Source organism: Tachyglossus aculeatus, chromosome 5, assembly GCF_015852505.1.
Source record: "Tachyglossus aculeatus isolate mTacAcu1 chromosome 5, mTacAcu1.pri, whole genome shotgun sequence".
Lineage (NCBI taxonomy): Eukaryota > Metazoa > Chordata > Mammalia > Monotremata > Tachyglossidae > Tachyglossus > Tachyglossus aculeatus.
The window spans coordinates 103094347-103166435 of NC_052070.1; the positions used below are offsets into that span (position 1 = coordinate 103094347).

Below are 72089 nucleotides of genomic sequence, written 5' to 3' on the forward strand. Positions count from 1 at the left end.
AGCAGGAGATTCGGACCATAGAGGCGATATCACAGAAGAACTGTGGGATCGGACAGGGCCCACAGAAGGGTAGGGAGAACGTTCCAGAGGATGACATCACTGCAAACAGCCCCACGCCAAGCCATGAGGCTGCGGCCATCTTCCCACAAGTCCCTTGGTTCATGATGACCTCGTAGCGCAGGGGGAGGGAGATGGCAGTGAAACGGTTTTAGGACAACACTGTGAGGAGGAACACCTCTGAGGTAGCAAACAGAACGACCGAGAAGACTTGGGTGGCACAGCCCAGAAAGGAAATGGATCTATGGTCCGTCAGGGAGTTGTGGATAATAATAATAATGATAATGATGACAATAATAATAATAATAATAATGGCATTTGTTAATCGCTTACTATGTGCAAAGCACTGTACTAAGCGCTGAGGGGGGATACAATGTGATCAGATAGTCCCACGTGGGGCTCACCGTCTTAATCTCCATTTTACAGATGAGGTAACTGAGGCCCAGAGAAGTTAGGTGACACAGGTGACAAGTGGCGGAGCCGGGAATAGTACCCGTGACCTCTGGCTCCCAAGCCCGTGCTCTTTCCACTGAGCCGACGGTGACGGAGATGTAGCACAGGTCGAGGACGGACAGGTTACTGAGGAAGAAGTACATGGGGGTGTGGAGGCGCCGGTAGAGGGCGGTGTTGGCGATGATGAGGAAATTCCCCATTAGGGTCGCCAGATAGACCAGGAGGAACAGCACAGCCTGGACAAGCTGCAGCTCCCGGACCTCTGAGAATCCCAGCAGCAGGAATTCTTTCACCTTGGTGACATTGACCATTTCCGGGGGATTGCCGAGACCACCTATGGGGGAAAGGAGGTGGAATCTCAGCTCCGCAGCATTTATGTCCATAGCCATATTAATGTCTGTCTCCCTCATTAGACGGATTACTTACTACATGCAGAACACTGTATTGAGAGCTTGGGAGAGAACAATAAAGCAGAGTTGGTAGTCATATTCCCTGCCCACAGCGAACCTACAATCTAGAGGAATTAGTCTGTCAATCAATAGTATTTAGTGAGTGTTTACTGTGTGATAAGCGCTGTACTAAGCACTTCGAGAGTACAATGCAACAGAATTGGCAGATGCAATTCGTGCCCACAGTGAGCTTACAGTTTAGAGGGGGAGATAAGCATTAATATAACTAAATAAATTACAGATATGGGCATAAGTGCTATGGAACTGAGGATGGAGTGGCTATGAAATGCCCAAAGTATTCAGAATCAAGTGCCCATCCATAAGGCTCCATATTATGCACAGACCTCTCTACTAAGAGCTTGGTACTAAGTGCTTGGGAGAGTACAATAGATTTAGTAGACAAGATTTAAGAATCATGTCTCAAGGAGCTGATAGTCGAATGCGGAATGCAGACCTTAAAGCATATTAGAGATATATTGGAGAAACAGCACGGCTTGTGCATAGAACACAGGCTTGGGAATCAGAAGGTCATGGGTTCTAATCCGCCTCTGCCACTTGTCTGCTGTACGGTCTTTGGCAAGTCACTTTACTTCTTCTTGCCTCAGTTCCCTCATTGGTAAACTCAGGATGAAGACAGCGAGCCCCATGTGGGCCAGGGGCTGTGTCCAATCTCATATGCTTGTATTCTCTACAGCATTTTGTACAGTGCCTGGCACATAGTAAACACATAACAAATACAACAATTATTATTGTTGTAGGAGGAAGAAGAAAAGTGAATATGTAAGAGTAGGGTTTAAAGAAATAGGGAGTGTGCTACAGGATGTTCCGAGTAAATAAGTGTATGATTGGCACAAACTGTGAGGTGGTGGGGAAAGTAAAAATTAACCAGGGACGTCTTCCTGGAGAAGATGTGATTTTAGACGTGTTGGAAGTCGGAGACAGGAGAGACTGACGCAGTGAGTAGGTGGGCTTGTAGGGGTCTAAGGGTACGAGATGGCGCTACTGGGACAGGAGAGTGGATCAGAGAGGGAGTACATACTTGATGGTCGGCACTTAGGGTAGCATTTGGTCGTCCTACACGCCATTTTGCAAAAACCACCCCTAGAATGTGTCATTAATTCATTCAATCACCCAATCTTATTTATTGAGCGCTTACAGTGTGCAGAGCACTGTACTAAGCGCTTGGAAAGTACAAGTTGGCAACATATAGAGACGGTCCCTACACAACAGTGGGCTCACAGTCTAGAAGGGAAAGACAGAGAACAAAATATATTAACAAAATAAAATAAATAGAATTAATATGTACAAATAAAATAGAGCAATAAATACGTTCAAACATATATACATATATACAGGTGCTGTGGGGAGGGGAAGGCGGTAAGGCAAGGGGGATGGAGAGAGGGAGGAGGGGGAGAGGAAGGAGGGGGCTCGGTCTGGGAAGGCCTCCTGGAGGAGGTGAGCTCTCAGTAGGGCCTTGAGGGAGGAAGAGAGCTAGCTGGGCGAATGTGCAGAGGGAGGGCATTCCAGGCCAGGAGGATGACGTGAGCCGGGGGTCGACGGAGGGACAGGCGAGAACGAGGCACGGTGAGGAGATTAGCGGCAGAGGAGCAGATGGTGCGGGCCGGGCCGTAGAAGGAGAGAAGGGAGGTAAGGTAGGAGGGCGCTAGGTGATGGAGAGCCTTGAAGCCGAGGCTGAGGAGTTTCCATCTGATGCATACATTGATTGGTAGCCACTGGAGATTTTTGAGGAGAGGAGTAACATGCCCAGAGCGTTTCTGGACAGAGACAATTCGGACAGCGGCGTGAAGTATGGTTTGAAGTGGGGAGAGACAGGAGGATGGGAGATCGGAGAGGAGGCTGATAGAGTAATCCAGACGGGATAGGAAGAGAGCTTGAACGAGCAGGTTAGCGGTTTGGATGGAGAGGAAAGGGCGGATCTTGACAATGTTGCGGAGGTGAGACTGGCAGGATTTGGTGACGGATTGGAAGTGAGGGGTGAACGAGAGAGCGGAGTAGAGGATGACAGCAAGGTTGCAGGCTTGTGAGATGGGAAGGATGGTAGTGCCGTCAACAGTGACGGGAAAGTCAGGAAAAGGTCAGGGTTTGGGAGGGAAGACAAGGAGTTCAGTCTTGGACATGTTGAGTTTTAGGTGGTGGGCAGACATCCAGATGGAGATGTACTGAAGGCAGGAAGAGATACGAACCTGGAGGGAGGGAGAGAAAGCAGGGGCAGAGATGTAGATTTGGGTGCCATCAGCGTAGAGATAATAGTCGAAGCCGTGGGAGCGAATGAGGTCACCAGGGGAGTGAGTGTAGATCGAGAATAGAAGGGGACCAAGAACTGAACCTTGAGGAACCCCTACAGTAAGGGGGTGGGAGGGGGAGGAGGAACCTGTGAAAGAGACTGAGAATGAACGGCAGGAGAGATAAGAGGAGAACCAGGAGAGGACAGAGTCTGTGAAGCCAAGGTTGGATAGCGTGTTGAGGAGAAGGGGGTGGTCCACGATTTCGAAGGCAGCTGAGAGGTCGAGGAGGATTCGGATACAGTATGAGCCGTTGGATTTGGCAAGCAGGAGGTCCTTGGTGACCTTTGAGAGGGCAGTTTCCGTGGAATGTAGGGGACGGAAGCCAGATTGGAGGGGGTCGAGGAGAGAGTTGGCATTGAGGAATTCGAGGCAGTGCGTGAAGACGACTCGTTCAAGGAGTTTGGAAAAGAATGGTAGGCGGGAAATAGGGCGATAACTAGATGGTGAGGTGGGGTCAAGTGAGGGTTTTTGTAGGATTGGAGAGACATGGGCATGTTTGAAGGCAGAGGGAAGGAACCAGTGGAGAGTGAGCGTTTGAAGATGTCACCGGGGCACAGCTGATCATCATCTCTCACTTTCTCCCAAGTCGGTAGTTCACGGTCCCGGGGCCTTGGAATATAGGCATCGTGACGGAAACTGCAGAAATCAGTAGTGGGATTGAAGGCGGAGCGAGACTGAAGCTGGAATTAGACACTTGGGACAGAAGACTGCTGTCTGTCATATCCGTACCTGACCCGGGACAGACAAACGTATAACCAGGATGCTCTATATAAACAGTCACTCCAATACCATATATATATTTCCTTCTGTCTGAGATAATTCCCCATGGCTCTCACGCTTCAGTTCTAACCACTTTCTTCTGCTCACTTTTGTGGCTTCAACTCCCGTCTCTACACAGATGATTCCCAACTCTTTCACTCCCTTCCAAGTCACTCTTACTTGCTCCTTCATTCATCCTCCCTCCCATCTCCACAACACAGTTGTAGATTCCCAAATCTACATCTCCACCCCGATCTCTCTCCTCTTCAGCTCGTACTCCTTCAGGCCATCATTACTCTCAAATGTAACATGTCTTAAACAGAGCTTCTCACCTTCCTTCCCAAACCCTGTCTTCCCTCAGACTTTTCAATCACTGTCGCCTTCAGGACATCTGTACTTGAATATCACATTCACACCTCAAATTCAGTATGTCCAAAACAGAGCCCCGTGTCTTCCCACCCAATCCTTGTTCTCCATCAGACTTTGCAATCACTGTAGACAACACCAGAATCCTCCCTATCTCACAAGATGGTAACCTTGGCTTTATCCTCCACTTATTACTCTTCAGTTTATCACAATGTCCCATGGGTTCTACCTTCATGAAATCCGTAGAATCCTTCCGTTCATCCGCCATCCAAGTTGCTACAACGTTTATCCAAACATTTATTAATTAATTCATTCAATCGTACTTATTGAGCACTTACTGTGTGCAGAGCACTGTACTAAACGCTTGGGAGGTAAAAGACGGCAACATATAGCGACGGTCCCTACCCAACAACGCGATCACAGTCTAGAAGGCAAAGACAGACAACAAAACAAAACATGTAGGCAGGTGTCAAAATCTTCAGAACAAATAGAATTATAGTTATATGCACATCATTAACAAAATAAATAGAACAGTAAATACGTAAAAGTAAAATAAACAGATTAATAAACGTGTACAAATATATACAACTGGGGAGGGGAAGGAGGTAGGACGGGGGGATGGGGTGGAGGAGAGGAAAAGGAGGGCTCAGTCTGGGAAGGCCTCCTGGAGGAGGTGAGTTCTCAGTAGGGCTTTGAAGGGAGGAAGAGAGCTTGGTGTATGTGTGGAGAGAGGGCATTCCAGGACAGGGGAATGCCCTTCCCTCTCCGTCCAAACCGCTATCTTGCTGGTTCAATCTCTCATTCTATCCCGACTGGATTACTGCATCAGCCTCCTCTCTGACCTCCCATCCTCCTGTCTCTCCCTACTTCAGACTATACTTCACGCTGCTGCTCGGATCATCTCTGTGCAGAAATGCCCTGGGCATGCTACTCCCCTCCTCAAAAATCTCCAGTGGCTGCCAGTCCACATTCGCATCAAGCAAAAACTCCTCACTCTCGGCTTCAAGGCTCTCCATCACGTCTCCCTCTCCTACCTCACCTCCCTTCTCTCCTTCTACAGCCCAGCCCGCACCCTCCGCTCCTTTGCCGCTAATCTCCTCACTGTGCCTCGTTCTCGCCTGTCCCGCCGTAGACCCCTTGGCCTGGAATGCCCTCTGTCCGCACATCCGCCAAGCTAGCACTTTTCCTCCCTTCAAGGCCCTACTGAGAGCTCACCTCTTCCAGGAGGCTTTCCCAGACCGAGCCCCCTTTTTTCTCTCCTCCTCCCCATTCCCCCCGCCCTATCTCCTTCCCCTCCCCACAGCATCTGTGTACATGTTTGTACAGATTTATTACTATATTGATTTCACTTGAACATATTTACTATTCTATTGATTTTGTTAATGATGTGCATCTAGCTTTATTTCTATTTATTCTGATGACTTGACACCTGTCCACATGTTTCGTTTGTTGTTCATCTCCCTCTTCTAGACTATGAGCCCGTTGTTGGGTAGGGACCGTTTCTATACGTTTCCAACTTGTACTTCCGAATCGCTTAGTACAGTGCTCTGCACACAGTAAGCGCTCAATAAATACGATTGAATGAATGAATTAATGAATGAATGAAGGACGTGGGCCGGGGGTCGACGGCGGGACAGGCGAGACCAAGGCGCAGTGAGGAGGTTAGCGGCAGAGGAGAGGAGTGTGCGGGCTGGGCTGTAGACGGAGAGGAGGTGAGGTAGGAGGGGGCGAGGTGATGGAGAGCCTTGAAGCCGAGAGTGAGGAGTTTTTGCTTAATTCGTAGGTTGACAGGCAGCCATTGGAGATTTTTGAGTACAGGAGTAACGTCTATAGCGTTTCTGCACAAAGATAATTCGGGCAGCAGAGTGAAGTGTGCACTCAAGTGGGGAGAGGCAGGGGGATGGGAAAACAGAGAGGAGGCTGATGCAGTAATCCAGTCGGGATAGGGTGAGAGATTGAACCCTCAAGGTAGCGGCTTGGATGGAGAGGAAAGGGCAGATCTTGGCGATGTTTTGGAGTTGAGACCGGCAGGTTTTGGTGACAGCCTGGATGTGTGGGATGAACGAGAGAGCGGAGTCAAAGATGACATCAAGATTGCAGGCTTGTGAGATGGGAGGGATGGTAATGCCATCTACAGTTACGGGAAAGTCAGGAAGAGGACAGGGTTTGGGAGGGAAGATAAGGAGTTCAATCTTGGACATATTGAGTTTTAGATGGCGTGCAGAAATCCAGATGGAGATGTCCTGAAGGCAGGAGAAGACACAAGCCTGGAGGGAGGAAGAGAGAGCAGGGGCGGAGATGTAGATTTGGATGTCATCAATGTAGAGATGATACTTGACGCCGTGGGAGCGAATGAGTTCACCAAAGGAGGTCCCCAGAAGGGGACCAAGAACTGACCCTTAAGGAACCCTACAGTAAGGGGATGGGAGGGGAAGGAAGAGACCGCAAAGGAGACTGAGAATGATGGAGAAGATTCCTGCCCTGAACTAGGCTCCTATCTTTTCTTAATTTTTCTCTTGGCAAGCCTTGCAGCATCAGGCTGGCTGTTGATCGTCTGGGCCTATCTTTTAGGGGGTGTTAGTTTAGGACAGGGTGCAAGCCCTGACAGAAGGAAATGGATGTGTCTTTCTGCACCCACTCTCAGAGAATGAAAATTCTAGACACGGAAGGGAGAATCTAGCCGGGCTTGGAACCTTATCCTATCCCACCTTGATTACTGCAACGGTCTCGTCACTGACCTCCCTGCCTCCAGTCGTTCCCCCCGCCCCCGGGTCTCTACTTCACTCTGCTGCCCAGTTTATTTTACTAGTAATGTTCCATCAACATCTTCCGACTCCTCAAAACCCTCCGATAATTGCCCATCGTCTTCCACATCAAATGGAAAGGCCTCACTATCAGCTTTAAGGCACTTGATCAGATTTCCCCTTCCTAACTAACCTCCCTGATTAACACCAACCTACTCACTGTACCTAGATCTCGTTTGTCTCGCGGCTGACCCTTAGCCCACTTCCTCCCTCTGGCCTGGACCTCCCTTCTACCTCATATCCTACAGACCACCATCACGCTCCCCATCTTCAAATCCCTACCCAAATCACACTTCTTCCAGTAAGCCTTCCCAGACTACCACTGCATTTCCCTACAAGATTGACCCACTCTTCCATGTCACCTGTGCACTTGGGTCTATAACCCTTCAGGATTTTGAAACTCATCACCTCCCAGCCCTGCAGCACTTGTGTACATTATTCTGACACTCCACCATCCCTTCTCTGTAATTCATCTAAGGTCTAGCCCTTGCACTAGACTGAAAGCTCCTAAAAAGCAGAGAAGTTCCGGAGGATGCTGTACCTGTCCACAGACAATGAGAAGAAGTCTAGCCTAGTGGGTAGAGCCCCGACCTGGAAGTCAGAAGGACCAGGCTTCTAATTCCGGCTCTGCCACATGTCTGCTGTACAACCTTGGGCAAGTTACTTCTCTGTGTCTCAGTTTCCTTATCTGAAAAATTGGGATGAAGATTGTAAGCCCCATGTGGGGCAGGGATTGTGTCCAACCTGATAAGTTTGCATCTACCCCAGTGCTTAGTACATGGCACATAATAAGTGCTTAATAAATCCCCATCCATCCCTGCCACCCACCCAAGGGATCTGGAGGATGGAGAACAATTGAGACGCCAGAGGGACAGATCTGTTTTATGTGTGGAGATATTAAGAAATAGGGGAGCTTTCTCTTGTTCTCTGTCACCTCCGGCCTCCCATGAACACTTTCCCATCTGTGTCCTCCCCGGCCCAGGCTAACCAGTCAGTCTGGAGCGAGAAGGCGCTGCTGTCCTACAACCAACTCCATCCCCTGACTCCTGGACGCCGGCCGCAGGGGGGTCTCCGGGTGGTGTGGAGGGTCCCGGCTTCTCTTCCCTCCCGCCCGGAGCGTGATGGGCTCTCGGCAAGTCTGGGCCTTTCCGGACAAGCTCTCTGCCACTCCGTGTTGGGTTCCTCCCTGGGGACGGGCCACACGTTGGTCTGAGGGGACACATTACGTCCTGTTCAGGGCTGGCTTCCCAGGGGGCCGGTATCGCTCGGGCCCTGGCTCCACAGGCAGGGTAACAGCCCTGCCCCAGGTGACCGCTCCATGGGGGCCAGGTGACGCACCATTCATTCATTCAGTCGTATTCATTGAGCGCTTACTGTGTGCAGAGCACTGTACTAAGCGCTTGGGAAGTACAAGTTGGCAACATATAGAGATGGTTCCTACCCAACAACGGGCTCACAGTCTAGAAGGGAGAGACAGACAACAACCCAAAAAATGTGGACTGGTTTCAAGTCATCAAAATAAATAGAAAGAAAGCTAGGTTCACATCATTAACAACATAAATAGAATAATAAATAAGTACAAGTAAAATAAATAGAGTAATAAATCTGTACAAACATATATACAGGTGCCGTGGGGAGGGGAAGGAGGCAGGGTGGGGGGGATGGGGAGGAGGAGAGGAAAAAGGGGGCTCACTCTGGGGCATGTCTCTCACAGGGAGGAGTTCCACTCAAACTGTGAAGACTGTGAAGCATCCAACGTGACTGCTACATAGGGAAGGACACATTTCATCATTCCCACTTTACAGTTGAGGTCTCTAAGGCCCGGAAACGTTAAGTGAGTTCTTTAGCAGGCTACTGGCTGAGACAGAGCTAGAATCCAGGCGCTGGACTCCCTGCCCCATTAGGTTTTCCCCAGGCTGTGCTTCTGGGTTAAGGCAGCCATCTGAGAGGGATAAACTATGCCTCTCCATTCTTGGTCCAGCATCTCTAACATTCCCTTTCTAGCTCCACTGACCACTCCCTGCCCTTTCCACAACTGTCCTAGACAATGAGTCCTCTGCCATTTGCTACCCCTTTTTCCATTATAACAACAACAACAACAAACAACAACAACAACAACAATAATAATAATAATGGTATTTGCTAAGCGCTTATTATGTGCCAGGCACGGTACTAAGCGCTGGGGTGGATGCAAGCAAATCAGGTTGGACACAGTCCTTATCCGACATGGGTTCACAGTCTCAATCTCCATTTTACATATGAGGTAACTGAGGCATAGAGACGTTAAGTGACTTGCCCAAGGTCACGCAGCAGACAAGTGGCTTATCCTCCCTGTCCTCCGTAGATGACTCCATTTCTCCTTCTTCACTAGCCTCTCTCCCTCTCCCTCACATGCCTCTCTGCCCCTCCTGCATCAGCTTCTCAGCCTTCCAAAAAATCGATTGAATTTACTGAGGGTTTATTTCTGTTTTTTATGGGGTTTTTTGTTTAGCACCTACTAAGTGTCGGGTACTGTACTAAATGCTGGGGTGGATACAGGCTAATCCTGTTGGACACAGTTCGTGTCACACGTGAGGCTCACAGTTTTAATCCCCTTTTTACAGATGAGGGACTGAGACCCAGAGAAGTGAATTGACTTCCCTCAGGTCACACAGCCTATAAATAGCAGAACAGAGATCATAACCCATATCCTTTTAACACCGAGACCCAGGCTCTATCCACTAGACCACAATGTTTCTGCTTATACTGTGCAGAGAACTGAACTAAATGCTTGGGAAAATACAATAGTTGGTAGTTGGTAAATTGGAAAGTTGATAGATATGTGCCCTGCCCACATGGAGTTTACAATGTTCAAGGAGAGGCAGGCATTAAAACAGATTAGAGATAGGGGAAATAGTAGAGTATTGGGGAAAATTGTAGAGCAGTAATTGTAGAATGATAGAATAATAGGGAAAGTCCTCTCTCATAGTCCTATTCCAGGTCCCAGAATGATGAAGCAGTGTGTCCTGATGGATAAAATCACTAGCCTCGGGTCAGAGGACCTGTATTCTAATCCTGGCTCTGCCACTTATCTGCTGTGTGATCTTGGGAAAGGCACTTGACTTCTCTATACCGCAGTTCCTTCATCTGCAAAATGGGAACTCTATCCCTGTTCTCCCATCTACTTAGACTGTGAGCCCCATGCGGGACCTAATGGTCTTGTGTCTTCAATAATATTCCAGGGCTTAGAACAGTGCTTGGCACATGGTAAGCACTTGGCAAATAACATTATTATATTATTATTATTATTATTATTATTATTATTATTATTGAAGCTCATTGTGGGCAGGAAATGTGTCTGCGAAATTGTTGTTGTGTACTCTTCCAAGCGCTCAGTGTAGTGCTCTGCGGACAGTGAGTGCTCAATAAATGATTGATTGATTGATTATCTCTCCCTCATATCTCCTCCCTCTCCTACTCTGACACTTATGCATTCCCCAGCTCCCAGAGGGTCTCTCCCACTTCTGCTTCCCCACCTCTGGCCTCTCACACCATTTCTCTAGCTCCGGGCAAGCTTCAATGGCCACCCCTCATTCTGAGGAAAGAGGCCATCATGGCTTCCACGATCCCAGCCCCTCCACTGTGAGCCCCTGCTCTGGGCAGTGTCTGGATCTGGCTAACACCCGAGAGCATTCCCAGAGATTTGGACCACTTCCAGATTGTCCCTTTCCCGGGCTTCATTTCCAATCCACGTTAATCAGTCAAAGAAACCAGCAATCACTGGTATTTAATGAGCACTACTCACCTAACCTTTGTCAGTCGGTCAGTCCATAGTATTTATTGAATGCTTACTTGTGCAGAGCAGTGTAGGAAGCGATTGGGAGAGTCCAATATGACAATGATAGACACATTCCCTGCTCAAAACGAGCTTACTGTCTAGAGGGGGAGACAGACATAATAATTATAATAATTACAATGATGGTATTTGTTAAGTGCTGACTACGTGCTGATCACTGTTCTAAGTGCTGGGGGTAGACACAAGGAAATCAGGTTGTCCCAAGCCGGGCTCACAGTCTTAATCCCCATTTTACAGATGAGGTAACTGTGGCCCAGAGTAGTTAAGTGACTTTCCCAAAGTCACATAGCTGACAAGTGGCAGAGACAGGATTAGAACCCACGACCTCTGACTCCCAAGCCCGTGCTCTGTCCACTAAACTATGCTGCTTCTCTAACATAAGTATCATTATAAATTGATGTAAATACATTAATGTAAAGGAATTAATTTTATATAATTAATATAAATGAATAATCCACCACTGGTCAGCCCGAATAATAATAATGGCAGTTGTTAAGCCCTTACTATGTGTCAAGCACTGTTCTAAGCACTGGACTAGATACAAGGTTGGACACAGTCCCTGTCCCCCATGGAGTTCACAGTCTTAATCTCCATTTTACAGATGAGGGAACAGAGGCACAGAGAAGTGAAGTGACTTGCCCAAGATCACACAGCATTCAATCAATCAATCAATCGTATTTATTGAGTACTTACTGTGTGCAGAGCACTGTACTAAGCGCTTTGGAAGTACAAGTTGGCAACATATAGAGACAGTCCTTACCCAAACGTGGGCTCACAGTCTAGAAGGGGGAGACAGAGAACAAAGCCAAATATATTAACAAAATAAAATAAATAGAATAGATATGTACAAGTAAAATAAATAAATAAATAGATTAATAAATACGTACAAACATATCTACATATATACAGGTGCCGTGGGGAAGGGAAGGAGGTAGGACGAGGGGATGGAGAGGGGGACGAGAGGGAAAAGAAGGAGGGGGCTCAGTCTGTGAAGACCTCGTGGAGGAGGTGAGTTCTCAGTAGGGCCTTGAAGGAAGAGAGCTAGCTTGGCGGATGTGCGGAGGGAGGGTATTCCAGGCCAGGGGGATGACGTGCGCCAGAGGTCGACGGCGGTACAGGTGAGAACGAGGCACGGTGAGGAGATTAGGGGCAGAGGAGCAGAGGGTGCGGGCTGGGCTGTAGAAGGAGAGAAGGGAGGTGAGGTAGGAGAGGGCCAGGTGATGGAGAGCCTTGAAGCCGAGGGTGAGGAGTTTCTGCCTGATGCGCAGATTGATTGGGAGCCACTGGAGACAAGTGGAGGAGAGGGATTAAAACCCAAGTCCTTCTGACTCTCGAGCTTGTGCTCTATCCATTAGGCCATATTGCTTCTCCTGTAGACTATACAATTGTTGTGGGTAAGGAACGTGTCTTTCAACTTAATTGTATTGTACTTTCCCAAGGTGCTTCGTATAGTGCTCTGCACACAGTGAGTGACTGATAAAAAGCATTGATGATGGTGATTGCGGGAAGGTGTTACAAGGGAATGGACAGACAGTAAGCCTGAATAAAATAGACGCCATATACCAACCTGCCCCAGGGAATCCCAAGAACAACCAAAATTGCAGATATCAGGGATGACACTGAATTCTGCTACCTAGGTAGTATGCTAATGCAACAATTCAGGGGGTAAAAAATGATAGTCAAGGCAGAAGGAGAACCATTCTATCCTGGGTTAAAGAACTCCAACCTAAGACCCTCCCCACCTCCTTCACGTCCCTGCTCCTCAGGCTGTAGATACGGGGGCTCAGAGAGGGGGACACCATGACGTAGAAAACAGACAGTACCATATCTAGAGCAGAGGAAGAACCTGAAGGTGGTTTTACGTAGCGAAGATAGCCGTGGTGAAAAACATAGTTGTGACAGCGACGTGGGGCAGACAGGTGGAGAAGGTTTTGACTTGGCCCTCAGTGGCCGACATTCTTAGCACGGCCCGGAAGATGTGCACGTACATGACGAGGATGGAGACAAAGCAGAAGACGCCCGAAAGGGTCCCGGTAACTAGGATCACATCATTGACGGGGTGCGTTTCAGAGCAGGAGAGTCGGACCATGGAGGTGATATCACAGAACTGTGGGATCAGGAAGGACCCTCGGAACTGTAGGGAGAACGTCCCAGAAGATGTCATCACTGCAAATGGCGCCCCCCCCCCCGAGCCATGAGATGGCGGCCATCTTTCCACAAGCCCCTTGGTCCATGATGACCTCGTAATGCAGGGGGAGGCAGATGGCGGTGAGGCAGACGTAGGACATCACCGTGAGGACGAACAGTTCTGAGGCAGCAAACAGAACCACCGAGAAGACCAGAGTGTCACAGCCCAAGACGTAAATGGATCTATGGAAGATCAGGGAGTTGTGGATGGATTTGGGGACGGTGACGCAGATGTAGGAGAGGTTGAGGATGGACAGTTGCCTGAGGAAGAAGTACATGCGGGTGTGGAAACGCCGGTCGAGGATGGTGACTACGATGATGAGGAGATTCCCCGTTAGGGACGTCAGGTAGACCAGGAGGAACAGCGTGGCGTGGACCAGCTGCAGCTCCCGGACCTCCGAGAAACCCGCAGGAGGAATTCCATCACCACCGTGCGATTGGTCATTTCCAGTAAAATATAATGAGTTTCCGGGGAAGAAGCAGGGAAAGAAGGTGATCATGGACAGGATATCTAAAGGATTAGAACGACCTGGGTTCTAATACCGGCTCCACCATACATCTGCTGTGTGATGCCGGGCAAGTCATTTCACTTCTCTGTGCCTCAGTTACCTCACCTATAAAATGTAGATTAAGACTGTGAGCCCCAACCTCGTTGTGGGCAGGAAATCTGTCTCTTTGTTGTTATATTGTACACTCCCAAGCGCTTAATTCACAGTGCTTTACACACAATAAGCACTCAATAAATATGACTGAAGGAATGAATGTGGGCCATGGATTGTGCCTGATGCGAAAAACTCCACCCTTCCCCAGCACTTAGTACAGTGCCTGGCACATAGTAAGCACTTAAAAATACCATAAAAAAGATGATAGAGAAATGTCTCAAGTATTTTGCTGTGTCCTCGCTATGAATTCATTCACATCAAATGAGACACATTCCCAAAAATTGCATCACAACGCCTCCTGCTCCCTCCTCCCGTTTCTGATTATCAGTTCCTCAGCCCCCGGATATCAGTCCCCTTCAGATGCCTGATCCAGATATAAAAACACCCCTCATGCCTGCCCAAGGAAAGAAGCCTAGGACTGGAAGCCCCACAACCAGGATTCCAGCTCCTGCTCTGCTCTCTATGTGTTTGGTGACCTTGGGAAAGTCACTTACCTTCTCTGGGTCTCAGTTTCCTCACCCATAAAATAGAGAGAAAAATCCTTGTTCTCCCTCTCTCAGACTGTGAACCCCATATAGGACTAGGACTGTATCCAATACAATTGTTTTGTGAACTGCCTAAGTGCTAAGCAAATAAATAGGGACTTTCTGCTTGATGTAGAAGCTATGGGTAACCATTGGAGGTTCTTGGGGCAACGCCAGCAAAATACAATCTATCATCAATTATCATTGGTGGTATTTATTGAGTGCTTATTGTGTGCAGAGCACTGTACGAAACATTTGGGAGACTACAATGCAACAGAGTTAGAGAACAGGTTACCTGCCCACAAGGAGCTTACGGTCTAGAGGGAGAACAAGACATAAATATAAATAATTTATAATGCATAAATTATAGATACATACATAAGTGCTGTGGAGCTGAGGGACAGGAGGATATTAGAGGTAAAAGGGAGTGGGAGCTGGGAAAAAGAGGGCTTAATCGGGGAAGGTCTCTTGTAGGAGAAGTGACCTTAATAAGGTTTTGAAGGTGGGGAGAGTGGTGGTCTGGCATATTTCGATGGGGAAGGAGTTCCAGACCAGAGGGAGGAGGGGTGCCTGGTTTGAGAGCCTAAGATGAACATCGGGGCTCAAGGAGGGGACCCTATGCTCCCTTGAAGACCAAGAAAATCATCCTTCTGACCATGTTTGCTCCAGATACTTCACAATCTCTTTCTTGGCACCTTCAGGCAGACCATAGACCATATGGCTAACCTCACCACGCTGGCGAGATTCCTTCTCGCGGGGTTCTCGGAGGTCTGGGAGCTGCATCTGGTCCATGCCACACTGTTGCTACTGGTCCATCTGGTGGCCCTGACAGGGAATAACCTCATCATCACCACCAGCGCCCTCGATCGGCACTTCCATACCCCCATGTACTTCTTCCTCAAGAACCTGTCCTTCATCGACCTCTGCCTCATCTCCGTCACCGTCCCCAAATCCATCGTCACCTCCCTGACTGACCAATGTTCAATCTATTATTGGGGTTGTGTGACACATGTCCTTTGTATGATTTTTTTCATGGGTTCAGAGATGTGCGTCCTCATGATGATTTCCTGTGACTGCTATGCCACCATCTGCCGCCCCCGGCGCTATGACATCATCATGAACCGAGGGGCCTGTGGAAAGATGGCCGCCACCACCTGGCTCAACGGGGGCCTGTTTGGATAGATGTATTCCGTCGGGACGTTCACGTTAAACTTCTGCGAGTCCAACATGATCCAGCAGTTCTTCTGTGACATCACCACCCTGCTGAAGATTTCCTGCTCCAAAACACATCTTGTCATCGATGTCAGCATGGCAACTGTTATTGGTTTTGGTTCACTCTCCATTGTCGCTATGGCCACCTATTACTTCCGCATCTTCTCCATCCTGCTGATACTCCCGTTCACTGAGGGCCGGGCTGAAGCATCTCCACCTGCCTGCCTCACCTCGGAGCCGTGACTAACGTTTTTGTCTTCACTGCCGGTTTTGCATATTTAAAGCCTCCCTCAGACACCCCCTCAACGCTTGATCTGCTGGTGTCCGTGTTCTACACGGTGGTACCCCCTACCCTGAACCCCCTCATCTACAGCCTGAGGATCCGGGGTATGAAAGCCACCCTGAGGAGGATTTCCTCTGGCAATTTCATTTCTGTGTGAACTGATCCCCGCTCTCTGTTTCCCCATCTGTAATGTATTCATAGTTATGTCTGTCTCCCTCTCTAGACTGCAAACTCGTGGTAGGCAGGGAATATGTCTGTTTTACTGTTCTATTGTACTCTCCCGAAAGCTTAGTACAGTACTCTGCATGCAGCAAGCGCTCAATAAATACAATTAAATGAATTAAGGAATGAAGAAAAGAATTTGTAAAATGGGGATTAAATCCTACTCACTCCCAACTAGACTCTAAGTCCCATGCAGGGCAGGGATTGTGTCCAGCTAGATACTTTTGTATCTATCCAGTGCTTAGAACAGTGCTCGACACACAGTAACTGCATAACAAATAAAATGATAGTAATAATAATAATGATATTACTACTTTCCCTAGGACTTAATACAGTGAATGGGACCCAATTGGTGCTCAACGAATAATGTTACTCTACTATTTCCGTCATTCCTCCTCCAACTGCAACAATATGAGGCAGTGTAAAGACTGGAATACAACTTAATTTTATTGTACACACCCAGAAGCTTAGTGCAATGCTTTCTACACAGTAAGTGCTCAATAAATACCTTGATTAACTGATTAATGTCTGTCTACCCCTCTAGATTGTAAACTCCCTGTGGGCAGGGAACACACCTACCAACTCTGTTATATTGTACTCTCCCAAGTGCTTAGGGCAGTACTCTGCACACAGTAAGCACTCAATAAATATAATCAATCGATAGCTGAGTGGACAAAGTACAACCATAGGAGTCAGAAGGTTCTGGGTTCTAATCCCAGCTCTTCAACTTGTCTGCTATGACTTTGGGGAAGTCACTTATCTGGCTCTGCCTCAGATCCCTCATCTGCAAAATGGGGATTTATACTGTGAATCCCATGTGGGATCTGATAATCTTGTATCTAGCTCAACAATTGGCACCTAGTAAAAGCTTAACAAATGCAATTTTTATTACTTTTACCCTCTCCTTTCCTTTGTTCTCCTGGGTTCCAGATCCCCATCCCTCACTTGACAGCTCCATGCTGACAGACTCTACATTTCAGAGGGGGATTTCTGTTTCTCAATTACCTCATATGGATAATCACAACTGTGAGTACCTGAAGCTCAGAGAACAGTTAGGGCCCAGCTGTTCCTGGCTGTTTTGCCATGAGGAAATAGTGGTTTATCACCAGTAGGGACTCCCCCCTCTCCGATCCTATGTCACAGCATCAGGCTCCTACCAATAACAGAATTATGGCAGCCTTGGAGGGAGATGAGCTCATGAAATCTTTCTTTACATCTGTCGTTTCAACTAACTAACCACCGGACCCTGATGGCTCAGAAATGTCCACATTCCTCTGGTACACACTAGCCTGGTGAGTGACTTTTTTCTGCCTCAGAATCTGAGACTGGAGATGGAGGGAGACAAGAAGATGAGTAGCAGCTAGTGGATAGAGCTGGATCTTGGAGTCACGGGTTCTGGGTTGTAATGCTGCTTCTGCCACTTGTCCCCTGCATGACCTTGGATAAAGAATCAATAGTATTTATTGAGTGCTTACTGTGTGCAAACCACTGTACTAAACGCTAAGAAGAGTACAATATAACACAATTGCTAGACACATTCCTTGCACACAAAGAGCCTACATTACAGAGGGGAATTTCTGTTTCTCAATTACCTCATATGCAGAATCAAAACTGTGAGTACCTATGTGGGTCATGGACTGTGTCCAATCTGATGAGCACGTTGTTGGGTAGGGACAGTTTCTATATGTTGCTGATTTGTACTTCCCAAGCGCTTAGTGCATTACTCTGCGCACAATATGCGCTCAATAAATATGATTGAATGATTGAATGAATTATCTAGGTTTTTAATTTACATTTATATATGGCATTTACCAGGCACTGTACTAAGCACTGGGGTAGATGCAAGCTAATCAGTTTGGAAAAGTCCATGTCCCGCATGGGGCTTACAGTCTTCATCCCCATTTTACATATGAGGTAAAAGACTGCAAGATCATTGTGCCTTTGGGCATTTGACAGTTATCCCACCCTTGACCCCACAGCATTTATGTACATTTCAATGTTTCGTAAAGTCTTGGTTTCATTCATATTACTGTCTGTCTCCCCGTTTAGACTGTTAGCCCATTATGGTCAGGGAACGTTTCTGCTAATTCTGTTGTATACTCCGAAGTGCTTAGTACAGTGCTCTGCACATAGTCTTGTCTTATGCCATTGAGTCATTTCCGGTCCATAGAGACACCATGGACCCATCTCTCCCAGAATGCCCTGCTCTCCATTTGCAATTGTTCTGATAGTGTATCCATACAATTTTCTTGGTAAAAATACAGAAGTAGTTTACCATTGCCTCCTTCCGCACAGAAAACCTGAGTCTCCTCCTTCGACTCTCTTCCATGCTGCTGCTGCCCAGCATGGGTGAGTTTTGACTTGTAGCAGATTGCCTTCCACTTGCAAGCCACTGGCCAAGCTAGAAATGGAATGGTTATGCCTTTGGTTGACTCTCCAGGTGTGACCCTGAGAAGTGTTGCATATAGTAATTGCTCATAAATACCGTTAACTGATTGATCGATTGATTAAGATATATTTCCCCCTCTACAATGTGAGCCCGCTGTGGGCAGGGATTATCTTTATTTGTTGCTGAATTGCACTTTCCAAGTGCTTGATGCAGTGCTCTGCACACGGTAAGTGTTCAATAAATGCGATTGAATGAATGAATGAATGACTGTTATATTGTTATATTGTATTCTCCCAAGTGCTTAGTAAGTGCTCAGTAAATATGATTGACTGACAGACTGACCCGGCAAGTGTTCACTAAGTACCATTGTTTGATGCATGATAAACACATTTCTGTAATATGCACTGTAGAAAAATGATGCAGGAAGTGAAGTATGAACTTGAAGAAGAGTCAGGAGGCAGGGAGGTCAGCAAGGAGGCTGATGCAGTAGTCGAAGTGGGATAGGAAAAGTGCTTGGAACAGTGTAGTAGCAGTTTATTCGGAGACGAAAGGGCAAATTCTATAGATTTTGTGAAGGTAGAGCTGACAGGATTTGATGACCGATTGAATATGTGGGTTGAATGAAGGAGATGAGTCAAGAATAACACCAAGGTTGTGAGTTTATGAGACAGAGACGATGGTGATATTGTCTACGGTGATGAGAAAGTCTGGGACAGAGTTTTGGGGGGATGATGAGTTATACCGTATGGGACGTGATGAGAAGCAGCGTGGCCTAATGGAAAGAGCATGGTACTGGGAGTTAGAGGACCTGGGTTCTAATCCTGGCTCTACCACTGGTCTCCAGTGTTGATCCTGGCCAAGTCATTTCACTTCTCTGTACCTCGTTTACCTCATCTGCAAAATGGGAACTAAATCCTACTTCCTAGACTGTGATCCCCAAATAGAACAAGGAATGTGTCCAATCTGATTATGTTGTATCTATTTCAGCACTAAGAACACTGCTTGGCATGTAGTAAGTGTTTAACAAATTCCATAATAATAATTATTATTATTACGAGGATGAAGTTGGATGCCTACAGTTTGTAGACTGTAAGCTTGTTTTGGGTAGCGGCCATGTCTATCACCTCTGCGTGATTTAGTGGAAGGAGCACGGGGTTGGGAGTCAGAGGTTGTCGGTTCTAGCCACTTAACGTCTCTATGCCTTAGTTACCTCATCTGTAAAATGGGGATTAAGACTGTGAGCCCCATGTGGGACAACCTGATTACTTTGAATCTACCTGAGTGCTTTAAAAAGTGCTTAGCACATAGTAAGCACTTAACAAATACCATAATCATTATTATTATTGTTACTCTCCCAAATGCTTAGTACAGTTCTCTGCACACAGTATGCACTCAGTAAACAAGATCGACTGAAGGATAGTTGGAATTTCTTTGGCCCTGTGTCCAGGGTTCTGTTGGGTTCTAGATTCTGTCAGATTTTTCCTAGTGAGTATTGCACAGCATCTCTTACTTTCCTTTATATATTATGTTCCTCTTTATTCATTCATTCTTTCAATCGTATTTATTGAGCGCTTACTGTGTGCAGAGCACTGTACTAAGCGCTTGGGAAGTACAAGTTGGCAACATATAGAGATGGTCCCTACCCAACAACGGGCTCACAGTCTAGAAGGGCGAGACAGACAATAAAACAAAACATGTAGACAGGTGTCAAAATTGTCAGAATAAATAGAACTATAGCTATTATTATTATATTATTATAATAATTATAGTATAATTATAATAATAGCTGTAATATAGACTCTTCCTACCAACCCCGAGAAGTGAGAATGCTGACTTTCTCCAATGATGTGGTCCAGGGCATATGCTTTCTCTTCCAAACCGGAGTGGGGGTCGTGGGAAACTCTCCTCATCAGTCTCCAAGATGCACCTGGAACCCAGGCTGAAGGCCACGTACCTGGTCATTGTCCACCTGGCCCACGTCGCGATGTTCCTTACCAAAATGGTCACTGTATCAGCATCAGCTCAGCATCTGAGGCTCCTGCAGACGGACGTCGGATGTAAGACGTTCGCTTATGTGTACTGGTTGACCAGAGGCCTCTCCATCTGCACCACAGGCCTCAGGACTATGGTCCTGGCTGTGATCATCAGCCCCAGTTCTTCTCTCTGGACCCAAATCAAAAGTCAGGTCCAAAAGAATATCCTCCCAATCTTTATCCTCCTGTGGCTCCTCAGCTCCATCGTGAACATCAACCTCCTGTTCAACACCGTTGCATCTCTGAATGTGACCAGCTGCGAATGCAGATTCAGTGATGACTTCTGTTCCATCAAGCCCGTCAGCAGCATCCTAGGGCTGTTCCTCTTCCTCATCGCACTCCACGATGTTCGCTCCTTGGGAATCATGGGACGCTCTAGTGGCTACTTGGTCCTCCTCCTCTTCTGACACAGCCGGAAGGTCCGGCATCTCCGCAGCCACCGCCAGCTTCCTCAGGAATCCCTGGAGATGAGAGCAACCCAGACCGTCCTGTTCCTAGTCAGCTGCTTTGTGGCCTTATACTGCACGGACTTCATACCGTCACTGTTTCTGGATAGTTCCCTCAGGAACAACATCACCCTTCTGAATGCGAATATGTCTCTGGTCAGCGGTTATGCCACCGTCAGCTTCTTCTTGCTGCTAAGCAGTAGCTCCAAGCTTGCCAGGTTTTGGGAAGACATTTGAGGAAGACAAGGTTCCATCTCTGTGAGGAACCTATATCCTTCACACGTTCGTCTTTTATACTGAGGGATTCTTCCTGAGGTAGCAACATGGCCTAGTGAAGAGAGTACATACCTGGAAATCAGAAGGACCTGGGTCCTAATCCCAGTTCTGCCACGTTTCTGTTGTGTGGCATTGGGCAATTCACAGGTCACTTAGCTTCTCTGTGCCTCAAGTACCTTGTCTGTGAAATAGGGAGTAAGACCATGAGCCCCATGTGGGACATGGAGTTTGGCCAACTTGTTTAATTTGTATCTACCTCAGCGCTTAGTACAGTACCTGGCACATAGTAAGCGCTTACCAAATACCATTAAAAAGAAACAGCTTCCACCACAATCTGCGACTTAAATTCAGAACTTTCAGATTGTAAGATGAACGCACTGTCTCCTGTGTTAAGGATGGGTGGTGCTACCTTGCAGAATTAAGGAGCAAGTGAGCACAAGGGATAAAACAGAGGGTGGTAGAGTCAGAGGACTTGGGTTCTAATCCTTGCTTTGCCACTTCTCTGCTGTATGACCTTGGGCAAGTCACTTCAATTCTCTGGGCCTCAGTTTCATCAACTGTAAAATTCAATACTTAGACTGTGAGCCCCTTGTGGGGCAGAGATTATGTCCAATTTGACTAACTTGTATCTAACACAATGTTTAGAAAAGTGCTTGACAAATAGTAAGTGCTTAACAAATACAGTTTTAATAAAGTAATGGAGCAGAAAGGATTGGTGAAGTAAGGATGTTGTTCTTGAGAATGAAATTCTGGGGCTCCTTGATACGCCATTTCTATACGTCCCTCTGTAGAGGAATGTAACTCTCTTTATAAGAAGGTCTGGAGCCCTTGCCCTTTTTAAATCCAGATAATTTCTTTGCCCCTAATGATTTCATCCAGCAACCCCTCTGATCGCTCCAAATCTCCCTTACTCACAAATTCCTATCATCATCTTCATCTTCATCATCATAGCATTTCCAACCCTGAAAGAAGTCTGAGAAAATAATGATCTTTGTCAAGTACTCACTATGTATTAAGCACTGCTGTACATACAAGATCATCAGGTCCCTCGTGGGTCTCACATTCTAAGTAGGAGGGAGCTAGGTACTGATTCCCCCTTTTACAGATGAGGGAACTGAAGCCCAGAGAAGTAAAGCAACTTCTTGAAGGTCACACAGCAGACAGATGATGGAACTGGGATTAGAACCCGGGTCCTCTCTGAGGTCCCGGCTCCTTCCACTAGGCTATGCTGCTTCTCGAAACTAGAACAATAGCCAATGGAGAGGGAAAAGTGAAAAGATTCAATAAAGGAGGAGTAGAAAAGCAAGTGTTTCTGAGAGGTGACATGTTCTGGGGTCCAGGGCGTGGGTCAAGGGATTGGGTGTTACAAACATCAGGGAGACCAGTTCTTATCAATCAATGATATTTTATTGAGTGCTTACTATGTGCAGAGCGCTGTACTAAGACCTTGGAAGACTGCAGTACCAGAGAGTTGGCAAACACATGCCCTGCATGCATGCAATAAGCTTATAGTCAATCAATCAATGGTGTTTATTGAGTGCTTACTGTGTGCAGAACACTGTACCAAGCACCTGGAAGAGTACAATAGAACCGAGTTGGTAGATGCAAACCCCACCCACAGAAAGCTTACAGTCTAGAGGGGGAGATGGACATTGAAATGAATTCCTGCTAGGGGAAATAATCAGTTAGTCAATTATCAATCAAGTAATCCCTTAATCAACAGTCAAAAAATCCCCAACAAAAATAATCAATCCGTCAGTGGTATTTACTGAGCACTTACTGTGTTCCAAGCTCTGCGCCAAGCGTTGGGAAAAGTACGGTGCAACAGAGTTGGTAGACATTATCCCTGACCACAAGGAGTTTACAATCTAGGGCAGGAGGAGAACAGGGAATGGGGACAGGATAGTGTATGAGGAGAGGGAGACAGACCCTTTTGCCAATAAAGTAGTAGGGCAGATTTGTCAATTCGCCTCACCTTTGGGCAAGAGAATTTCCAGCTCTCAGGACGACTGATTGACCTGTTCCAGAAGAAATGGTCATTTTCTGTTAAAGCCTATTTTCTGTTAGAGAGCCATTATGAGAAGCAGCTTGATGTAGTGGATAGAGCACGAGATGTGGAGTCAGAAGGTCATAGGTTCTAATCCCAGCTCTGCCACTTCTTTATTGTGGAACATTGGGCAATTCCTTTCATTTCTCTGTGCCTAAGTTACCTCATCTGTAAAATGGAGATTGAAACCGTGAGCCCCACGTGGGACAGGGACTGTGTCCAACCCGATTTCTTTGTATCCACCCCAGTGCTTAGTACAGTACCTGGCACACAGTAAGTGTTTAACAAGTGCCACAGTTATCATTATTATTCCGGGCATAACATCCACTCTGGAGCAGCTTCCATAGCCTGTTTCCTCAATCTGTAGATGTCAGGGTTCAGACCCGGGGGCACTATGGAATAGAAAATGAACAGAAGCAAGTCTAGTCCCGATGGACAATTAGAGGACGGAGTTAGATATTCAGAAACACCCGTGGATACGAAGAAAATCACAACGATGAGATGAGGAAGGAAGGTTGAGAAGGCTTTGGACTGGCCCTCTACTGATGGCATCCTCAGCACGGCTGAGAAGAGGCGGACATATGAGGCAGTTATGTACACGAAACAGACGGTGAAGGAACTGGCAGAAAGGACAATGAGCGAATATTCACGTGTGTTTCCTGGGGGACTAGAGAGCTTCAGAAGCTGGGGAACATCACCGAAGAACTGCTGGATCATTTGAGGCCCAGAGAAAGGTTCAGAGAAGGTGGCAGCTGTGTGCATGAGACCGAAGAGCCCACCACTGAGCCAGGAGGCGGCTGCCATCTTCTCACAAGTCCCTCTTATCATGACAACCTCACAGCGCAAGGGGTGGCAGATGGCAGCGTAGTGGTCGTTGCACATCACTGTGAGCAGGGACACCTCAGAGACAACATCTGAAACAAAGAAAAACACTTGCAGAATGCAGCCCTTGAAATACATGGAGTTCTTGTTGGTCACTGAATTGAAGAAAGTTTTGGGGACAGTGACAAAGATAAGCAGAAGTCCAGGACGGACAGGTTCCTGAGGAATAAGTACATGGGGGTGTCGAGGCGCCGGTCAAGGGTCGTGACCGCGACGATGAGGAGATTCCCTGTTAGGGCCGTCAGGTAGACCAGGAGAAACAGAGTGGCGTGGACCAGCTGCAGCTCTCGGACCTCCGAGAACCCCAGGAGCAGGAATCCCATCACCACAGTGCCTTTGGCCATCTGAGTGAATGGAAAGTTTGGAGGAAACTTCTGTTTTGCGACACAACAAGAACAAATAGTTTATTGAACAACTGAAAACAGTTGTGACAAAGGTCCCCATGTAGGCAAAAACTACAAGAAAGTAAAGGAGTTTTTGACAAAGGTTGCCTTTCAATTCCTCTTTCCCATAACTCTGCTTGGTCTCCTAGAGTGTACTACTTCTGGGCTCAGATTCCTAGCACTAGTAAAAATAATAATAATTACGGTATTTGTGAAATGCTTACTATAATGACAATAATGATGGCATTTATTAAGCGCTGACTATGTGCAAAGCACTGTTCTAAGCGCTGGGGAGGCTACAAGGTGATCAGGTTGTCCCACGGGGGGCTCATAGTCTTCATCCCCATTTTACAGATGAGGTAACCGAGGCACAGAGAAGTTAAGTGACTCGCCCAAAGTCACACAGCTGACATTTGGCAGAGATGGGATTTGAACCCATGACCTCTGACTCCAAAGCCCGTGCTCTTTTCCACTGAGCCACGCTCCTTCTCTAGGTGCCAAGCACAGTCTTAGCACTGGTGTAGATTCAAGATAATCAGGTCCCACCTGGGGCTCAAAGTCTCAGTAGGAGGGAGAACAGGCATTGAATCCCCATTTTGGGAATGAGGGAACTGAGGCACAGGGAAATTAAGTGACTTGTCCGAGATCACCCAACGGGTAATTGGCATAGCAGGATTAGAACCCAGCTCCTCTGACTCCCAGGCTCATGCTTTTTTCACTAGGCCATGTTGCTTGGTCTAGGTACTACCACATACTGAAAAGGGGCATAGAAAGGTACCACTATTCCAGCTCAATATTCGTGAAATAGAACTTCCTCCGTCTAGCTCCAAGAACTTTGTTTTTTCCTTGCTGTTTGCCTAGAAAATCTAATTACTTTCGGTATAGTTAAGTACTAGTTTTGAAGTAATAAAAAATGTCTCCTGATACTAGTAGTTGATGCCTAGGATACCTAGTACAGTTCCCCAGGGGTTAGTACAGTGCTTGGCACATAGTAAGGGCTTAACGAATGCCATAATTATCCATTAGTCATTACCTTCGTTTGGGCCTAGTGGACACTGGTTTCGTCTATCTCAATATACCTATAATGAGCTGTGAGAGTCATGCAGCTAGCCGCAAATGTACAGGAAGTGAGAAGGAGGAACTGTGGACGTTGCTAAAAGAAGACAAACTTTCCTCCTGACTCCTTCCTGAATCAACAATAAGTGGTATTTATTGATTGCTTACTGTGTGCAGAGTGTGGTACTAAGGTCTTGCGGGATTAATGACAATAGTCGGGGAATTTGTAAAGTGTTTACGATGTTCCAGGCAATGCACTGAGTGATGGCCTAGATGCAAGAAAATCAGATTCTAATAGTCATCATCATCATCATCATCAATCGTATTTATTGAGCACTTACTATGTGCAGAACACTGTACTAAGCGCTTGGGAAGTACACATTGGCAACATATAGAGACAGTCCCTACCCAACAGTGGGCTCACAGTCTAAAAGGGGGAGACAGAGAACAAAACCAAACATACTAACAAAATAAAATAAATAGAATAGATATGTACAAATAAAATAAATAAATAAATAGAGTAAAAAATATGTACAAACATATATACATATATACAGGTGCTGTGGGGAAGGGAAGGAGGTAAGATGGGGGGATGGAGAGGGGAACGAGGGGGAGAGGAAGGAAGGGGCTCAGTCTGGGAAGGCCTCCTGGAGGAGGTGAGCTCTCATCAGGGCCTTGAAGGGAGGAAGAGAGCTAGCTTGGCGGGTGGGCAGAGGGAGGGCATTCCAGGCCCGGGGGATGACGTGGGCCGGGGGTCGATGGCGGGACAGGCGAGAGCGAGGTACGGTGAGGAGATCAGCGGTGGAGGAGCGGAGAGTGTGGACTGGGCTGTAGAAGGAGAGAAGGGAGGTGAGGTAGGAGGGGGCGAGGTGATGGAGAGCCTTGAAGCCCAGGGTGAGGAGTCATACCTGTTTTCTTTTTTTTTTGTTTTTGTTAAATGCTTACTATGTGCCAGGAACTGTACTAGTGCTGGGGCAGATACAAGATTGGACACAGTCAATGTCTCACATGGGCCTCACATTCTTAATCCCCATTTTACAGATGAGGTAACTGAGGCACAGAGGAGTGAAGTGACTTGCTGTGCCAAGATGAAACCGGGGTACCCATCATCTAAAAGTCAAATGCTATCTCGTGACTGCCCGAGCCATTACGGCAGAACTCAGAAGTGCGGGTGGGATACCGCCCCCGCAACCAAAACAGCTAAATTGACAGCTCAAGCCAATAATTCAGAAGGTGTCCCTTACCCCCTTGCCAATCAAATTAGTATGGAGGACAGGGGGAGGGCAGAGATTGGATAAACTGAGGCCGGAAGCTGGAGTAGCCTAGGAGCAATACCTGCGGTCCCTGACCTTTTGTGCAGCGGAACAAAACTTGTAGCAACCGGCTGTAGATCACCTCTGCCCAGAGCTTGGGATGTCCGCTCTGTCTGCACCACGTGAAGAGCCTTGGGATGGCTGAGTGTCCCGCTGAACTCTTGTGGGGCTGGAAGCTAGGCGCTTCGCCACGGGTGGGTAATTTCTACGTGTATTCATCCTAAGTGGGAAGTGCAAGTGGGTGGGAGCTAGCCGCCTCACCACATGCAAACAAATAATAAGTGAATTCCTCCTGTGTGGGACCTGGGTGTTTTAGCACGTTCCAGTAACACATAATTATATTCCTCCCGATAGGGAAGCTCTAATATCACTAAATAATTATATTCCTCCAAAAAGAGAGGTTCATTTCGCCATGTCCAAGATAATCAAATAATTCAATTCTTCTCGTGAAATAAATTTTGTATAAAACTCAGCTTTTCTGTCTCCAGTCTCTCTCTCCAAACAGGTTCCCGAACAAACTGGTCCCCGGGCAATGGGTGACACGTGCCCAAGGTCATACAGCAGACATGTGGCAGGGCTGAGGTTAGAACCAAGGTCCTTCTGACTCCCAGGCCCATGCTTTATCCACTTGGCCATTGTGTTTCTCCATTCATTCAATCGTATTTATTGAGCACTTACTGTGTGTAGAGCACTCTACTAAGCATTTGGGAAGTACAAAACGGCAAAATATAGAGACGGTCCCTACCCAAAAACGGGTTCACAGTCAAGCAGTTATGATGGCATTTTTTATCTGCTTACTATGTACAAAGCACTGTTCTAAGCACTGGAGTAGATACACGGTAATCAGGATGTCACACGTAGGGCTCATAGGCTTCATTCCCATTTTACAGATGAGGGAACTGAGGCCCAGAGAAGTTAAGTGACTTGCCCGAAGTCACACAGCTGACAACTGGCAAAAGCAGCATTAGACCCCACGACCTCTGACTCCCAAGCACACCCTCTTTCCACTAAGGTACGCTGCTTCTCCAGCACTATATACCCCAGCTACCTACTATATCTATCACATCACTTAGTACAGTGCTTAGCACATGGTAGATGCTTAACAAATGTCATTATTCTATAATAACAAATATAATTGCTATCATTCATTTATTCAGTTGTATTTATTGAGCGCTTTCTGTGTGCAGAGCACTGTACTAAGCACTTGGGAAGTACAATTCGGCAACATATAGAGACGGTCCCTACCCAACAACGGGATCACAGTCTAGAATGGGGAAAAAGTCAAGTAAACAAAACAAGTATACAGGTGTCAATACCATTACTATATTATAACAAATGTGATTATCATTAAAATACTATTCTGTCCATATGTTGTTGGATGACAAATAGTTAACTTATCAGTTTTCTATCTTTGACTACTTTCCCCCATTTTGTTCCTACATATATCAGGGGCCCATTTTGGATCAGATTGGAACAAAACCTTGGAAATTATATTGATCAATCAGTGAATCATTGGCTTTCAATGTCCACTCAGTCACTCAATCAATCAATCATGTTTACTGTGTGCAGTGCACTGTACTAAATACTTGGGAAAGTACAATATAAAAGGATTGGTAGAAACATTTCCTGCCTACAGCGATCTTGGAAGAGTTAAACAGAAGCAAGGTACATTTCCCTGACCTCAAGGACCTTAACTCAGGACTTAGTACAGTGTCTGGCACAGTGTAAGTGCTTAACAGATATCATCTAACAAACCAAGGCACATGTTCCCTGCCCTCAAGAATCTTTCAATCTAGTGGGGGAGACAGACAAAGATTTTAGTTTCAAATACAGATATAGATTATTTCCTGCTGTACACCGAAAGGATAATTTATATCAAAGGCTACTGAGTCTGTTTGCTTACACAAACTCATCACAGTCCCTTGACGCTTACCATATGGAAATGCTGATTTTTTTCTGAAACAAGGGCAGTCTGGAAGGCTGAATGACAGTCAGATGGAACAGGTTAATCTGAGATCCGATCCCAGCTCTCTTGGTGAATCGCTGGGAGACCCTGTTCAAGTGTCAGCCTCTCTCTGTGCTTCAGGATTGTCATGGGAACATAGAAGGTAGAGAGTGGAAAGAACGTCTTTTCAGGGTCAGATCACCCAGCATGAGGGATAATCTCCATCCATACAGAGGTAGTCAATGCTTCAGTTCTTCTGCTGTTATTGCAGCACTTAGAGACCCACTAAGACACTCAAATGTGTATCTGAAATGTTCTGATGCACAAATCCATTTCAGCAGGTCACAGTGCATCGGAAGGAAACTGGTGATATTTAATAGCCTGATATGGCTTTTGGAGACAGGAGTGATGGGGAAAGTCCCAAGGGGGGAGATGAAGTCAATTAGCCCCACTGGACACTGTTGTGGAGATGTGGTTTGCTGGGAGAAGGAGAGGAGAAAGGAGACAAAACAGAATTTTAGTGCTGTCAGAGGTTCGTATTTCTAGACAGTGAGCCTACGTTTGGGTAGGGATTGTCTCTATTTGTTGATGAAGTGTAATTTCCAAGCGCTTAGTACAGTACTCTGCACACAGTAAATGCTCAATAAATACAATTGAGTGAAGGATTGAATGAATATTTGCAGAGGCACAATTTTTGTCTAGCGGAAAGAGCATGGGTCTGGGTGCCGGAGTTCCTGAGTTCTAAACCCAGCACTGCCACCTTGCCAGTTGTGTGAGCACGGGCAAGTCACTAAACCTCTCTGTGCCTCAGTTTCCTCAACTGTAAAATGGGGATTGAATACCTGTTCTCCCTCCTATTTAGACCGTGAGTCTCATGTGGGGCTATTTGTGAGAAGCAGCGTGGCCTGGTGGTGAGCGCATGGGACTGGGAGTCAGAGGACTCAGAAGTTACGTCCAAATCTGAGCTTCTTATCTTTTCACCCAAACCATGTCCACTCCCAGACTTTTCTGTCGCAGTAGATAACACCATCATCCTTCTCGTCTCTCAAGCCCATAATTTTGACACCTCTCTCTCATTCAACCCACATATTCAATCCATCACCGAATCCTTTAGGTCCTATGTTCACAGTATCGTTCATATCTGCCCTTTCCTCTCCATCCAAACTGATGCCATGTTAATTCAATTACTCATCCTATCCCGCTTAGATTACTGCATCAGCCTCCTTGCCGACCTCCCAATCTCCTGCCTTTCCCTACTCCAGTCCAGACTTCACTTGGCTGCCTGGATCATCTTTCTAGAGAATCGTTCAAGACATGGCACCCCCACTCCTCAAAAGTCTCCAGTGGCTGCTCTATCCACCTCCTTATCAAACAAGAACTCCTCACCATTGGCTTTAAAATACTCCATCACCTAGCCTCCTCCTACCTCACCTCGCTTCTCTCCTTCTACAACCCAGCCCACATACTTTGCTCCGCTGTTGCTAAACTTCTCAGTGTAACTCGATCTCACCTGTCCCACCGTCGACCACTGGCCTACGTCCTACCTCTAGTCCGGAACGCCCTCCCTCCTCAAATCGGTCAGACAATTCTCTCCGCCACCTTCAAAGCCTAATGGAAAGCATATCTCCTCCAAGAGGCCTTCCCAGACTAATTCCTACTTTTTCTCATCTCCCACTTCTTTCTGCGTTGCCCTAACATGCTCCCTTTGCTCTTTCTCCCTCTCCCAGCACCATAGCACTTATGTATATATTTGTAATTTTATTTATTTGTATTGATGTCTGTTTATTTTTAGTGATGTCTGTCTCCCCCTTTCTAAAGTGTGAGTTCATTGTCAGCAGGGACTGTCACTCTTTATTGTTGTATTGTACTTTCCCAAGTGCTTAGTACAGTGCTCTGCACACAGTAAGTGCTTAAAAATATGAATGAATGAATGAATAATGAATGAATGAGTCAGAGGACTTGGATTCTAATCCCGGCCCCATCATTTGTCTGTGGAGTGATCTTGGGCAAATCACTTTTATTCTCTGTGCCTCAGTTCCCTCATCTATAAAATGGGAATTAAGACTGTGAGCCCCATGTGTGATATGGATTAGGTCCAACCTGGTGACCTTGTATTTACTCCAGCTCTTAGTACAGTGTCCGGCACATGTAAATGCTTACCATCATCATCATCAGTGGTATTTATTGAGGACCGTATGCAGGGCACTGTACTAAGTGTTTGGGATAGTTCAATACAACAGACGTGGTAGACACGTTCCCTGCCCACAACATGCTTACAGTCTAGAGAGGGAGAGTGACATTGAGATAAATAAATAATTTATAATGTTGACTGTATAGACATGCACATATTTGCTGGGGGGGCTGAAGATGGGGTGAATACCAACTGTCAGTACCATAAAAAAAGGGGAATGGTGCCAACTTGATTCACTTTTGTATCTTCTGCAGCACTTATAACAGTGCGTGACAAGTGGCAAGTGCTAAACAGATATTATTATTATTATTATCATACTCCATTCACATCTTTCAGAGTAGGGACAATACCACTTTGGTCTGACCCTCGATGAAGGGGACTGTAAATCTCTCGAAGTCTAGTGTCCTCGGCACTGGGTTCATCTGAACTGTCTGGATCCTTATACATCAAGGCCATGGCCCAAACTAGCTCACAGGACTACCCTGGGAGTGGACCAGGCTCAACGCCAGTGAGAGAACTGTGCTCCTGAGGAGAACAATACCCTTCTGTGTACAGGACACTGAACTAAGTACTTGGGAGAGTATAATGCAACATAGTTGTTGACATGTTACTTTGCCACAACAAATCAATCTATTAATGACATTTATGGAGTGCTTACTTTGTGCAGACCACTCTACTAAGAGCTAGGGAGAGTACAACACAACAGAGATGGTAGACACACTTCTTGCCCGCAATCAATCAATCAATCAATGGTGTTTAATGAGTATTTACTCTATGCAGGACACTGTACTAAGTTCTTGGGAGAATACAACACAACTATATGATATATAATATATTCTGAATACATATATACCTATATGTTAATTCAATCGAATTTACTGAACTCTGAGCACTGTACTAAGCACTTGGGAGAGTACAATACAACAATAAATAGATTCATTCAATCGTATTTTTTCATTCATTCAATCATTTATTGAGCACTTACTGTGTGCAGAGCACTGTACCGAGTGCTTAATTGATTTCCTGTCATTCATTCACTTGCATTTACTGAGCTCTTCCTGTGTACACAGCACTGTACTAAGCGCTTGGAAAGTACAATCTGGCAACAAATAGAGACAATCCCTACCCAACAATGGCCTCACAATCTAGAAGTGGGGAAACAGACAACAAAACAGACAGGCATTAATAGCATTAATATAAATAAATACAATTATAGATATATACATATCCTTAATAAAATAAATAGAATAATAAATATGAACATATATACACATGTGCAGTGGGGTGGGGAGTCGGGGAGATGGGGAGGGGAGGAGGAGTAGAGGAAAAGCAGGGCTCAGTCTGGGAAGTCTCCTGAAGAAGGTGAGTTTTCATTAGGGCTTTGAAGGGGGGAAGTGTGCCAGTTTGGCGGTTGTGAGATGAGAGGGCATTGCAGGCCAGAGGTAGGACATGGGCCAGGGGTCGACGGCAGAGCAGGTGAGAACGAGTCACAGTGAGGAGGTTAGCGGCAGAGGAGCAGAGTGTGAGGGCTGGGCTGTAGAAGGAGAGAAGGGAGGTGAGGTAAGAGGGGGCAAGATGATGGAGAGCTTTGAAGCCAATAGTGAGAAGATTTTGCTGTCCACAGTGAGTTTACCGTCTAGAGGTATGAGAGATAAATTAATATAAGTAAATTAATTACAGATATGGGCATAAGTGCTGTAAGGCTGGGAGGGGGAATGAACAAGGAAAAAATCCAGGGCAGTGCAGAAGGGAGTGGGAGAAGTGGAAAGGGGAGCTTAGTTAGGGAAGGCCTCTTGAAGAACATGTGCTCTCAATAAGGTATTGAAGGTGGGGAGACTAAATGTGGGTTTAAGCAGGGAAGGTATTCCAGGCTAGAGACAGAACATGGGTGAGGGTTCACCGATGCGATAGATGAGATCGAGATACAGTGAGAAGGTTGGCATTAGAAGAGTGAAGTGTTCAGGCTGGATTGTAGTAGGAGAGTAGCAAGGTGAGGTAGGAGGGGGCAAGGTGATTGAGAGCTTAAAGATAATGGTGTGTAGTTTTCGTTTGATGTGGAGGTGGATGGGCAACTACTGGAGTTTCTATAACTGTTTGGCACCTGTTTCCTTGTTGAACACTTTTGCTCCCATGGCTTCAACTCTAATCTCTACGGGGATGACACCCAAATCTGTATATTCCCCCCACCCCGTTCTCTCTCTAACTCCAGGCTCCCATCTCCTCCTACCTTCAGGGCATATTTATTTGGATGTCCACCCGCCATCCAAAACTCAACATGTCCAAGACAGATCTCCATATATTCCTTCCTAAACACTGACTTCCCCTCCCTGTCTTTCCCGTCACTGTGGACGGCACTACCATCCTTCCAATCTCACAAGCCCACAACCTTGGTGTAATCCTTGACTCCAATCTCTCATTCACCCCACGTATCCAATCTGATACCAAGCCTGTCGGTCTCACCTTCACAACATCGCCAAGATCCACCCTTTCCTCTCCATCCAAACCACTACCACGTTAATAAAATCACTCATCCTATCCCGACTGGATTACTGCACCAACCTTCTTTCTGACCTCCCAACCTCCTGCATCTCCCTAATTCAGTCTATACTTCACTCTGCTACCCTGATTATCTTTCTACAGAAATGTTCGGAGCATGTCACTCCCCTCCTCAAAAATCTCCAGTGGTTACCTGTCAACCTACGAATCAAGCAAAAACTCCTCACTCTCGGCTTCAAGGCTCCCATCACCTCGCCCCCTCCTACCTCACCTCCCTTCTCGCCTTCTACATCCCAGCCCACACACTCCACTCCTCTGTGCTAAACCTACTCACTGTGCCTCGTTCTTGCCTGTCCCAACATCAACCTCTGGCCCATGTCCTACCACTGGTCTGGAATGCCTTCCCTCTTCAAATCCGCTGATCACACTTCCCCCCTTCAAAGCTCTACTGAAGGATCACCTCCTCCATGAGGCCTTCCCAGACTAAGTCTCCCTTTTCCCCAGCTCCCTCACCCCTCCCCATCTCCCCGACTCGCTCTTTGCTCAGCTCCCACCACAGCACTTGTGCACCTGTACATATCTATAATTCTATTTATTTAAATTAATTCCTGCTTACCTGCTTTGATGTGTATATATCTATAATTCTATTTATTTATATGGATGTTATTTATTGATGTCTTTTTGCTTGTTTTGATATCTGTCTCCATCCTTCTAGACTGAAAGCCCATTGTGGACATGGATTGTCTCTGTTACTGAATTGTACATTCCAAGCACTTGATACAGTAAACACTCAATAAATACCATTGAACGAATGAATTAATGAATTTTGTACGCTGGTGCCAACCTACTCACTGTACTTCAGTCTTGTCTATCTCATCGCCGACCTCTTGCCCACATCCATCCTCTGGCCTGGAACACCTTTCCTCTTCATATCCGACAGATGACCACTCTCCCAATTTCAAAGTCTTATTAAACTATCTTATTAAAACTACATCTCCTCTGAAAGGCCTTCTCCGACTAAGCCCTCCTGCCCTCTCCACACACTCTCTTCCATGGCACCATTGCACTTTGATTTGCTCCTTTTGTTCACCCCTCCTTCAGGCCCAAAGTGTTTACAGCAATAGCTGCAATTTTTTATTTGTACTATTGTCTGTCTCCCTCTCTAAACTGTTAACTCAGTGTGGGCGGGGACAATTTCTACCAACTTTGTTATATTGCACAAGTACTTAGGATGGTGCTGTGCATACAGTAAGTGCTCAGGGAATACAATTGATTGCTTGAGATGTGTAAATTATATATTACAAATTATTTATTTTCATAAATAATTCAAGATCTCATCCTATCCCGTCTGGACTACTGCATCAGCCTTCTCTCTGATCTCCCATCCTCGTGTCTCTCTCCACTTCAATCCATACTTCATGCTGCTGCCCGGATTATCTTTGCCCAGAAACGCTCTGGGCATATCACTCCCCTCCTCAAAAATCTCCAGTGGCTACCAATCAATCTGCGCATCAGGCAGAAACTCCTCACCCTGGGCTTCAAGGCTCTCCATCACCTCGCCCCCTCCTACCTCACCTCCCTTCTCTCCTTCTACAGCCCAGTCCGCACCCTCCGCTCCTCCACCGCTGATCTCCTCACCGTACCTCGCTCTCGCCTGTCCCGCCATCGACCCCCGGCCCACGTCATCCCCCGGGCCTGGAATGCCCTCCCTCTGCCCATCCGCCAAGCTAGCTCTCTTCCTCCATTCAAGGCCCTGCTGAGAGCTCACCTCCTCCAGGAGGCCTTCCCAGACTGAGCCCCTTCCTTCCTCTCCCCCTCGTCCCCCTCTCCGTCCCCCCATCTTACCTCCTTCCCTTCCCCACAGCACCTGTATATATGTATATATGTTTGTACATATTTTTTACTCTATTTATTTATTTATTTATTTTATTTGTACATATCTATTCTATTTATTTTATTTTGTTAGTATGTTTGGTTTTGTTCTCTGTCTCCCCCTTTTAGACTGTGAGCCCACTGTTGGGTAGGGACTGTCTCTATATGTTGCCAATTTGTACTTCCCAAGCGCTTAGTACAGTGCTCTGCACAAAGTAAGCACTCAATAAATACGATTGATTGATTGATTGATGTATATTAATATCTCCTTCTCTAGACTGTAAACCCATGGTGGGAAGGGAACATGTCTACCAACTCTGCTGTATTTTACACTCAAGTGCTCGGTACAGTACCCTGTGAACAGTAAGCACTCAGATTGATTGATTGATGGCATAAGCTTCGTGGCTGTTATCGTGCACCACATTTCAGGACGTTTTATCTTTGATTTCCCTCCTCCCCCTCTCCATCCCCCCGCCTTACCTCCTGTATATATGTATATATGTTTGTACATATTTATTACTCTATTTATTTATTTTACTTGTACATATCTATTCTATTTATTTTATTTTGTTAATACGTTTTGTTTTGTTCTCTGTCTCCCCTTCCTAGACTGTGAGCCCACTGCTGGGTAGGGACCATCTCTATATGTTGCCAGATTGTACTTCCCAAGCTCTTAGTACAGTGCTCTGCACACTGTAATCGCTCAATAAATACGATTGATTGATTCCCATCTTGATATTTGATACCTGATACCACAAGACACTCATAAAGATACACAGTACATAACTGAAACTGATGTTGGTTCATTTTCTTTCCTACTTCTCCTTGAACACAGCTAGTGAATCAGACACCATAAGAGATGACCAATGCCACCACAGTGACAGAATTCCTGCTTCTGGGTTTCTCAGAGGTCCAGGAGCGGCAGATTGTTCATGGCACACTGTTCATTCTGGTCTATCAGGAGGCCATGATGAGGAATCTCCTCACTGTCGCCGTCATCGCCCTCGACCAGCACCTCCACATACCCATGGACTTCTTTCTCAGGAACCTCTCCGTCCTTGAACTCTGGCTCATCTCCATCACCGTTCCTTAAATCCATCCACAACTCCCTGACTAATGACAGATCCATCTCTTTCCTGAGCTGTGTCCTCCAGGGTTTTTTTTGCGGGGGGGGGGGGGCTATTTCATCAGTTTTTACAGAGCTGGTCATCTTCACAGTGATGCTCTATGACGGCTACTTGGCCATCTACCACCCTCTGTGCTACGAGATCATCATGAATCAAGGGGCCTGTGTGAAGATGGCCGCCGCTTCTGCATTACACAGAGCTAGAACATTCTCCTTCTATGGGCCTAGAGTTGTAGGCCATTTTTTTCTGTGACATCCCCCAGTTACTCACCATCTCCTGCTCTCTTGACCTCCTCAGACAGGTGGTGCCCATCTACATCAATGTGACTTTCGACTTCTGCTGTTTCGTTGTCATCGTCGTCTTCTACATCCATACCATGGTGACGGTGCTAAGGATGCCGGCCACAGAAGGCCGGACCAAAGCCTTCTCCACCTGCCTGCCACACCTCGTCGGCATCACTCTTTTCCTATCCATGGGGTTCTTAGCCTACCTCAAGGCCCCCTCGTACTACCCCTCAGTTATGGACCTCTGGTATCCGTGTTCTACACGGTGATGCCCCCCACCTTGAACCCCCTCATCTACAGCCTGAGGAACAGGGACATGAAGGTCACAGTGGGAAAATTCTTAAAGGGGAAATTTTTCACAAGAGAGAAGTCTCTGCACATCTCCCATTTGGCTTAGAATATTCCCAGAGGCAGAATCCATACACATTTTCATCATTTGTTATCACCACACTTCATTCCTTACTATGTGCCAGGCACTGTACTTAGCAATGCGGTAGATACAAGCAAATCAGGTTGGACACAGTCCACACCCCAGTTAGGGCTCACAGTCTTAATCCCCATTTTATAGGTGAGGTAACTGAGGCACAGAGAAATTAAGTGATTTGCCTGAGGCCACACAGACTATAAATTTGTTGTAGGCAGGGAATGGATCTATCATATTGTACTCTCCCAAATGCATAGTACAGTGTTCAGCATGCAGTAAGCCCTCAATAAATAAAATTGAGTGAGTGATTCACTTACTGCTGACAAGTGGTGTAGTCGGAATTAGAATACAGGTCCACTGACTCCCAGACCAGGGATCTTTCCACTAGATTATGCTGCTTGGTTGTGCTCCAACTACCTCATCTGCAAAATGGGGATTAAGACCGTGAGCCCCTTGTGGGACATGGACTGCATCTAAACTGATCATCTTCTATCTATCCCAGTGCTTAATACAGTGTCTAGCACATCATAAGAACTTAACAAATACCATTCAATAAATGCTATTACTGCTATTACAACCACTGCTGTTGCTGCTATTAATTCTTATGGTATTTTTTAAGTGTCTAGTATGTTCCAGGTACTGTTCCGAGCACTGGGGTAGATTCAAGATACTCGGGCTGGACACAATCCCTGTCCCACATAGGGCTCACAGTCTTAACCCCCATTTTACAGATGAAGGAACTGAGGCACAGAGAAGTGAAGTGACTTGCCTAAAGTCATACAGCAGATAAGTGCAGTCGGGATTATAACCCATGATCTTCTGACTCTCACGCCCATGCTCTAGCCACTAGGCCATGCTGTCGCTTATTGCTACCACTAGTCTCCCCTTGGGCACACTCTCTCCTGTCATTCAACACTAACCCCAGTCTCATTCACTTACTCTCCTTGTCCACAGTAAGTGCTCAATAAATATGATTAATTGATTTGTCTCCCAGGTCATTAGTTCATTTTGACTCTCCACCACTGAAGCTTACTTTCATGGGGATAGGTGGTGCAAAGGAGTCAACCGATAGAATGCAGGGGAGATTAACCTGGGTACCTCCGCCACGTTGGACACCCCAATCCAATATACTGCAGTGGTATTGTTCTTTGTGTCTCCACAGTGCTGAACTCCCCTATTCCTACTATAACCCAGCCCACACACTCAATAAATGCCACTGATTGATTGACTGCTCTGTATACAGTAAGTGCTCAACAAATACCATCGATGGATTTACGAAATTCTCTGCACACGATAAATACTCAATAAATAGCATTGATTGATTGCTTGCATACAATCTGATTATTTCGGCATTCATTCATTAATTCAATCGTATTTATTGAGCGCTTACTGTGCGCAGATCACTGTACTAAACGCTTGGGAAGTACAAGTCGGCAACATATAGAGACGGTTCCTACCCAACTACGGGCTCACAGTCAAGAAGGGGGAGACAGACAACAAAACAAAACACGTAGACAGGTGTCAAAATGGTCAGAACAACATGGCACATAGTATTATTATGATTATTACTGCTGTTTTGGTTTTTATTATGATAACCCTTTTGGGTAGGTAAAAGCGATCGTATTCTTGAGACATTTCAGGCCACCGAGATGTAGAAATGGTGAAGACTCCCAGAGGGAGAGGCGGAGGATAGAGCTGGGACTAGAACCCAGGTCTCCTGATTCCCATTATCCTCCATTGCCTCTGTATCCACTGGCAATTTGCCAACTCTCCCCCTGAATGGGACTCCAAAGATTGTTTTCCTGTGCAGGAGGCTTGGCCTAATGGGATAATGTCAGGAGGGATAAAACAGTCTTCTGGACTGTGAGCCCGTTGGGTAGGGACCGTCTCTATATGTTGCCAACTTGTACTTCCCAAGCGCTTAGTACAGTACTCTGCACACAGTAAGCACTCAATAAATACGATTGAATGAATAAATGAAAACGATTTGCTTTCTTACTAATGTTGCCACGACCACCATGTGGACTGGAAGAAAGCCACGTCTATGTTAACTTAGCATCCAGGGGGGCAGGAAAAGAGGTTGGGATGCCGGTGGCATCCTAGCCACAAGTAAATGTGATCCTCCCACTGCATGCCCATCTCCATCCAGATTGAACATAGATAATAGAAGCAGCAGAGCATAGTGGATAGAGCACAGGCGTGGAAGTTAGGTCACGGGTTCCATTCCTGGCTCTGCCACTTGTCTGCTGTGCGACCTTGGACAAGTAACTTCACTTCTCTATGCCTCAGTTAACTAATCTATAAAATTGGGATGGAGACAGTGAAACTCACATGGGACAGGGATGGTGTCCAAACCGATTTGCTTGTATGCACCTCAGGGCTTAGTACAGTGCCCGACACAGAATAAGTACTTAAAGAATAACACAGTTTTCAACAGTCTGCTTTAGGGGAGGTGGTGGCTTTATGGTGCTGGCCTTATAGGAGTGACTCCAAATATCCCTCTTTAATATCTTTGTTTTTCTGCTTCAGTTAGTCAGCCTCAGAAGGATTCATTCCCTCTCCTCCCACTGCTTCGGCTTTGCACCTCTACATTTGGTATCCCTTTTCTAAACGTTTCATTAAGATACTGATAGGCATGAAGTAGGTAGTCTCCAGAACACTGTTTTGCATCAATCAACAGGGAAGATCGACACTTGGCTCTTCCCCTATTTGCCTGTAAGTTGCTGTGGGCAGGGAACACATCATGTGCTTTTGTTGCACTTATTCTATTACTTTAGTAATGGGAATTACACGCAGTAATGTGTATTACAAGTGGTGTGAGGTTTTTGTAATGGTATTTGTTAAGTGCTTACTATGTGCCAAACGCTGGACTTAGTGCTGGAGTAGATAGAAGTTAACCGGGGTCGACACAGTCTATGTCAAACGTGGTGATCGTGGTCATAATCCCTATTTTACAGATGAGGAAACTGAGGCCCAGAGAAATTAAAGTGACTTTCTCAAGGTCACGCAGCAGTCAGGTGGCAGAGCCAAGATTGTCTTGTCTCGTCTTATGCTGTTGCGTGGTCTCCGACCCATAGTGACTCCACGGATACATCTCTCCCAGAATGCCCCACTCTCCATCTGCAATCGTTCTGTGAGTGTGTTCATCCTGTTTTCCTGTTAAAAATATGGAAATGGTTTATCATTGTTTTCTTCCATGCAGTAAACTTGAGTCTCCACCTTCGACTCTCTCTCATGCCACTGCTGCCCGGCACAGGTGAGTTTTGACTTGTAGCAGATTGTACTTCACTCGCTAGCCACTTCCCAAGCTAGGAATGGAATGGGTAGGCTTCTGCTTGACTCTCCCTCCCATAGCCGGGACTAGTAGAATACTGGAAACTCTCCAATACTGGAAACTCTCCAAGTGTGATCCTGAGAGGGGGATCCCGGATTAGAGCTGAATAAAGACCATTACTACTACGGCAACACAGTGTGGTCTCATGGAAAGAGCATGGGCCTGGAGGTGAGAGGACTTGGGGTCTAATCCTGGTTCTGCCACTAGTTTGCTGTGTTACTTTGGAAAAGTCACTTAATTTATCTATGTTTCAGTTCCCTCATCTGCAAAATGGGGATACAATGCCTGTTCTCCCTCCTACTTAGACTGTGAGCCCCACGTGGGAACTGATGATCTTGTATCTATCTTAGTGTGCAGTAGAGTGTTTGGCACATAGTAAGTGCTAAACAAATATCATTATAATTATTACAGCTACTACTCCTACCTTCTTTCACTGCTTGTTACCTCCTTCAATGCAGGCACCACTGATGGTAAAATTAATCTACAAGTGCTCATTTAACTGAAAAAGACAATGTAAAATCCACAGTCCACACACCGCATTGTATACACAAGAGGACATTCCCTGAATGTGTTGTCATGCTTAGTGCTTGCAGTGCTTGGTGCTGTTTTCTTATTTGTCTCTTTGTCTTTCATGCCTTACAAAGGTTTGGTTTGAAGGGAACAATTTCTTTCTTGATTGCAAGATTCTGTTCTGGTGTACCTTCAGCAACAGACTCCCAGTTTCAATTGGGATGCAATATTGTCTGAAGTTTAGTTTTACCGTGTCCTTAAAACATTTCTTCTGACCTCCTTGTTTTCAGTTTCTCAATTTTAACTCTCCACCTGGAAACTCTTTGTATATTCTGCTATAGTCCATTCTCCTCATATCTTCTATCTACTGTAGCTGTTTTAAAATGAGCAGAGCTTTGATACTCAGAGACTTCTTTTAAGTAGCTTTTGAGAAGCACTGCAGTCTCAGAGCCTGGGAAAGAACCTGGACCGGGAATCAGAGGACCTGGGCTATAATCCTGGTGCAGTCACTTGTTTGCTTTGTAATATTTGACAAATCATTTCACTTTTCTCTGCTTCAGCTTCCTCAACTGTAAAATGGATGTTCAATACCTTTTCTCCCTCCTACTTGACTGTGAGGCCCATGTGGGACACGGACTGTAACCGACCTGATTAAGCTTTATCTACCCTAGTGTTTAGAACCGTGTTTGACACATAACGATTGCCTAACAAACACCATAAAAAATACACCTGCTACAAAGAACACCTGATGCTCAAGAGTTGATCCACACTTCTGCTTTCTTTACCTCTTCAGGGAGAGATTCAGATCTCCGAGGAAATGAGCAATCACACAACGATGAAGGAATCCCTCCTCCTGGGATTCTCAAAGGTTCAGGAGCTACAACTGGTCCATGCCATCCTGTTCCTCCTGGTCTACCTGGCGGTCCTGACGGGATATCTCCTCATCATCGCTGTCATGGCCCTTAACCAGCACCTCCACACCCCCATGTACTTCTTCCTCAAGTACCTGTCTATCCTCGATCTCATCATTAACGCAGCCACCATCCCCAAATCCACATTCAACATGTTGACTGAAATCAAGTCCATCTCTTTCTTAGGCTACCTCTTTCAGGTCTTCCTTTTGCTTTTCTCTTCACCTGCAGAGCTGTTCATCTACGGCGATGTCCTTCAACCGCTATGTGGCCATCTGTCGCCCCCTGCGCTATGATGTCATCATGGACCGAGGGACCTGCGGGAAGATGGTTGCTGCTTCATGGCTCTTCGAGAGACTAACGGCAGTGGGACACACATCTGACACCTTCTCTCCCTCTGTGAGTCCAATCACATCCATCAGTTCTTCTGCGACATTCCCCAGTACTCCTCGTATCCTGCTCTCAAGACACTCTCAGAGAGGTTGTGCCCATCAATATAGGTATATTTCTAGACTTCTGGTGATTTCTGGGCATTGGTATTTTTTATACCTGTATCTTCTCTGATGTCATGAAGATGCCAGCTGTAGAATGTCGATCCAAAGCCTTCGCCACCTGTCTGCCCCACCTTGCTGTCATAATCATTTTTCTCTCCACTGGATTTTTTGCCTACCTCAAGCCTCCCTCTAACTCCTCCTCCACGCTGGACCTGCTGGTGTCCTTGTACTACAAGGCGGTACCTCCCGCCTTGAACCTCTTCATCTAAAGCCTGAGGAACAGGGACATGAAGGTGGCGATGGAGAGGCTTGTAAGGCTTGTGACTGAATCCATTGGCTTCCTGGAGTGCAGGAAGGATTCCACATCTCCCTCCAGGCTCTGGTGGCTCTGAACGTTTTCCTCCTGGTTATCTGCTCCACCTCTTAATAATGATTAGGGAATTTGTTAAACTCTGACTATATGCCAAATATTGTTCTAAGCACTCTGTGTAGATATAAGATAATCAGGTCCTCACATGGGGTTCACAGTCTGAGTAGGAGCGCTTAGTACAGTGCTCTGCACACAGTAAGCACTCCATAAATACGATTGAATGAATGAATTTCTTATAATGGTATTTATTTAGCTCTTACTATGTGCCAAAAACTTTTCTAAGCTCTGGGATAGATACAATTCAGTTAGGATGGATACAGTCCCTGTCGTGCATGGGGTTCATTTTCCTGAATAGGGAATTGAGGCACAGAGAAGTGAAGGGACTTGTCTTAGGTCACACAGCAGGTAAGTGGCAGAGCCAGGATTAGAACCCAGATTCTCTGACTCCTAGGTCTGTGCTCTTTAAACTAGGCCAGGTCACCTAACAATCTGTGTCTCATTTACTTTATCTGTAAAGTGGAGATTAAGACTGGACTAGACTGTGAGCCCACTGTTGAGTAGGGACTGTCTCTACATGTTGCCAACTTGAACTTCCCAAGCGCTTAGTACAGTACTCTGCACACAGTAAGAGCTCAACAAATACAATTGATTGATTGATTGACTGTGTGTCCCAGGTGGGACATGGAATGTGTCCAATCTGATTATTTTGTTTCTACCCCAGTGCTTAGTACAGTGCTTAGCACACAGTAAGTGCTTAACAAATATCATTATATTTTTAAAAAATAAGCAATGCTGCAATTGGGCAAGTCACTTAACTTCTCTTAGCTTCAGTTTCCTCACCTCTAAAATGTGAATTAAGTCTGTGAGCCCCATTTGGGACATGGATTCTGTCCAACTTGATTATCTTGTATCTACTCCAGAACTCAGTAGGAAACTCTAAAACGAGGGTAAATCCAGAATGACTGTACAATGGGAAAATAAGCCCCATGTGGGACAGGGACCGTGTCCAACCTAATTGACTAGTATCTATCCCAGTCCTTTGTAGAGTGTTTGACCCATAATAAGTGCTTAACAAATATCATTAAAAACATTCCAGGAACAGAGACTATGCCTGATCTGATGACAATATATTTACCCCAGTGGTTAGTACAGTGTTTGGCACATAGTGTTTAGAAAATACCACATGAGAAGTAGCATGGCTTAGTGGCAAGAACACAAGCTTGAGAGTCAGTGGTCATGAGTTCTAATCCCAGCTCTGCCACTTGTCTGATGTGTCACCTTAGGCAAGTCACTTCACTTCTCTGTGCCTCAGTTACTACATCTGTCAAATAGAGTTTAGGATTGTGAGCCCCACGTGGGACAACCTGATTGCCTCATATCTACCCCACCGCTTAGAACAGTGCTTAGCACATAATAAGCACTTAACAAATGCTATCATTATTATTACTAATGAACAGTTGTTGAGCATGCATTGAGGTGACGATGGAACCTGTTGACATCATTCAGTCCAATTTGCTTACTGTATATAGAGCTCATCTATTTCACCTCTGACCCCTTGCCCATGCCTTGCCTCTAGACTGGAATGTACTCCCTCTTAATAGTCAACAGACAATCATATTTCCCGCTCTCAAAGCCTTATTAAAAGCACATCTCCTCCAGGAGATCTTCCTTGATAGAGCCCTCTTTTAATAGTAGCAATAATATTTATTAAGCACTTACTGTGTGCAGAGCACTATAGTGAACCATGGGAGATAATACACAGATGGGAATTAGATACAGTTCCTGTCTCTGAGGAGGGGGAAGGAAATTTCAATAGTGAAGTATGTGATGGTTGGTACAGGTGACTAACTCTTGTCCCCAAAGCCCTATCCCTTCTGCTTTTCCCATTCACTTCGATCTGTACCCTCTAAGTAATTGATATTCACCCTATCCTCAACCCCACCACATTTATGCACATTTCGATAATTTATTCATTTCTATTAGTGTCTGTCTCCCCCTCTAGACTAAAAGGTCATTGTGAGCAGGGAATTTGTCTGCAAATTATGCTGTATTGTACTCTCTCAAGTGCGTAATACAGTTCTTTGCACACAATAAGTGCTCAATAAATACAAATGATTGATTGATTGATTGATTAAGGGATCTTGGTAGCAGCTCCTGAGGGCCATTTTGGGGAGATGCACAATGCTGCAAAGAGAGAGTACTTTCTTTCCTGTAGACTGTAAGCTTCTTGTGAGCAGGGAATGTGTCCACCAACTCTGTTGTATTGTCCTCTCCCAAGTGATTAGTACAGTCATCTGCTCACAGTAAGAATTTGATAAATATGATAGATTAATTGATTCCCATGGGAGCAAGGGACACAGTATTCCACTTCCTTGGCAGAGTTTCTGGAGTGTCTAGCTATGTGGTAAACAAGAACATGGAGTAGGAGGGAGAACAGGAATTGAATCACCATTTTACAGATGAGGTACCTGAGGCATAGAGAAGTGAAGTGACTTGCCCGAGGTCACACAGCAAGGAATTAAGAAGAGCCAGAATTAGAATCCAGGTCCTCTGATACTTTCCACGCAGACATGCTGCTTCTCTAGTCCACATAGCATTCTAATATGTGGGGAGGATATCAGGGCTGAGGGCTCAGATCGGGGCTGAGATCAGAAGTACTAATGAGTGAAGTAATAATAGTAATAATAATTATTGTATTTAAGTACTTACTATGTGCCAGGTACTACATCAAGCACTGAGTTGGAGACAAGTAAATTGGGTTAGACACAGTCCCTGTTTCATGTGGGGCTCACAGTCTCAATCCCCATTTTAAAGATGAGTTATCTGAAGCACAGAGAATCTAAGTGACTAGCTTAAGGTCACACAGCAGAAAAGTGTTATTAGAACCCATGATCTTCTGGGTCAGGCCCATGCTCTATCAACAAGGCCATGATGTAGAAACCCTCATGATTTTTCCATGTCTAAAACCCATATCCTGGCCCTTGAATCTTGTTAAGGACTCATAACCTGAGGAATTAGTATATATAACCAACTACCTGGTTGCATCCTTGAAGAGAGTGAATAGGAAAAAGGGATAAGAGATTCTGAAGGAAAATAAAGACATTTGTCAGGATGCACAGTAACTTCAACAATGATGACAACTATCATAAGGACTATTACTATTGGCATTGTTAATAATCCATTACTCTGTGACAAAGCACTGCATTGGAATAATGTTAGTAGTCATAGTAATAGTATGTATTAAGTGCTCACTTTGGCAACTGTATTGTAATAAACTGGGAGAGAGTATTCAGGTGGGAATTAGACATGGCTCCCGGCCCTCAAAGGATTCAGAATCTAAATATAAAATGGGGGAGAGGGGAACCTGTGAAACACACAAATAGAGAAGTAATAATAATAATAATACTTATGGTATTTGTTAAATACTTACAGTATGCCAAGTACTGTTTTTAAGTGCTGGAGTAGGTACAACATAATCAGGTTGGACACGGTTCTTGTCACTCAGTTAATAATTCATTCAATCCTATTTATTGAGTGCTTGCTATGTGCATAGCACTGTACTAGGTGCTTGAGAAATTACAACATAACCATTAACAGACACATTCTTTGCCCACACCGAGTTTCACCACATGGGGCTCACCGTATTCATCCCCATTTTACAGCTGAGGTAACTGAGGCACAGAGAAGTTAAGTGCCTTTTCCCAGGTCACACAGCAGACAAGTGGTATAGTCAGGATTAGAACCCGCGTCGTCTGACTACCAAACTCATGCTTTTTCCACTAGGCCATGCTGCTTCTCATAATAAGAACCCTACAACAACATAGGAAATTGACAGATGCATACCAATTAAAAACAATCAAAACAAAAGAAGCAGCTTGGTCTAATGGAACTAAGAGTCAGAGGATTTGGGTTCTATTCCCAGCTCTTCCATTTACCAGTATTATAACCTTGGGTAAGTCACTTCTAAAGGCCTCAGTTTCCTCATCTGTAAAATGGGTATTAAACCCTACTCCATCCTACTTAGAACCAAGAAGCAGCATAGCCTAGTGGATAGAGTATGGGTCTGGGAGTCAGAGGACCTGGGTTCTAATCCCGCTCGGACACTTGTCTGCTGTGTGACCTTGGGCAGGTTGCTTCACTTCTCTCGGCCTCAATTACCTGACCTATAAAATGGGAATTCAGATTGTGAGCCCTATGTGGGATGGGGACTGTGTCCAACCCGATTCGCTTGTATTTACCGCAGCACTTAGAACAGTGCTTCACACAAAGTAAGCACTTAACAAATACAATCATTATTGTTATTTTTAGACCACGAGTCCCATATACAAGAGTTCTGTGATTCAGTTTCCTCATTTGTAAAATGCAGATTCAATACCAGTCCATCCCCTTACTTAGACCATGACCCCCATATGGGACAGGAATTATGTCTGAAAATTACTTTGTAGCTATCTGAGAGCTTAGTACAACACTTTGCGCATAGTTAGTGCTTAACAAATGCCATAATAATAAAAATAGCAGTAGGGTCCTAAGGAGAGAGGAACAGAAGACTCCATTCAGACACAGTTCTTGTTCCACACAGGGTTCAGTAACAAAGAAGGAGGGAGATAAGATGTTTTATCCTCATTTTCCAGAGAACAAAACTGAGTCAGAGAGGTTATGTTGCTTGCCCAATGTCCCACAGCAGGCTAATGGAAGAACCAGGATTACAACTTGGGTCTTCTGGCTCACCCTTGCTCTTTCCACTTGGCCTCAGTGCCTCCCAAATGAAATAGGAAGGGAGCAATTTTTTTGTTTACTCATTCATTCAATCATATTTATTGAGCATTTACCGTGTGCAGAGCACTATAGTACGCACTTGAGAAAGTATCATTCAACAATAAACAGACACAGTCCCTTCCCACAATGAGTTTACATACTAGAGAGTGGTTAAAACATCAATAACAGTGAATAAATTGGACATGTACATAAGTGCTATGGGGCTGGGTCAGGGGAAGATCAAAGGAAACAAGTCAGGGTGACACTGAAGGGAGAGGGGAAAGAGGAAAGGGGGGGCCCAGTCTGGAAAGGTCTATTGGAGGCGATGTGCCTTCAATAATGCTTTGAACGGAGGTAGAGTAATTGCCAGTTACTCAGATTCTCATGAAATCTCTCGCTCCATCCCTTCTCCCCTCCTTAACTTCCATCTTCAACCACTCACTCTCCACTGGTTCCTTCCCCTCTGCCTTCAAACATGCCCATGTCTCTCCCATCCTAAAAAAAACCTCTCTTGACCCCACCTCACCTTCTAGTTATCGTCCCATATCCCTTCTACCATTCCTTTCCAAACTCCTTGAACGAGTTGTCTACACGCGCTGCCTAGAATTCCTCAACAACAACTCTCTCCTCGACCCCCTCCAGTCTGGCTTCCGTCCCCTTCATTCCACGGAAACTGCTCCGTCAAAGGTCCCCAATGACCTCCTGCTTGCCACATCCAACGGCTCCTACTCTGTCCTAATCCTCCTCGACCTCTCAGCTGCCTTTCACACTGTGGACCACCCCCTTCTCCTCAACACGCTATCTGACCTTGGCTTCACAGACTCCGTCCTCTTCTGGTTCTCCTCTTAGCTCTCCGGTCGTTCTTTCTCAGTCTCTTTTGCAGGCTCCTCCTCCCCCTCCCATCCTCTTACTGTGGGGGTTCCCCAAGGTTCAGTGCTTGGTCCCCTTCTGTTCTCAATCTACACGCACTCCCTTGGTGACCTCATTCGCTCCCACGGCTTCAACTATCATCTCAACGCTGATGACACCCAGATCTACATCTCTGCCCCTGCTCTCTCCCCCTCTCTCCAGGCTCGCATCTCCTCCTGCCTTCAGGACATCTCCATTTGGATGTCCGCCCGCCACCTAAAGCTCAACATGTCGAAGACTGAACACCTTGTCTTCCTTCCCAAACCTTGCCCTCTCCCTGACTTTCCCATCTCTGTGGACGGCACTACCATCCTTCCCGTCTCACAAGCCCGCAACCTTGGTGTCATCCTCGACTCCGCTCTCTCATTCACCCCGCACATCCAAGCCGTCACCAAAACCTGCCGGTCTCAGCTCCACAACATTGCCAAGATCCGCCCTTTCCTCTCCATCCCTACCGCTACCCTGCTCATTCAAGCTCTCATCCTATCTCGTCTGGACTACTGCATCAGCCTTCTCTCTGATCTCCCATCCTCGTGTCTCTCTCCACTTCAATCCATACTTCATGCTGCTGCCCGGATTATCTTTGTCCAGAAACGCTCTGGGCATATCACTCCCCTCCTCAAAAATCTCCAGTGGCTACCAATCAATCTGCGCATCAGGCAGAAACTCCTCACCCTGGGCTTCAAGGCTCTCCATCACCTCGCCCCCTCCTACCTCACCTCCCTTCTCTCCTTCTACAGCCCAGTCCGCACCCTCCGCTCCTCCACCGCTGATCTCCTCACCGTACCTCGCTCTCGCCTGTCCCGCCATCGACCCCCGGCCCACGTCATCCCCCGGGCCTGGAATGCCCTCCCTTTGCCCATCCGCCTAGCTAGCTCTCTTCCTCCCTTCAAGGCCTTGCTGAGAGCTCACCTCCTCCAGGAGGCCTTCCCAGACTGAGCCCCTTCTTTCCTCTCCCCCTCGTCCCCCTCTCCATCCCCCCATCTTACCTCCTTCCCTTCCCCACAGCACCTGTATACATGTATATATGTTTGTACATATTTTTACTCTATTCATTTATTTTATTTGTACATATCTATTCTATTAATTTTATTTGTTAGTATGTTTGGTTTTGTTCTCTGTCTCCCCCTTTTAGAGTGTGAGCCCACTTTTGGGTAGGGACTGTCTCTATATGTTGCCAATTTGTACTTCCCAAGCGCTTAGTACAGTGCTCTGCACATAGTAAGCACTCAATAAATACGATTGATGATGATGATGATGATGATGATGATGATTACTGAACTGGAAAACACCTCCCCTCCTTCTAGTACTCCACGTGGGTGTCCCACGTGGGTGTCCCACGTGGGGTTCCCAGTCTAAATCCCCATTGTACAGAGGAGGTCGCTGAGGCAGGGAGAAGTTAAGTGGCTTGCCCAAGGTCACACAGAAGACAAGTGGAACAGCAGGGATTAGAACAGCCCCAAAACAGGATTTACTGTACTAAGCACTTGGGAGAGTTCAGTTTAACAGAGTTATTAAACACATTCCCTCCCCACAGTGAGCTTACAATCTACAAGGACTCCCCCTGCCTTTGGGCCATGGCACTTCCCTAATCTGGATTGTCAGTCATACTTTAGTCTTAGCTGCCTCTCTTCCAGACTTTGGCAATTCATCAACTTCCAGCGTTTTCTGTGAATCCTATAGGACAGCTAAGTATATGCCTAGGTCCAAGGGCAATTCCTTGGTTAAGTGGTGGTGTGAGATCATTTTTTCACGGATGGAGACATTTTGTCCAAGAGCACAGGCTGGGAGAGTGACCCTTTTAGAATCCTGTCCATGGCGGCCTTCACGTCCCAGTTCCTCAGGCTGTAAATGAGGGGGTTCAGGGAGGGTGGCAACAACGTGTAGAACACTGACACCAGCAGGTCCACGATCAAGGAGGATTCTGAGAGCGGCTTGATAAATACAAATGCACCCGCAGAGAGGATAACAGAGATGACGACAAAGTGGGGCAGGCAGGCGGAGAAGGCTTTTGTCTGGCTCTCGGTGGACAGCAACCTCAGCACGGCCCAGAATATACACACATAGGAGACGATGATAAGGATGAAGCAGACGACGACTAATGCTACCCCGCTGGTGACGATCACGTCGATGGCGACGTGGACCTCGGAGCAGGTGATCTTCAGCAGGGCGAGCAGGTCACAGAAAAACTGCTGGATGATAATGGACCCACAGAAGGACAAGGAGAATGTCAAAGCTGAAAACAAGACTCCAAACAGGCCCCCACTGAGCCACTACATGGCGGCCATATTCCCACAGGCCCCTCGAGCCCTGACGACTTCGGAGCTCAAGGGGAGGCTGATAGCGTTGTAGCGGTCATAGGGCATGGCCGTGAGGACCAGCAGCTCTGAGTAGGCAAACCAGATCACGGAGAAGACCTGGGTGGCACAGCCCAGGAAGGAAATAGATCTACGGTCGGTCAGAGGGTCGTGGATGGATTGGGGGACAGTGACGGAGATGTAGCAGAGGCCTAGGATGGACAGGTTCCTGAGGAAGAAGTACATGGCAGTGTTGATGCGCCGACGAGTACGGTGACGGCGACTATGAGGAGATTCCCAGACAGGGCCTCCAGGTAGAACAGGAGGAACAGCACGGCCTGGACCAGCTGCTGCCCCTGAACTTCCGGGAATCCCAGCAGGAGGAATTCGCTCAACCTGGAGATGTTGGCCATGTCCGGCAGAAGGCATTTAGGCATCTTGTGATAAGACCTGATTTCACACAATCAATGAATCATTATATTTACTGAGTGCTTACTTGACAGAGGATAATCTGAATAATGTAACAGATAAACACATTCCCTTCCCACAGGGAGCTTACGGTCTAGAGGGGGCCTGAATCAATTAATCAATCAATCAGTCACATATTTATTGAGCACTTACTGTATGCAGAGCACTGTACTGAACGTTTGAGAGAGTAAAATACAATAGAGCTGATAGACAATCAATCAGTGGTATTGATTGAGCGCTTATTACTAAGCACTTGAAAGAGTACAATACAATCAATGGTATTGATTGAATACTCACCATTCATTCATTCAATCGTAGTTGGTAAGTGCTTACTGTGTGCAGAACACTGTACTGTGCGCTAGGAAAGTGTAATTCGGCAACAGATAGAGATTGTGTCCCCAGGACACTGCTCTAGTCAGGGGTCCGTCCCTTCTTCCCCCCTTCCAGCCCCCCACAGACGCTATGACCAAGCTCAGATGGACTTGGATGAACTCTACAGTGTTGTAATATAATAATAATAATAATAATAATAATAATAATAATAATGACTGTGGTATTTGTTAAGTGCTTAGTATGTGTCAAGCACTGTACTAAGCACTAAGGTGGAAACAATTTAATGGGTTTTGACACAGTCTTTCTCCCAAATGGGGCTCACGGTCTTAAGTCCCCATTTCTCAGGTGAGGTAACTGAGGCACAGAGAAGCTACGTGACTTGCCCCAGATCGCAGAGCAGACAAGTGGCGGCCTAGACCCAAGTCCTATTCATTAGGCCACACGCTCGTTATGGTGTGACCTGACATTGCCCACGTGACCTCACGTGACTCGGGGAGTCTAGTATCCATCGGGACCACCACTGAACAACGTTGGTGTATCTGGGCCCCGCCAAATACTAGCGCTCACACTCCGGGGTGAGCCCAAAATCTGTCCTCCAACACCAGGGATTCCTGCACCCCTCCACCCCCTACAAATCCAGTCCTTACTCCTTACCAATGACTTCAATCAATCAATCAATCAAAAATGGCATTTATTGAGCCCTTACTATGTGCAGAGGACTGTACAAAGACCATGGGAGAGTACAATAAAATAGAATTAGCACCCAATTTTCCTCTGCTCCAGCCCAGGAAGGACTCAATATTATTTATTGAATGCCTACTTTGGGCAGAGTACTGAACTAAGCATTTATGAGAATACAATATAATTGGACATATGTTCTAATCCTCGCTGCTGTGTGACCTTGGGCAAGTGATGTCACTTTTCTGGGCCTCAGTTTCTTCATCTGTAAAATGAGGATTCAATACCTGTTCTACCTCCTACTTAGACTTTGAGCCTCGTGTGGGTCAGGGACTGTACCAACCCGATGATCTTCTATCTACGCCAGCCCCTAGAACAGTGCTTGAAATATAATATGTGCTTAACAAATACCATTAAGAAAAGCCAGAACCATGACTTTGTCCACTTGGGGTGAGCAGTGAGGATTAGAAGTTGAGTATAGATAGATAGATAGATAGATAGATAGATAGATAGATAGATAGATATAGATAGATATCAACTGTGGACTTTTTTCCAGCACTTAGTACTCAGTAGGAACCTAATAAATATTATTGCTGTTACTACTACTACTACTACTACTACTACTACTACTACTACTACCACCACCACTACTACTACCACCACCACCACTACTACTACTACTACTACTACTACTACTACTACTACTACTACTACTACTACCAACCTGTGGCTGGCCCATTGCATAGGACACTGCGTAGGCCATTAAAACCCAGGAAGGCATAGGTTCTAATCCCGGCTCTGTCACTTGTGTGCTGTGTAACCTTGGGCAAGCCACTTATCTTCTATGTGCTTCCGTTTCCCCATTCATAACATGGGGATGAAATCCTATGCCCTCCTACTCATTGTAATAATAATTATAGTACTTGTAAAGCATTTACTGTGAGTCAAGCACTGCTCTAAGCACTGGGGTAGTCTACAAGTTAATCAAGTCAGACGAGTTCTGTGTCTCATTTGGGGTTCACCGTCTAAGAAGGAGTGAGAACAGGTACTGAGTCCCCATTTTACAATTGAAGAAACAGAGGCACAGAGAAATAAAGTCACTTGCCCAAGATCATACACCATGCAAGTAACAGAGGTGGGATTCGAATCCAGGTCTTCTGACTTTCATTAATTCATTCAATCGTATTTATTGAGTGCTTACTTTCCAGACACATTCCTTTTCCACTAGGCTATTTAGACTGTGAGCCTTGCGTGGGACAGGGACTGTTTCCAACCCGATTATCTTGTAACTACTCTGTGATTTAGTACAATGCTTGACACACAGTAAGTGCTTAATAAATATTATTATTATTATTCTTTTATTATTGAAACTGGACTGTCCTGCATAAAACAACTGCTGACCACCCGAATCTAAGAGAAGTTTGGAATCCAGGAGAGGAGTTGGGCCGGGAGAGGAGAGGAAAACGTGGTCTTCAGGGAAGGTAGAAAATAAGTGAGTCTGGAGCATTGACCTTGGAAATTCCTGATGAAGCTGTTCCCTGTTGCTAACCCTCGCTGCTGGCAAGGACCCGAAGGCTAGGAGACATCCTGGGGGGCTGATGTAAGGGCAAAGAGAAAAAGCTTTTATTCTGGAGCAATGGACAACCCCCGAAAATGCTCCCCATGGCGGCCTTCACATCTTGGCTCCTCAGGTTATATAGGAGGGGGTTCAAATCAGGAGACACCACAGCATAGAACACGGAAACCAGCAGGTCTGGTGTCGAGAGGGAATCTTACAGGGGCTTGAGATGGGCAACTGCGGCCGTAAAGAGGAAGATGCTGACCACACAAAGGTGAGGTAAGCAGGTGGAGAAGGCTTTAGCTCGGCCCTGGGCAGCCGGCATCCTCATCACGGTCCGGAAGATGCCTACGTACGAGACGACGATGGAGACGAAAGAAATGAAACCAAAACTGGCACCAACGGCGACACTGGTATCGATGACAACGTGAGTACCAGATCGAGAGGCCTTCAGCAGGGAGCGGACGGCCCCCAGCCATCACACCGCGTGGGCCCCGCTGCTCCCGGAAGGATCCTCTACTCAGAGCGCCGCCATAGAAGCCAGGGACTCCGTTCCCGAGAAGCCCACCCGCAATCACAACGCGCGGCCTTGCTGGTCCCGGAAGGATCCACTCCGCAGAGCGCCCCCATGATGCCCCCAGCTTCCACGCCCCCCCCCCACCTCTTAAGCGACCATCCTTAAAGAGCCCCCCAATACCCCCTTTCTCGGTCCGGACCTGACTCCCTCCCTCCCCCCCTCCCCCGGAAAAAGGCCCTTGTTTTCACCAAGTTACATTGACGACAACCTCATTCGCACCTACTCAGCCGCCCCATGCTATTTGGCTGTTCACTCCTCTCTCCAGGTATGTCTGCTCCCTGACCCCGCTTAACAGGTCCTCCCTACTGCAGCACATAATAACTTGTATCTGCTCTCGGTGACATCATTATCCGCCTATTTTATTATTGCCACAGCATGTTAATCGTTAACTACCCTCTGTGATGCTTTCGCCTACTTTTATCATTGCTACTGTTTTATCGCTTCTGCATTTCAATTGTTAACCTCCCGCTGTGCCGTCATTTGCCCTGCTGACCTCACCATGAACTATCAATTCCCTTGCTCCCAACTGCCATTCTCATTCCTCACCTTCCCCTTCCCCTCTCCCTCCAAGATTTTTCCCTCCCTTTACCCCACCACCACCACTCCCCCTCACCCCCTACCCAGGATCCCTCTGTACCAGCGCCAATCCTCAGCTCCTCCCTACCAGCCCCCTCCCTCTCCTCCTCCCCGCCCCCACCCAATCCCAGTTTTCCTTTCCCATCGCCACGCCTCTTCCCACTCTCCCCGCCTAGACCCACGCCAACTCATCCCAACCCAAACCCTCCCCTCGACTCACACCCTTCCCCCGCCCTCCCCTCCCACAACAGCTGCTGCCAAGTGTGGCCTCTGGAATTCCCGCTCCGTTATAAGTAAGCTCCCTTTCATCCTGGACCTATTCCTTTCCAGGTCTCTACTCCTCCTCGCCCTAACTGAAACATGGCTGTCTCCGGACGACACGGTCTCTTCTGCTGCTCTCTCCAGTGGAGGCCTTTTCTTCTCCCACTCCCCCAGACTCACCGGAAAAGGGGGAGGTGTCGGTTTCCTTTTCGACCCCCAATGTCGCTTTTGCACTATCACTCCTCCCCCTTCCCTTTCTTTCCCTTCCTTTGAAGCCCACATTATTCGCCTCTACCAACCCCTCCAGATTCTTGTAGCCGTCATCTACCGCTCCCCCGGCCCCACCTCCAACTTCTTTAACGATTATGACCCCCTCCTAACCTTCCTTCTCTCCTTTACCATGCCCACTCTGATCCTCGGAGACTTCAACATCCACATGGTTATCCCTGGTGACTCCTCTGCTGCCTGCCTTCTGTCTTTCCTTGACGCTATCAACCTCTTGCTCCACCCCACCTCGCCCACTCACCAACTTGGTCACAACATCGACCTCATCATCTCCTACCGCTGCACTGTGTCCACCCTCACCAATTCTGAAATTCCTCTCTCTGATCATAATCTTCTCACCTGTCTCCTCACTCACACTTCTTTCCCCTGTAAATCTATAATACTCCCTCACAGAGACCTCCACTTCCTTGACCCCATCCATCTTTCTGAGCCCCTCACACCCCACCTCGCCTCCCGTTCATCTCTGCCAAATCTTGATGATAAGATTACTGTTTCAACCCTATCCTCTCTACTCAGCCAGACTCGCTCGCTCCCCTTTACCTTCACCGCTCTCGTACCACTAGCCCACAGCCCTGGATCACTGCCATTGTCCGCCTTCTTCGCTTTTCTGCTCGAGCTGCTGAACGCTGCTGGAGAAAGTCTAAACACCATGCCAACCTCGTTCACTGCAGGTTCATCCTTTCCTGCCTTTCCTCTGCCCTCTCCCCTGCCAGACAAAACTATTTCTCCTCCCTTATTGACACCCATGCCCATCATCCCCGCCAGCTCTTCTGTAAATTCAACTCTCTTCTCAGGACCCCGGTTCCTCCCCCACCTCCTTCCCTCACTCCCAACGATCTGGCCTCATACTTCATTAATAAAATTAAATCCATCAGGACGGACCTCCTCAAGGTCACTCCCCTCCCCAGTTCTCCAGCCCCCCAGCTCCCAACGCTCTCTGCTACTCTCCCAACCTTCCCAGCAATATCCTCAGAGGCGATCTCCTCCATACTATCGAATGCTACTCCGGCCACCTGTGCTTCTGACCCCATTCCCTCTCATGTTATGAAATCTCTCGCTCCGTCCTTTCTCCCCTCTTTAATTTCCATCTTCAACCACTCACTCTCCACTGGTTCCTTTCCTTCTGCCTTCAAACATGCACATGTCTCTCCCATCCTAAAAATACCCTCTCTTGACCCCACCTTACCTTCTAGTTATCGCCCTATCTCCCTCCTACCATTGCTTTCCAAACTCCTTGAACGAATCGTCTACACGCGCTGCCTCGAATTCCTTAACGCCAACTCTCTCCACGACCCCCTTCAATCTGGCTTCCGTCCCCTAAATTCCACAGACACGGCCCTCTCAAAGGTCACCAATGACCTCCTGCTTGCTAGCTTCAACGGCTCATACTCTGTCCTAATCTTCCTCGACCTCTCAGCTGCCTTCGACACTGTGGACCAACCCCTTCTCCAAAACACGTTATCCAACCTTGGCTTCAGACTCTGTCCTCTCCTGGTTCTCTTCTTATCTCTCCGGCCGTTCATTCTCAGTCTCTTTAGAGGGATCCCCCTCCCCCTCCCATCCCTTACTGTAGGGGTTCCTCAAGGGTCAGTTCTTGTTCCCTTTCTGTTCTCGATTTACACTCATTCCGTTGGTGAACTCATTCGCTCCCACGGCTTCATCTATCATCTCTACGCTGATGACACCCAAATCTACAACTCTGCCCCTGCTCTCTCTCCCTCCCTCCAGGCTCGCATCTCCTCCTGCCTTCAGGACATTTCCATCTGCATGTCTGCCCACCATCTAAAGCTCAACATGTCCAAGACTGAACTCCTTGTCTTCCCTCCCAAACCCTGCCCTCTCCCTGACTTCCCCATCACTGTAGACGGCACTACCATCCTTCCCGTCTCACAAGCCCGCAACCTTGCTGTCATCCTCGACTCCACTCTCTCGTTCACCCCGCACATCCAAACCATCACCAAAACCTGCCGGTCTCACATCCGCAACATTGCCAAGATCCGCCCTTTCCTCTCCCTCCAAACTGCTAACCTGATCGTTCAAGCTCTCATCCTATCCAGTCTGGATTACTGCGTCAGCCTCCTCTCCGATCTCCCACCCTCCTTTCTCTCCCCACTTCAATCCATACTTCACGCTGGTACACGGATCGTCTTTGTGCAGAAACGCTCGGGGCCTGTTACTCCCCTCCTCAAAAATCTCCAGTGACTATCAAATCAACCTATGCATTAGGCAAAAACCCCTCACCTTCGGCTTCAAGGCTCTCCATCACCTCGCCCTCTCCTACCTCACGCTCGTTCTCTCCTTCTACAGCCCAAGCCGCACCCTCTGCTCCTCTGCCGCTAGTCTCCTCACCGTGCCTCGTTCTCGCCTGTCCCGCCGTCGACCCCCGAATGCCCTCCCTCCGCACATCCGCCAAGCTAGCTGTCTTCCTCCCTTCAGAGCCCTACTGAGAGTCACCTCCTCCAGGAGGCCTTCCCAGACTGAGCCCCCCTTTCGTCTCCCCCTCCTCCCCTCCCCTTCCCCCTCGCCTTACCTCCTTTCCCTCCCCACAGCACCTGTGTATATGTATATATGTTTGAATGAATTTAGTATTTATTACTCTATTAATAATTTATTTTATTTGTACATATATATTCTATTTATTTTATTTTGTCAATATGTTTTGTTTCGTTCTCTGTTTCCCCCTTCTAGACGGTGAGCCCACTCTTGGGTAGGGACCGTGTCTATTTGTTGCCAACTTGTACTTCCCAAGCGCTTAGTCCAGTGCTCTGTACACAGTAAGCGCTCAATAAATGCAATTGAATGAATGGATGAAAGAACTACTGGACTTCCTGGAGTCGGCAGAAGCTTAAGGAGAACATTCCGGCCGTGTATATCACTCCAAATAGCCCCCCCGCTGAGCCAGGACACGGCTGCCACCTTCACCAGGCCCCTTGGTCTATGATGACCACGTAGCGTAGGGGGTGGCAGATGGTCCAATAACGGCTGTAGGACATCGCCTTGAGGTTGAACAACTCTGAGCTGGGAAACAGGACCACCAGAAAGACTTGAGCCGCCAGCTCCAATTATAGATGGACCGTTGGTCGGTCAAGGAGTTGAGGATGGATTTGACAGCGGTACAGAAGATGAGGTAGGGATCGAAGATGGATAGGTGACTGTGGAAGAATTACATGGGGGTGTGGAGTCGCTAATCTAGGGCGGTGACGGCGACGATGAGGAGATTCCCCATCAGGGCCGCCAGGTAGACCAGGAGGAACAGCGTGGCCTGGACCAGCTGCAACTCCCGGACCTCCGAGAAGCTCAGCAGGAGGAATTCCCTCACCTTGGAAATGTTGGCCATGATCTAAGAAATGTGAACCAGACACAGAGAATAGTTACATTTCCAACAGGTATCTGGGACGTGATGAGACAGGAGCCATACATTCCAACCCTTTTACTCATTCAATCAGTCATTCAGTAGTATGTACTAAGTACTTACTCTGTGCAGATCACTGCTCTAAGTGCTTGGAAGAATACAGTGCAATAGAGGTGGTAGACTTATTCAATTATATTAGTGTCTCTTTCCCCTCTAGACTGCAAGCTCATTGTGAGGAGGTAGTGTGCCTACCAACGCTTGTATTGTATCCATTCAGTCGTATTTATTGAACACTTACTGTATGCAAAGCACTGTGCTAAGCGCTAAGCGCTTGGGAGAGCACAACATAACAGTAACGAGCTTAAGTATTTAGTACAGGGCTCTGCTTAGAGTAAAGTTTCAATAAATGCGATTGATGATGATGATTATACTCTACCAAGCTCTTAGAGAAGCAGCATGGCTCATTGGAAAGAGCACGGGCCTGGGAGTAAGAGGTCATGGGTTCAAATCCCGGCTCCGCCAACTGTCAACTGTGTGAGTTTGGGCAAGTCACTTAACTTCTCTGTGCCTCAGTTACCTCATCTGTAAAATAGGGATTAAAACTGTGAGCCCCACGTGGGACTACCTGATCACTTTGTATCCTCCCCAGCTCTTAGAACAGGGCTTTGCACATAGAAGCGCTTAACAAATGCTATTATTATTATTATTTTTATTATTATTATCATTATTATTATGAATACAGTGCTCTGCACATAGTAAGCGCTTAATAAATATCATTGATGATGCTGATTGTGCTCTCCTATGGCTGTCCTCACAGCCATGTCCTATGACCGCTACGCCGCCATCTGCCTCCCCCCGAGCTACGAGGTCGTTATGGCTCGAAAGGCCTGTGTCAAGATGGCCACCGCCTCCTGGTTCAGCGGGGGCCTGTCTTCTAGACTGTGAGCCCGTTGTTGGGTAGGGACCGTCTTTATATGGTACCAACCTGTACTTCCCAAGCTCTTAGTAAGTGCTCTGCACACAGTAAGCGCTCGGTAAATACAATGGAATGAATGAATGCAGCAATGTGTTCAGCTGGGCCGTTCTCCCTGTCCTTCTGCGAGTCCAACACCGTTCCCTAGTCCTTTTGTGATGTCCCCAGTGTGCTGAAGATTACCCGCTCGGAGAAGCACATAGCCATCGATGCGACTTTAATTTTGGGGATAGCCTTAGGCGTCATCTGCTTAATTTCCATTGCTGTCTCTTATGTGCACATCTTCCAGGCCGTACTGAGGATGCCAGCCACCGAGGGCCGGGACAAAGCCTTCTCCACCTGCCTGCCTCATCTCATCGTTGCCACTGTTTTCCTTTCTACGAGTGTATTTGTCTGCATCAAGCCACCCTCAAACTCCTCCTTGATCGGGACCTGTTCGTGTCCGTGTTCTACACGTTGGTGCCCCCCTCCCTTAACCCCCTCATCTACAGCCTAGGGAACTTTTACATGAAGGCCGCCATGGGCAGGATCCTAAAAGGGTCACTCAAGCAGCCTCCACTCTTGGACAACAAGTCTTCTTCCTTATGCAAATAATCCCACACCACCACTTAACCAAAGAATTGTCCTTGGATATAGCCAGATAGTTTGCTGTCCTACAGGGTTCACAGAAAACGCTGGAAGTTGATGAATTGTCAAGGTGTGGGACGGAGGAAGCTAAGACTGAAGTATGACTGCCAATCCAGTTTTGGGGAGGCATCATGGCCTAAAGGATGGGGAGTCCCTTTAGACAGTAAACTCACTGTGAACAGTGAATGTGTTTAGCAACTCTGTTAAGGACTCTCCCAAGTCCTTAGTAACAGTAAATCCAGTTTTGAGGTGGTTCTAATCCTTGCTCTGCCACTTGTCTTCTTTTGACCTGGAGTGAGCCACTTAACCTCTCTGTGCCTCAGTTACCTCATCTGTAAAATGGGAATTAAGACTGTGAACCCCACGTGGGACAGCCTGGTTACCTTCTCTTTACCCCAGTGCATAGAAGAGTGCTTGGCACATTGCAAATGCTTAACAAATACGATAATTAAAAACAAATTGATCATGGCCTAAATGGATGGGAATTGCTCTAGACTGCAAGCTCATGTGGGCAGGGAATGTATCTACAAACTCTGTTATATTGAACTTTTCCAAGTGCTTAGTATAGTGCTGGGCCCAGAGGAAGTGCTAAATAAATATGATTGATTAAACGAGACAAGTTCTGATGCCAGCTCTGCTACTGTCTTGCTTTGTGACCTAGGAGAAGTGACTTAACATCAGTATGATTTCTGATTCTCTTACACTCTGGGCCCCTGTAGAACAGGAATTGTGTCTGAATTGATTTCTCCATCTATGCTTTCTCCCTTGGTGAACTCATTCGCTCCTACGGCTTCAAATATCATCTCTATGCTGATGACACCTACATCTACATCTCCTACCCTGTTCTTTCTCCCTCCTTCCAGGCTCGTACCTCCTCCTGCCTTCAGGACGTCTCCATCTGGATGTATCCCCGCCATCTAAAACTCAACATGTCCAAGACCGAACTCCTTATCTTACCTCCCAAACCCTGTCCTCTTCCTCGCTTGCCTGTCATTGTGGACGGCACTACCATTCTTCCGGTCTCACAGGCCCGCAACCTTGGTATCATCCTTGACCCCGCTCTCTCGTTCATAGCACACTTCCAATCCGTCACCAAAACCTGCCGATCTCACCTCCACATCATTGCCAAGATCCGCCCTTTCCTCTCCATCCAAACTGCTACATTGTTGGTACAATCCCTTATCCTATCCCGAATGGCTTACTGCAACAGCCTTCTTTCTCATCTTCCATCCTCCTGTCTCTCTCTGCTTCAGTCTATCCTTCACTCTGCTGCCTGAATTATCTTTCTACAGAAAAGCTGTGAGCATGTCACTCCCCTCCTCAAAAATCTCCAGTGGTTAACCGTCAAAAAACTCCTCACTATTGGCTTCAAAGCTTTCCATCACCTTGCCCCTTTCTACCTCACCTCCCTTTTCTCCTTCTACAGCCCAGCCCGTACACTCCGCTCCTCTGCCACTACCCTCCTCACTGTACCTCGTTCTCGCCTGTCCCGCCGTCGACCCTTGGCCTACGTCCTACTCTGGCCTGGAATGGCCTCTCTCCACACATTTGCCAAACTAGTTCTCTTCCTCCGTTCAAAGTGCTACTGAGAGCTCATCTCTTCCAATAGGCCTTCCCAGACAGAGCCCCCCTTATCCTCTCCTTCTCCTACCTTCCCCATCGCCCCCACTCCTTCCCTCTGCCCTACCTCCTTCCCCTCCCCACAGCATTTGTATATTCGTACATATTTACTACTGTATTTACTTGATTAATGATGTGTATATATCTATAATTCTATTTATTTTGATGATATTGACACCTGCATAACTGTTCTGTTTTGCTGTCTGTCTCCACCATCTAGACTATGATCCAGTTGTTAGATAGGGGCTCTCTCTATATGTTGCCGAATTGTACTTTCCAAGTGCTTAGTACAGTGCTCTGCACATAGTAAACGCTCAATAAATGTGATTTAATGAATGAGTTAATTAATTTTTGTTTCTACTCCAGCAAGTGGAGCAATTTAGGCACACAACCTCATAATAAATACAATAGTGATATCGTTATTAGTAATTACTATGAAAATATAATGATGCTCTCTTTAGCATGACTCTGGGGGTGGGAATGAAAGTTGGAAAATTGGAAGTGGTATGGGAGAATGGAAGAAAGGATGACAGCAGCTCCATCTATCTTGTCAAATCCATTCTTTCTCACCAATCTATCTTTCCTTCCATCTATACATCCATCCTTCCAACTATTCCTCTATCCATCCATCAATCCATCCATCCAGAGCACGGGCTTGGGAGTCATAGGTTGAGCGTTCTAATCCCCATTCCTCTACTTGCCAGCCATGTGAGTTTGGGCAAGTCACTTCACTTCTCTGTGCTTCAGTTACCTCATCTGTAAAATGGGGATTCGGACTGTGAGCCCCATGTGCGACAGAGACTGTATCCAACTTGAGTACCTTGCATCTACTCCAGCACTTTGAACAGTGCTTGACACCTAGTAAGCGCTTAACAAAGACCATAAATATTATTCATTATGATCAATGGTATTTATTGTATTAAGCTCTCAGGAGAGTTGAAACAGGGGTGTAATTGCATTGTTTCTGCTCTTCAGGTAATTATGATCTAATCGGGGAGATAGACACAGAATAAATTACGTAGAGGAAAAGGAGAGAAGGGAAAGATGAGAATATGGATGAATGCTTGATTCAAGAGTACAATTTATAAAATCAGTATGAACAGAGCTTCAACGGATTTGCAATCAGGACAAGTCAGAAGAAGCAGCTTTGCCTATTTGGTAGAGGGCGGGCCTGGGATTTAAATGGACATGGGTTACCATCAGTTCCACCACATGTCTGGTATGTGACCTAGGGCAAGGTCGCTTAACTTCTCTGTGCCTCAGATAACTCATCTTTAAAATGGGAATTGATATGTAAGCCCTATGGGGGACATGGACTCTGTCTAATCTGATTAGCTTGTAACTACTCCAGCACTTAGTAACCGCATCACAAATGTCATAAGAAAAAGTTACAGTTGGCTGAATGACTGACAGATTGACTGTATCAGGCTGTGAATTAGACAAGGTGAAACCATTCACAGTGGCTCAAGACTGTCGCTGAAAACAGGAACTATTTAGAAGCTGAGATGGAGATGCAGCTGTTTCAACAGGAACCCTGAGCGCTGGCACAATCACTGATGCTGCAGGGACCTGGCCCTTGTCTCCCAGGAGCCTCAGGAACCACGTGACCAGGGGATGCTTGGCTTGTCCAGGCCACGCAGTCCCGCGGCAGGGCCCGTAGTCATCCTCCAGGGATACCCCTCGGAGCAGCTCCTGCTTTATCTACAGGGACGAGGACCCACCTGGAGAGCTTCTCAGGGTCTGAGGGAGAGCGGAGAGGGATTAAGGGCTCCTCTCTGTTCCTGGCTGACCGAACCCATGAGTCTGAGGGGAAAGATAGGACCAGCTCAGCTGTTCAGAGGTCAGCGACCGCCAACCCCACGCTGACCCGGTGAGAGTGACCGGGGGTAAATGGGATGGAAGGGTTTAAAACAGTGCTTTGCACATAGTAAGCGCTTAGTAAATGCCATTATTATTATTATTATTATTATTATTATTATTATTATTATTATTATTATTATTATGGGCAGGGAGGGGGACGAGGATGAGGATGGAGCAGATGGAGCCAGTTTGGGGTCTAAGTTGGGGTTCTAACCAGGGCTGCGGCCCCAATTTGGGCAGGGCTGCTAGCAGGAGGGGAGGTGTTTTCCAGTTCAGTAACCCCAAACCATCACACACTTCTCCTCCTTCCTCCTCAAACCTCACTACGTCGCCAACTACCCGCCAGGCTACGGTGCTCCAGCACAGGGTCAGCACTGCAGACATTCACTTTGGCCTTCAGTGGGTCCCAGAATCACTTGCAGAGGGTAAATGACAGGCAGGACTGAGAGAGTGTGACCAGATTTGGACAGCCATTGGCACTATCACCAATTCCTCCCTGTAAGAGTTCTTCCAAAATGCTGGGAGATGACAAATAGTGGCAAAGTTTAGAATCCCCAACATTTGACAGCCTGCTTACCTGTTTCGATGCCTGTCTTCCCCTTCTAGACTGTGATCCCGTTACGAGCAGGGATTGTCTCAGTGTGGCTTAGTGGAAAGAGCATGGACTTTGGAGTCGGAGGTCATGTGTTCAAATCCCGGCTCCGCCAATTGTCAACTGTGTGACTTTGGACAAGTCACTTCACTTCTCTGGACCTGTTCCCTCATCTGTAAAATGGGGATTAAGACTGTGAACCCCCCGTGGGACAACCTGATCACCTTGTACCCTCCACAGTGCATAGAACACTGCTTTTGCACATAGTAAGCGCTTAATAAATGCCAGAGGCAGCGTGACTCAGTGGAAAGAGCACGGCCTTTGGAGTCAGAGGTCATGGGTTAAAATCCCGGCTCTTCCAATTGTCAGCTGTGTGACCTTGGTCAAGGCACTTAACTTCTCTGTGCCTCAGTTCCCTCATCTGTAAAATGAGGATTAAGACTGTAAGCCCCCTGATCACCTTGTATCCTCCCCAGCGTTTAGACCAGTGCTTTGTACATAGTAAGCATTTAATAAATGCCATTATTATTTTTTGTTGCTGAATGGTACTTTCCAAGTGCTTAGTACTGTGCTCTGCAGATAGTAAGCGCTCAATAAATACGACTGCATGAATGAATAAAGGAATAATCAGGTTGGATAAAGCCCTTGTTCACATGGTGCTCACAGTTTTAGTAAGGAAGGCATAGGATTTAATCCCCATATTACAGATAAGGAGACTGATGCACAGGAGAAGTGAAATGACTTGTCCAAGGTCACCCAGCTAACATGTGGCTAAATGCTGGGGTAGATACAAGATCATCACGGTGGAGATATTCCCTGTCCGACTTGGGACTCTCAGCCTCTCAGAGGAGGTAACTGAGGCACTAGGAAATGAAGTGACTTGCCCAAGGTCACACAGCAGGTGAGCGGTGAAGTCGGGATTAGTACCCAGGTTCACTGACCCCGAGGTCCGGGCTCTTTCCACTAGACCAAGCTGCTTTTAGTCTCCAGACACCCACTGAGTTTGCCAATTTGTCACTCCCTTTCTCTGTGTTGAGAGCTCTGATTCTCCATTGGTTACTCTGAGTAACCAATCGTACTCCCCCTAATGAGGATATGAGGATATATTTTTGATATCGTAGTTGTTAAGCACTTACTTTATGTCAAGCACTGTTCTAAGCCCCGTGATATATACATATTATTCAGGTTGCACACAACCCCTGTCCCACGTGAAGTTCACAGTCTAGGCAGGAGAGAGAACCAGTATTGCATCTCCATTTTACAGCTGAAGGAACTGAGGCCCAGAGAAGTGAAGTGACTTTTCCAAGGTCGCCCAGCAAGCATTCGGGAGATCTGGGACACTCATGCCCAGATTCTTTCCACTAAATATTGCTGGTTCTCCTATTCAGAGGCATATCACTCTCTCCCTGTCTCTCTCTTTCTCTCTCTGGATACTAGTGTACTTATGTAGAAGACGACGCTGTTGTTGCCATGGGAAAATCACCGGCCAGGACCGTTGCTACAGTCAAGAGTGCCGGGACCTTATCTCCAGAGGGTTCTGGCCCATGATGTCCTTCCACAGGAGCCCAGGCCGTTCCTCCAGGGATCCCCCTCGGAGCAGTGACTGCTTTATCTACAGGGACGGGACCCACCTCTAGAGCAGGTCAGCACCCATGGCAGAATGGAGCGTGGCTGAAGGCTCCTGGTCGTCTCTTTGTGGCTGACGAACCCAGGAATCCGAGGAGAAAGAGGAGACCAGCCCAGTCCAGAGGAGGTCAGGACCCCCGCCAGCCCCAGCTGCCCTGGAGAGAGTGAGCAGAGGTGGAGAGAAGCAGGATGAAACCACAAGAATGAAGCCAGAGATGGAGCCATCTGGGGAGATTCTCACTCTCGGAGAACAGGTTAGAGTTCATTCATTCGTTCAGTCTTATTTATTGAGTGCTTACTGTGAGCAGAGAACTGTACTAAGGTCTTGAACAGTATAATTCAGCAACAGAGACAATCCCCGCTCACAACGGGCTCACAGTCTAGAAGAGGGGAGAGACCAGTTCAGACCAAGACCGTACCCCAAACAGGGCAGACATGTAGAAGGGGACTGGCTTGCCAGCAATAATAAATAATTTCGGCACATGTTAAGCGTTCACTGTGCGCCAAGCACTGCTCTAAGCTCTAGGATAGACACAAGTTAATCAGGCTGAACACAGTCCCTGTCCACCATGGGGCTCACACTCTTTTCCCCATTTTACTGATGAGGTAACCCGAGGAACAGGGAAGTGAAGTGACATGTCCAAGGTTACACAACAGACTTGTAATGGAGCGGGGTTTAGAACCCACATCCTTCTGATTTCCAGGACCGTGCTCTATCCACCAGTGGCCCCATCACTGACACAGTTCTCCTCCCTCCCCTCCAAGCTCAGTTATTACAATGGAGTATCGGCACGACGCTACAGTCACTTCGGCTGTCAGTGGTTCCTGTATGTCAAAAACGTTTTCAGTCGGAACGTGATTGTCAAGGATGAGACAGTGTGACTGATTCTGGGAAAAAACTCCGGTACCATAATCAATTCTTCTAATCGGAAGTTATCCTGCGAATCATTGCGTTACCGTAGCAGGAGAGTTTGCCTACACCAATGAAGCTTAGAGCTATGCCACTGAGAGATATTTTCGCTAGGGTTTACCCATAATGAAAAGATCTATGCGGAAAGGTCAGACAAAGTTGATTTACCTGTGCTGGGCAGCAGCGACATGGGAAAATGTCAAAGGCAGATGAACAAATGATCAAACTGTGGATCAAAGACAAAGGCAGAGGCTCAGGCTTTCACTGTGCTGAAGGAGACTTTATGGATAAACTACCAGTAGTCATTATGGCATGTGTAACCATAGAGTTTTCTTGGTAAACATAAAGTGGTTTACCATTGCCTTCTTCCATGCAGTAAACTTGAGTCTCCGCTCTCGACTCTCTCCCATGCCGTTGCTGCCCAGCATAGGTGAGATTTGACTTGTAGCAGATTGCCTTCCACTCGCTAGCCACTGGCCAAGCTAGGAATGGAATGGGTAGGCCTCTGCCTGACTTTCCCTCCCATAACCGAGACTGGAGGAGTACTGGAAACTCTCCAAGTGCGATCCTGAGAGGGAGGGGCTGAGAGTGTTAGTTTGAGTATCAAATCACTTCCAGACTATTAGGTAATCGTAGGCAGGGAACATACTTACCAACTTCATTATGTTGGACTCTCCCCAGCATTTAGTACAGTGTTCTGCACATAATAACTGCTCAATAAATATGTTGATTGGCCTACAATATTTCACAGTAATTCATCTCATTATGCTCTCTGGTAGTCTCCTATCTGCAATTTATTTTAGTTTCTGTCTCCCCAAATAATAACAGTGCTTGTGTCTCTTGTTGAATGCTAATTATACATCAAGCACAGTAGTATGTACAGGGGTAGATGCACAGTAATCAGGTAGGACATGTTCTCTACCCTTCACGGGTCTCACAGTCTCCGTATCAGGGAGAACAGGCCTTGAATTTCCGTTTTATAGATGAGGAATCTGAGGCTCAGAGAAGTTAAGTATGACAAAGTCACACAGCAGACAAGTGGTAGAGCCAGAATTAGAACCCAAGTCCTCTGACTCCAAGGACCGTGCTCGTTTCACTACACTATGCCACTCCTAAAAGACTGTGAGCTTGGAATTCCTTGACAGCAAGGATCATTTGTACTAATACTATTGAAATCTGTAGGTACTCAGAACGTACAAATCATTGATTTACTCCTACGGGAATTAATCTTGATTCCTTTATCGATGTCATCAAGGCCTGTCAATTGAAGTCTTCCCTCTTCCTGTGCAGGGAGTCGACAACACCCTCCAGAAATGTCCCACATCTCCACGATGAGGGAATTCCTCCTGCTGGGATTCTCGGAGGTCCAGGAGCTGCAGGTGGTCCATGCTGCACTGTTCTTCCTGGTCTACCTGGCGACCCTGATCTCCTCATCGTCATCGTCACTGCCCTCGACCGGCGCCTCCACACCCCCATGTACTTCTTCCGCAGTAATCTGTCCCTAATCAATGGAGGCAGTCATCTCCGTCACTGTCCCCGAATCTGTCACCATCTCCTTGACTGATTGTCGATCCATCTCCTTCCTGAGTTGAGCCACTCACCTCTTCCTGATAGTCCTGTTCGATGCCTCGGAGTTTTACATTCTCATGGCAATGTCCTATGACTGTTGTGCCGCCATCTGCCTCCCTCTCAGCTACGAGGTCGTCATGAAACCAGTTGCTTCCGGGAAGATGGCAGCCCTTCCTGGCTCAGCGAAAGACTGTTCGGGGTTGTTTTCAGCTTCGACCTTCCCCTTGAGCTTCTGCGGGTCCAGCGTTTTCCAGCGTTTCTTCCGTGATATCCCCTCCCTGCTGAAGATCACCTGCTCTGAAGACCAATCTACCATCAACGTGAGCGTGACGTCTGGTCTAACCATAGGTGCCATAGGCTCCATTGCTATTGTCGCCTCATACGTATGCATCTTCCCGGCCGTTCCGACGATGCACATCTTTTGGGCTGTTCTGAGGATGCCAGCCGCCGAGGGCTGAGCCAAAGCCTTCTCCACCTGCCTGCCCCATAACGTCGTCGTCACCATCTTCCTCCTCACATGCGTGTTTGGCTATTCAAAGTCGCCCTCACACTCTTCCTCAGTGTTCGACCTGCTGATGTCAGTTTTATATGCCGTCATGCCCCGGTCCTGAAGCTCCTCATCTACAGCTTGAGGAACCAGGACATGAAAACTGTTCTGTGGACAGTCTTAAAAACAGATTCCCCCAGACTCCTCTATAGGTCGAAATGTCCGTTTCCTTGCGCTGATATTCAATCCATCAGCCAATCAATGATATTTATTACAGGAGCGAAGCGTGCTGTCTGGGTTGTACTAGGACAGTAGCGAGGTGAGGTAGGAGGGGGCAAGTTATTGAATACTTTAAAGCTAGAGGCGAGGAGTTTTTGTTTGATGAGGAGGCGCATGGGCAAACACTGGAGGTTCTCGAGGAGTGGGGAAACATGGACTGAATGTTTTTATAGGAAAAGCGATCCGGGCAGCAGAACGAAGTATTTACTGGCGTGGGGAGAGACAGGAGACATGGGAGGTCAGCGAGGAGACTGATAAAGTGATCTAGGTGGGATAGAATAAGGGATTGTATTAACGTGGTAGCAGTTCGGATGAAGAGGAAAGGACAGATTTCGGCCTTGTTGTGAAGGTGGAACTGACAGGATTTAGTGATGGATTGAATTTGTGGGTTGAATGAGAGAAAGGAGTCGGGTATATTGCCAAGGTTATGGGTTTGTGAGACAGGAAGAATGGTGGGTCATCTAAGGTGATGGGAAAATCAAGGAGAGGACAGGGTATGGAGGGGAAGATAAAGAAAAGATTTGGTAGGTACATTTCCTGCCAACAAGGACCTTACAGTCTAGAGGGGATTTATCATGCCACTGAGAGCCATGATTGTTGCGTTCCAATGCCAACCCTTGAGAAGCAGCGTGGCTCAGTGGAAAGAACACGGGCTTTGGAGTCAGAGGTCATGGGTTCAAATCCCAGATCTGGCAATTGTCAGCTGTATGAGTTTGGACAAGTCAGTTCACTTCCCTGTGCCTCAGTTACCTCATCTGTAAAGTGGGGATTAAGACTGTGAGCCCCACGTGGGACAACCTGATCACCTTGTAACCTCCCCAGCGTTTAGAACAGTGCTTTGCACATAGTAAGCGCTTGATAAATGCCATTATTATTATTATTATCATTAACACTTCCATCGACCAGCTGTGTGACCTGGGGTGAACAACCTAACCTCTCTGGATCTCTCTGTAACATTAGGATTTAATATATGCTGTCACTTTCTCTTATATTCTGAGCCTCTTACGACCAGATACTTTGTCTGAGCTGATCATTTTGTTTCTATTCAGCACTTGTTACAGCCTTTTGCATGTACACTGTTAGTAAAGACTATAATGATAACACTGATAATTATTATTATAATAATTAATTGCGACTTTGATCAAGAGCCCATGAATTTATACTTACTGGCTTAGATCCAGCTACCTGCAGAGTCTTGCAACAGTATGTTTAGAGGTATCTTGTAATCGCTTTCTAGGGTATCTTCCAGGTGTGTTACTAATCATCATCATCATCATCATCATCATCATAATTGTGGTATTTGTTAAGCGCTTTCTTTGTGCCAGGCACTGTACTAAGCACCGGGGTGGATACAAGCAAATCGGGATGGGTACATTCCCCTGTCCCACGTGGGGCTCACAGTCTCAATCCCCATTTTACAGATGACGTAACTGAGGGCCAGAGAAATGAAGGGACTTGCCCAGGATCACACAGCAGACTAGTGGCAAAGCCGGGATTAGAATCCGGATGGATGGACCATAATGATTCCTTGCATTGCTTTGATTTTTCGTAACGTATTCAGAGTAGGAGGAATAACCATTCACCTGTGGAATCTCGCTAAAATATCCAAGACATTTCAGCCTCCAAACTGTCCCAGGTCTCGATGATTTTATCCAATGACCTGACCAAATATTCAGTTAGCTGATCTAGGCGGCCAGTTTGTTATGGGCAGGGAACCTGATGGCAGATTTCGTTGTATTGCACTCTCCCAAGATTTTAGTATAGTGCTCTACACATAATAAGTGCTCAATACATACATTTGACTGATGATGATGATGATGATTAATAAAAATAATTTAAGAGTCAGCCAATCGTATTTATTGCTTACGGTGTGCAGTGCACTGTACTAAGCACTTGGGAGAGTATAGTATAACAATATAACAGACACGTTCTCTGCCCTCAAAGCGTGGGAGTGGGAGAAAGGCAATTAATATGAATAAATACATTACAGGATGTGGAAATAAGTGATGTGGGTCTGGGAGGGATATAACTAAGGAAAGCAGGTCAGGGTGATGCAGAAGGGAGTGGAAGAAAAGGAAACGAGGACTTGGACAGGGAAGGCCTCTCGGAGGAGATATCCTTCACTAAAGCTATGAAGAGGTGGGGAATAAGGAGCACTCTTAGGGTAGGTACGACTATTGAAAGATGGGAGGTAAAGATGTATACAGATCCCATCCAACTGCGCAGATCCATCACCTCTAATGCATCCATCAATCCATTCATCCATTCATTCATCCATCCAGCAGTCCATCACTGCAATTTACTGAGCACATCCTGTGTGGCAAGAGCAGTAGCCAGCTCTTTGGAGATTTCGTGACCCGCCCCACCCAGAGGATCAAGGGGAGATGGAGGTCCAGGCCCCTCAGGCCCACACTGCCCCATTGAGAGTGACTTTGCTGGAGTGGGGTGGAGTGACAGGGCGGGACAAAGAGGCGTATGGAAGAGTCGGAGCCAGTCTGGGGAGATGCTCACACTCGGGACCTACGTTGGGGTTCAGATCAGGTTGGCGTCCGCCGACCGGCAAAGGGTTTGCAGGAGGGGGGCATTGTCCTCCTG

At 46.7% G+C, this 72089-nt stretch overlaps 3 protein-coding genes and 1 non-coding gene across 4 annotated transcripts; 2 read left to right on the forward strand and 2 right to left on the reverse strand.

Moving 5' to 3' along the window:
* Positions 1–20429: 20429 nt before the first annotated feature.
* LOC119928849 (vomeronasal type-1 receptor 90-like) lies at positions 20430–21224 on the forward strand. Its single transcript, XM_038747365.1, has 2 exons — positions 20430–20930; positions 20997–21224. The coding sequence occupies exons 1-2, from the start codon at positions 20430–20432 to the stop codon at positions 21222–21224; spliced, it is 729 nt and encodes a 242-aa protein (XP_038603293.1).
* Positions 21225–23616: 2392 nt separating this feature from the next.
* Positions 23617–31536, reverse strand: LOC119928850 (olfactory receptor 14A16-like). Its single transcript, XM_038747366.1, has 3 exons — positions 31399–31536; positions 24486–24566; positions 23617–24351 (listed from the first exon to the last, which is right to left on the reverse strand). Exons 1-3 carry the CDS (start codon positions 31534–31536, stop codon positions 23617–23619), a joined length of 954 nt encoding a protein of 317 aa, XP_038603294.1.
* Positions 31537–41944: 10408 nt separating this feature from the next.
* Positions 41945–42988, forward strand: LOC119928213 (olfactory receptor 14I1-like). The gene is made up of 2 exons (XM_038746269.1): positions 41945–42224; positions 42909–42988. The coding sequence occupies exons 1-2, from the start codon at positions 41945–41947 to the stop codon at positions 42986–42988; spliced, it is 360 nt and encodes a 119-aa protein (XP_038602197.1).
* Positions 42989–67599: 24611 nt separating this feature from the next.
* On the reverse strand, positions 67600–67737 carry LOC119928972. The gene has a single exon (XR_005451117.1). It is a non-coding gene; the product is annotated as a small nucleolar RNA SNORA7 (small nucleolar RNA).
* Between the last annotated feature and the right edge of the window lie 4352 nt (positions 67738–72089).

Coding starts and splice junctions, on each gene's coding strand:
- LOC119928850 (XM_038747366.1), bottom strand. CDS start 31,536: ATGGCCTTGATGTATAAGGATCCAGACAGTTCAGATGAACCCAGTGCC. Junction 24,567..31,398: donor CTCTGAAAGATGTGAATGGA/GTATGATAATAA, acceptor GTCGCAAAACAG/AAGTTTCCTCCAAACTTTCC. Junction 24,352..24,485: donor TGCTCCTGGGGTTCTCGGAG/GTCCGAGAGCTG, acceptor CTTATTCCTCAG/GAACCTGTCCGTCCTGGACT.
- LOC119928849 (XM_038747365.1), top strand. CDS start 20,430: ATGCACCTGGAACCCAGGCTGAAGGCCACGTACCTGGTCATTGTCCAC. Junction 20,931..20,996: donor GACGCTCTAGTGGCTACTTG/GTCCTCCTCCTC, acceptor CAGCTTCCTCAG/GAATCCCTGGAGATGAGAGC.
- LOC119928213 (XM_038746269.1), top strand. CDS start 41,945: ATGAGCAATCACACAACGATGAAGGAATCCCTCCTCCTGGGATTCTCA. Junction 42,225..42,908: donor CAAGTCCATCTCTTTCTTAG/GCTACCTCTTTC, acceptor ATCTCCCTCCAG/GCTCTGGTGGCTCTGAACGT.